We start from the raw sequence: 64,760 nt of genomic DNA, 5'->3' as shown, positions 1-64,760 counted from the left end.
AAAAAAAAAAGAATCATGTTTTAGAGAATGTACATTTATTTTACTGAGCACCATGTAGAACAGAACCAAAGGTAGCAAAAACTAAGCAAGAATGTCGAGTTCAATTGCTACTGCAGAATTTCCTTTGTTAAATATATCTAATTCTGCATGTTTTCTGTACTTTTGTCTTATTGCTTCAAATCATACCTTCTAAGGTTGTCGATGATATGGCAATTCACCCCCAAGAAAATTCTGAATTCAGTTTTCAGCCAATGTACATGCTTTTACTACATGACACAGCTTACAATACTCAGGAAAAAAAGACCTAGTGAGGACATTAATTGTGCAAAGTGGGATCTCTTTTTGAGAGTGTATCATTTCACACCTGTTTGGAAGTGTTCTGGACATGTGCTCTGTTGTACCAAGTATGTTTGTTTCACACACAGCTACGTCACACACGACGTATTCAGAAGAATCCTACATTACATCATGATGTACCGTACTGTGATCTCGTTTGTCTATCCAAAGGGGGGCGCACCACGCGCCCTCTCTTAACTTTTTTTTTTAAAAACAAAAGATATAAAAAGTAAAAAATGGGGGGTGCCTGAACTCCCCTTCAAATTTTGCAAAGGCGCCTCCCCTTTACGGAATTCCTGGATCCGCTCCTGATTGTCTCCCTCTCTCCGTCAGTCTGTCAGTCTGTCACTTTCTATCTCTCTCTCTCTCTCTCTCTGATCACAAAATACAGACCCATACATTGCCAATTTTCTGTGATTTACACTTATTGAATGTATATGAAATTAATATGTTGAACACGGCCATGTTTATATATGCACTTATGTTCCACAGGTTTGCTGCCTGTAGTTATGTTAAGAAAGTTCAAAGTTAAATAATACTATTCATGATTACCATACGCGAAACTCCGGTCACTTTCACCTTCCTTTGGTCCGAACAAATGCTTATAGAAACACTATCTTTATTAAAGGTCTAATCCTTTGGAATAGTTTACCGCTCCTTCTTCAAAATATCCCTTCCTTAATTGTTTTTAAACGTGCTTATAAAGATCATCTTATGAGTTTGTATTCTTCCTGTCACTGATTTGTTTGAAAGCTACTTTTGTAACGTTATCTACTTCTTTTATGATTGTCTGGTTGTGTTTGTGTTTTGTGTCCTTCTTGATGTAATATTTTATATTTCCGGGGTTAACGTGTCATATAATGACTTTAAAGTTCTTTTTGTTGATCCCCATTCACATGAAACAAATTTTTCTAAGTTTGTAGTTGTATATATCCTTGTATTTTTATGTATTTTAAGATGAATGAAATAAACTGAGCTGAACTATCACCTGATCATGAGACCATAGTAACACTTTCCATAAACAACAGCACACAGTACACATAATTCATAAAAATAATTCACAGTAAAGACCAAGAAGGTGGATGCATATACCAGTAATGTATTTCAGACAACATTTTGCATATATACAAAATATCATTTGATAGTGTGACATCACATGAGGTATTGGAATGGTGCGATCAAGCCAAATCAGCCGGAAGTCGGCAAAGTTCATTTTGAGATATGGGCCAAAATAACGTGGGAGGGAGTGAAAATTCAAAATTGACTTTTCATAAACCAATTTGAAAATTTCTCCTCTTTCACATGCCAATTATATTTTCTAATTTCCCACTGCAAATGACCTAAATTTGGTATTATTTGACGTCATGTTACTTTGAAATCTTGTCACAAAAACACACAATTTCTCAACATTTCCCCTTTCTTGTTCTCCTCTTCCTCCTTATTACCTATTTTCACACACCCAAAAGTGGTATGACCAAAAAGAATTGTGAATGAACTTTCCAAAAATGGTCTTCATTACATTCATCTCATTTGAATATTTGAACGAAATACTTAAGAAAATGTAAACAAATACTCCCCTTGTTGCTGGGAATGCTGTTTTTTGGGCCACTGATTGGCCAATTGCTGAATCATGACGTCATTTGCTCTCATCGTGGGCTTTAAAAATGGCGACTGCAGCAGGCACTCGCGGTGAGTGAAGCCTAAGGAAGGCAGAAGAAATTGCCAAAATATTAACAGACTTCAAAGATTTCTCAGAGTGTCCCGAGCCGAGGGAACTTGTGAATGACTTTTTCCTTAAAGATAGAACCGACGAGCTTGAGCGACAGCGATAGCGATAGTGAGGAAGATGATGAAGAAGAACAAAGGTGAAACTGAAACTCAGACTCAGTCCCAGTCTGCAGGGTCACTCCAGCTCCGTGCGGGAACCCGCTCGGGTCCGGATGGGATAAGGAAGGACCCTGTTGTGCCCGCGCAGAATTACACTGCCACCGGCACTGATGATGAACCCATTATTGAAGATGTCGACTACATGCACGATGAAGATGGTGACACTGACTTGCTGAAAGAAAGGCAACTTATTGCAGCATTCGATTGCCAATGAAAGTGCATTAAAGAAGAACACTGTTTGAGTCAGCTCTGTGAATCTGAGATTTTGTCAAGTAGCCTCGACATGCTGTCATTTTCAGTGTAGGTAGCATGGCATTGATTATCTTTTTTTTTGTCCTAGAAATTTGTTTTATTTATCCCAAGTTATTGAAGACTTTTGTTAGGGCTTAGGACCTAAGTTAGGTTGCACATACATGTAGTTCAAGTCACGACATGAAGTCAAGACTTCCAAATTAGTCTTAGAACTAACCGATTTGTAAACTCAAATTATATTAGATTTCAAGGGATGATAATATTGTCAAATATCTTTTCCATTCTTTTTTTATTCATTGCTATTAGCACATACACATCCATTGTAGGCCTAGCGCTAGCTATACACAGCTCAGCGCAAGGCAACAATGCTGTATGTTTGGGTGTCTTAAAAACCAACACCCTTGTTTTCTTCAGCGATTTCAAATTCAAATTGCAATCAAATTACATGGAACTTTGCGCACATACAAAGAAAATTAACATGATAATTCAACTTGTGTTTTGCAGCTGTTGTGTGAAGATATCGTCTTCAAGCACGCCTTGCGCATTTTAACTGTAAACGTCAGCGGTGATTATGAAACTGACACTCTTGCTTTCCCATTGACAATGCGTGTATTCCAAAAAGTTGTACCGTTCGAAGGCGTTTGATGCGACAAAAATGCTTCGTCCATGATTTTATCTAATTTTCAATTATTTTTTTTTACAACTTTATGTGCATTTTGTGAGTGCAATGCGCACTATCCAGTGCATAATTTATTGCTAAGTGCACAAATAATAATTCTACAGGGGGGGTGATAGTGGCCATATCTTGATTGTTTCATTAAAAAGGTTCATAAATAGACATGATTTCAGTAAACAAGTAAAACTTGTAAAACAGTAGAGTTGGGTTCACTTACATTTTTAAAATACATTCCAATAACAGTATTACATTTTCAATTACATTCCAAGATTAGCTACAGCTGTACTTCACATGATAATAGCTTTGCTTTGGGCTGGCTTTGGCATTATATTGTACAAATGTGTAATGATAATTAGAGTCAGTTAAGTCCTTGAATCATCTCTGGAATGTAATTAGAAATGTAATTGGCATGTAATTGAGCCCAACCCTGCCAGACAGCAATTCTCATCCTTTGTTGCTACCAAGTAGGAATTCTACTAATGACTTTAATTCTGTGTCCAAAATGTATGCAGGTGAGAAAGACTTTATCCTACTGCAGGCTGTGCAGGGTCATGTTAGACTATCAGATAAAACACTCTCCGCAAAGAAGGTCCCGCAGGACAGGAAACTGACAAGACGAAAGTTCTACTTCCATGACAAACAAAATGATACATTGTACATGACAAGACATATGTTGTGTCTCATTAAGTAGTGGCGGATCCAGGAGGGGGTGCACTGGGTTTTCGCCCCCACTTTATTTTTTGTTAAAACAGAAGAAATAAAAGGAAAGGAGGCATAAAATGGAGGGGGTGCTTGTGCCCCCCTTTAATTTTGTAAAGGCACCCCCTTTTTACGGAATTCCTGGATCCGCCCCTGTTAAGAAAATTCCTCTCCTTTTACATTGGGTATACAGCGGCTATAGTCATGTGTCTGCCTTCACAGCTATTCACTACATACTGAGAACACTGGTGGCACAGTGAATTTCTTTTTACTGTTCAACAAACCCTTCATACAAATGCTACATTATTTCTCAGAACTTGCTGACTCAATCGCCCAGTCATGTTTCATTCTTGCACAAAGTTTGGGGAAAATCTGATCCAAGTTACAAATTTATCATGTCCATGAAAACTGTGAATTTGGTACTCCATGCAAACGCAGAGAAAATTTTGTAAGTTGAGCTTTCCATAATTTCCTTGGGTACACACTTTGTGCCCACATTCCCATAGGCTACACACTACACCCCAAAAGGAAGAGGTACAGGCGAGACGAACCTATCGCTGCACAAGGTGTCAACTCCTGTAACACAAGTCATAGACACCAACTCATTCACCAAAGTATTGACAGATGGATTATAAAGAGAGAAGCAAGTGTGAGGGGAATGGGCATGCGGAGTTATTGGTCTTTTAGTTTTTGCAGCTGAATTGAGAGCTGGAACATTATGTGAATTTTGTGAGTGATGTGTGAGTGAATTTTCGAAGTCGAGTGATTAATTTTTCTTTCGCTTACAATATTCATATGTCATCACACATTCATTGAATACTCATAGGATAGTTCATATATACTGAAACACCAAAAGCAAACTACCACAAATCATCTTACCCCACAGAATTGGTGCGATGACCCCGGCGTGATCAAACGCCCGACGTGATTCACAGGAAGGTTTATCATATTTCAAGGCTCTCTGATGTTAAACATTAACGTTAAACCTTTAGACACTAGATTTTGAGACTATGTTTTCTATGTATGGTTCATGTACATTTATAACCGAATGTTGTAGATACATGTGTTAGCCATTTCTTTGTATACTGATATAGAATCTACATAGCTAATGCTAATAGGATTGTTATAGCCCAGATTATATTTCGAATTAGACTTTCTATTCACGGGTATTAATCACGAAATTATTGTTATAGTCATCCAACACCATGAGTTCAGATGAAAGTGACAAACCTCAGGGTGCAGCTGCCCCGCAGCAGCCTAGTGCTAATGTTAGTCCTGCTAGTTCCGTAGTGAGTGGGGTTGCTGTAAAATTACCATCATTTTAGAAAGCAGATGGTACAATTTGGTTTGCACAGACCGAGGCACAATTTAAGACAAGTGGCATTACAGTAGAAGAGACAATGTATTCCTATGTAGTCTCTGCCCTTCAGCCAGCGGTGGCTCAGGAGGTTCGTGACATACTGATCAACCCACCTACACATAATCCTTACTCAGTAGTCAAAGAGCAGCTGATCAAGCGTACTTTAGCTTGCACAAGGTGTCAACTCCTGTAACACAAGTCATAGACACCAACTCATTCACCCAAGTACTGACAGATGGATTATAAAGAGAGAAGCAGACTGCCTGTGTCTGTTCCACCAGTCTTCAGTAGAAACCCATTGGAGTTCCCTGATTTTGAGAGAAGCGCCAAAACTCTCATAAAAAAATCAAGGTATACCACCTGAAGAAAAGTTATACTACTTGAAACAGTATGTGTCTGGGCCTGCTATAAGGAAGCCATATCCGCCTTTTTCTTTGGTAGTACCTGGAAGACGCTGCAAACGAGGTATGGACACCAATTTAAGATTCTCCAGGCCTTTAGAGTCCAGCTGAGTAAATGGCCAAAGATCAATTCCAAAGATGTGCCAGCCCTGCAGAAATTTGCAGATTTCTTCACCAGTTGCTGTGACATAATGGCATATTATGTCGAAGGACTTCAAGTGCTAAATGACTGCCTAGAAAATCAGAAGCTCATAAACAAACTGCCTGAATGGCTCATCTCAAGGTGGAATCCTGTTGTGACTGATGCCCTCAAAGAATACAAGAATCATCCAACTTTCGCAGAGTTTGCAGCCTTCTTGTCAAAGGAAGCACTCATTACGAACAATGCGATTCCCTCATTGAACGCATTGAGGAGTCAAGAAGGAACTTCACAGGAACCCAACACTGGTGGCAGTGAAGATCAGACCCAAAACCATCAAGAAATGCAACAGATCAAGCAGTAACCACGTCTCAGAAGTTGAATTTTGGGAAGACCACTGATACGTCCATGATTTTCCAGTGTGGTTGGCGTCAGAACAATCACCGGGCCGGGGGCGGATCTAAGAATTCTGGAAAGAAGGGGGACGCATCGAGAACCTCTTTATTTTTTGTTAAAATAAAAGAAACAAAAAGAAGAAAAAAGTAAGGGGGTTACAAGTGCCCCCTTGGATTTTTATTCTTTTTACCTGCACTTGTACAAAAGAGGTTCTGATGTATACTCTGCTAGACACTCAGAGCAAGGTATCACTCATCTTGGAAGATGTGGCAAAGAGCTTAGGCGTACAGCGATAGCCTTTACAATTGTCAACAATGACCTCCTCGTCTACCATTCAGTGTGTTGCAATGTCAGACCTGATTTTACAAGGGATGACTTCCCATACCCAAGTCAAGACAACAAAATGTTATACACGAGAGTTAATTACTGCAGACCGCCAGCATATCCCTACGAAAGACACAGCTGACAAGTGGCCACATCTTCAAGAGGTCGGTCGGGACATGCCTGCCCTTCAAGACTGCGAGGGTGGACGGCTGATCAGGTATAATTGCCCTAAAGCGTTGGCTCCTAGAAAGGTTGTTACCGGTGATGACACTAAACCTTACGCTATTCGGACTGACCTGGGATGGAGCATTATTGCTACAACAGAAGAAGGAGGTACTCTATTACCTTCTGAAGTCAATGTGGTAGAGTTGTTACACGAGAGATGCTGAGCATTACGCCAAAGGATGTTCTCCAGGCACTAGAGGCAAACTTCACCGAGAAGCATCATGGGGTTAAAGTCTACTCACAGGAAAACATTGAGTTTGTTAAGTATCTGGAGACCAAAATACATGTATCTCAGTGCGAGAATAGTCACCTTCAAATGCCCCTTCCCTTCAAGAGTTGAGCAGATACTTTTTGGGCCGAATTCATGAAGGTGGTACAATTGAAACCATGGTTTAAACCATGGACACTTTGTATGGAGCGCCAAGTGTCGCATGGTCTATTTCGTTATGAAATCAGTCATTTCGTTGACGAAATGACATTTCATTAACAAACATTTCGTCAACAAAATGACTGATTTCGTAACGAAATAGGCCATGCGACACTTGGTGCTCCATACAAACTGCACATGGTTGAACCATGGTTTCAATTGTGCCACCTTTGTGAATTTGGGCCTTTATGTCTATTGGGGTAGTATTATAATAATAATATTATAATAAGGTCTCATTTACCCAGGGTAGCCTCTTCAGTGTTGCCACTGCTCTACCAGAGGGCCCTGCCATTATTATTACCCTAACGTTATTATTACCCTAGTATTACCCTAGTATTAGATGCTTACTAATAGAGGCATGACTGCTTCTTCTTGGAGTCAGAATGCAAGTCTCTTTCTTTATTCAATGTTCCCCACTATACTACATCACACTTCCACAGTACATTATGTGTTTACAAAACACTTTCTGGCGACTTTCCAGTGGCTTATCAGCATGTCGGAAGATTACATGATTTTGACCACTAGAAAGAAACCAGGGAGATGGTAATAAGCTTGGCTATGGGAGGGTAGCTGTGAGAAGGATGTAGTGTAAGGAGGGGAGACTATAAATTGAATGAGACCTGTTGTTCAGCTAAATGATTTATACACAATACTACACTTGCACAGACACAACATCAAGCAAAATGGATTAGCAGACAAAATTGTGACAAACAATGGACCACAGTTCATTTTGCAGAAGTTCGCGGAATACCTGAAATTGATCAAGTTCGAACATTGTTGCGTCACAACCTATCACTCCCAAGCGATTGCAGAAGTAGAACGATTCAATGCCACTCTTATGAAAACCATCAGAACAGGAATACCAACCTCAATTTGCATCAACCTATGCTAGCTTTTCTTCTTGTCTATTGATCAACGTCCCATCCAAAGACACTGGCTACAACAGCAAAGCTTCTCTACAACCCTGAGCTTCTCACGAAGTTGCTGTCAACGTCAACAACATGACCAATGGTACCAGTACAAAGTGAACATGAAAGCGTACCATGACAGCAGGAAGCATTCGCAACCACGGACAGTCAACCCAGGGGATCATGTTTTCAGTACACAGCGGAAGCGAGAGAAATTCTCCTCGCGATTTGACCCCAGCCTGTGGATAGTAACTTCAAGAAAAAAGGTGGAAGCATCAAGCTCCGCAAGGAAATGAAACAGCTATCCGATACATGTCACAAATATGTCAGATCCTGCTCGACAAAAGCCTGCATCCACTCAGTTCCAGCATCTTCACAGAAAGATAGGGAGAGGCAAGAAGTTTTGGGGGTGTTTCATAAAGCTGTTCGTAAAGTTACAAACGACTTACGAGCGACTGGTGATTGGTTCTTATGCTACATTATGGAAATTCTGATAAGTATAGCACATCAGAACTGATCACCAGTCGCTCATAAGTTGTTCGTAACTTTACGAACAGCTTTATGAAACAGGGCCAAGGTACAGGTATGGCAGCTATATGTGCCATACAAGTGTACATTACAAGGAACATTATCTCACCTTTATGACAGATATCATTGATACAGGCTTTGCAGAACAAGTTGAGAATGAGGCACCTCTTGGGTCCACAAACCACATTCCCCACCATGGTGTGTACCACTAGAAGACACAGAAACTCGGAATAGGCTTTGATTATTCAGCCAGATTTGGAGGCACGTGCTTGAATGATCACTTGTTGAAGGGTTCAGATATAGCCGATGCACTGACAGGAGTTCTGTGTAGGTTCTGAAAACACAAAGTGGCATTATGTGATGTAGAGAAAATGTTCTTCCAGTTCGGAGTTGATGAAAATGATTATGATTTCCTTAACTTCCTCTGGGGGGAGGACTATGACAGACAGAACAAAGAAAGACAAAAAGGGTTGTCTGGATGGGAAGCTGTCAGAATTCAGTAGACCCATGCAGAAGTTTATTCTTCTACTGGAGAATTCACCAAAATGCTGTTACAATCATCTCCACCTAACATTCAATTCACACTGTAAATATCATCATTGAGCGTTTGATCGATATTTATCAATCTGTTAAACATTAATGTTGGGATTAGTATACTATGCATTTATTGCATTAGAGTATGTTGAAGCAGACCATATCGAATCTGCATGAGTTCAGCTGTTAGCTGTGCTGTTTTAATATCAATTTCATCAAAGTCCACGGGCAAGCACCGAGGTAAACACTGAGAATGTTTTTACTCAGAGAGTGACGGTTAGGTCAAGTTGTATGTGTATTCAGACTGCTGGTTTCAGGCATGGAGTACTCATTTTTAAATTGAACATGACGAACATCAAAGTCTGAGACAGGGGAAGACAAGTGAAACCCTACTGCAGAAGGAAGGACAGAGCATACGAGATGGTTTTGGCATAGTGGTATCCTAAGAGTGGTAGAAGGCGGTACAGATATATGATTCTTAGATTCATTATGGCTCGAATAGAGATATCAAGAGGCTGGACAGCAGGTAGTGCCAGAGGGCATACTCGACAGGTGTCCAGGAGAATGTCCAATTAACCTTGGCTGCACTGCCCAGAGGGTCTTGCCGTAAGAGGGAAGCTGGGACACAATGTACTTGCAGTCTTGGGAATCAGGACTGTTGCAAATACAAGAAAGCTAGCCTAAGGCCACCCCCAGGGCCGGATTATACTGTAATGTGTATTTAGGACATTTTGATAATGTCTACATTCAGTTCAGTTCAGTTTTACACATTTAGTATAAAACTAGCTCAGTACTCCTGAGCCCATCCCACTAAAAGGCCGCTAAAGGGGGACAAACGACTAGAAGTTGCGAAAAATTTGAAACAATCAGGGACAAATAAATGGTACTATCAGAAAATGACGGAGATGGACGTAGAAGAAATTAAAGCAGGCAACATGACTGCTTGCTCAAGCAAGGACGCCCTCATGAAAATCATATCCGAGGAAAGAGGAGTGTCGAATCTTCATGATTGCATGCTGCAGGAAGTGCGATTGATGCAAGAAGTGTACAAGGATGTTCACCGGGGGTCTGTCTATACTAACGGTGGCTTCATGCAGTACTTTGCAATTAGCCCCTTCAAGGTGCACCTGTACACCGATGACCAGGTAGAGCTCTTCTTGGATGCGTTCAAGAAAGGACGAGTGACACTGCACCTGGATGCAACGGGATCCCTTATAAAGAAAGTGGAGGGACAGCCAAAACATGTGTTTTACTATGCATTGGTACTACCGAACCCCAAAAAAGGGACAGCAGGTATACCCGTTGCAGAGATGTTAAGTAACGATCAACATTCGAGCGAGATTAGGCACATGTTGGATCGCTTCCTCAATGCTGCCGCGAGTCGTCGTCACAGGCTGTCTGTGATTCCCCACACAGTTGTCACAGACTTTTCATGGGCGATGGTACAAGCTGTGTTAGCAGCATTAAATGCCGAGGACGTCAAGGCATACTTGTCAAGGACACGGAAAATCGCAAAATATCAGACGTCATGTAGCCAGATCAAGGGGTACACATACCCTCATCTGTGCGCCGCGCACATCATAAAGGATGTAGCAAGGAAGATTGGAGAGCTAACGTCTAACAAGGAAAAGAGAAAATTCATCCTGCACTGTTTCGCTCTTCTTCAGACTTCGACATCTCTTGAGACAGCAAAGTCAATTTTCAGCCACATGTGCGTTGCTTTGGATTCCCCGCGTAAGAATCATAGTGTGGACACGTCAATTGATGTGATGGAATCTCTCATCATGAAAGGAGATGTGATGAAAACAGTGCAAGAAATGCAGAAAGATGAGTCTAGCTACTTGCCCTTGTCGGAATCCGATCATGTTGACCACACGTTCAATCATTCAAAAACAATACGAGAGTCTTCTCCTTGGCATGCCGAGTTTACGAGTGTAAAGAGAACAGCTGACGAAATAACCACTAACAGAGGCATGCAAGTCGGAGAACGCAATGAGTACTACACAAAGGGTGTCACAGACCTTTTACTTCGTCACTTCTTGCACGTTTTCCCGCTGTGGAGTGGGGTTTTTCTAGGGAATGTGCAACGATACAGTAATGACAAAACAATTTCAGAGGAACTCATTACCAACAGGGAAACGAATGCCAATGTTGAAAACTGGTTCGGAGTATGCAAGCAATCATACCTTCGAGGCATACGAGGTCGACGCCTCAGACCGGCTGAATTCACAAGAGAGTCTTACGTTAATTCGTCGGTCGCATCCGTGAGACGAACTTGACAAAACCAGTAAGGAAGGGCAGCAAAACACAAGTGAAAAACAGATCAAGGTACTTTTCTCCCCCAGAGAAAATGCCAAGACCAAAAAGGACAAGGAAAGGAAGGCAAGAAGACGACTCCAACCCAGAGGAAATTTGGGCCAGAAAGAGATCAGCCACGATTACACCACATTGCACACAATCACAAGAGAACCCCAAAACGACAGACGATTGCAGGAATGAATATAAGCCAAACACCACAGATGTTAAGTTTGGCGTAAAGAGAAGCGTGAAGACGTTTAAACCGTCATCAACATTGTTCCAGGTGAACACAGACAAAATGCCAAGGACACAGCAAACTGCCACCAGTAGCAATAACTCAATGAAGAAACATAAAGACAAGGAGAAACCAAAATTACCCATCGGACTTACAGAGCTGTCTAGCACAGATGATGAGCTTGGCGTAGAGAGAAGCGGGACGACGATGTTTAAACCGTCATCAGCATTGTTCAAGGTGAATACAGACAAAATGCCAAAGACAAAGCAAACTGCCACTAGACGCAAAAAAACTGTGAATATACCAGAACACAAAGAAAAGCCAGGATTAACCAGAAGACTTACAAAGTTGTCTAGAAGGAGGGCTACGATAGGGACAAATTTTCCTCGATGGGGAGGAACAGCATATTACCATGGCAAAAAAATCAGCCTGAGCAATACCTGTACTATTGACAATCTCCTATACATCTTCACCATTATGAGAGACAGATATCCTCTTCTACGTGACATCCTCACCAGAAATCATCTGATGGAAATCAAGCAAATCAGCAACATTCTGGCTCTGGCCTCAAGTGGAGATTGGACAATGGCCAAAATTCTGTGGCTTAACAAGATCTGTACACAAGAAATACAGCTGCACTCTCATCAGACATGGAGTGCTTATGGCACCGAACATCACCGGTTTGTGAGATGGCTGTCTTGTTTTCAAGCAACTGAACAGGATTGGAAATGCATGATGCCTGACTGTATCAATGCAGGAAACCACACAATGTCAAGTGACAGTATAACCTTGGGAATTCCACAGGGTAGTCACATCGGCTCTGTGCAAGATGCCATAAACGTATGGATGGCAGCAAAAGAAACCTCATGCAGGTCCACGTTGGAAAAGAATGTGCGTTGCACAGGAAAAAGAGTGGTATCCAGGCGGAAGTTCAAGCACTTCAATGGCAAACCACCTGTCCTCGTAATGTCCCCCATCGTATACCACGTTGAGGCGCAGCAAGATATGCCGCTCATGTACCAACTTGTCCTAACAGTGAACGATGCACGATACAAATTACAAGGACTAACGGCATATAAGGGTCAACACTTCAGCTGTAGACTGTAGGAAAGTGATGGCATGTGGTGTACATTTGATGCACTCCATGGAGAGCTGACGGACAGGAATAATTCAAGCACACTCATGGAGGGTTACATTCTGCAACACCTCGTTTACATTGCGGAGGACATGACCTTATAGGTGTTACACAGGGAAAAGACTAGTAATCCAGGCGGATTAGGCAAACTTCGTCGACAAACTACCTGTCCTCGTTATGCTAAAAGGAAGATCAGTCAAAGAATGAAAGAACATGAAATTGATTGCGCTGTAAATTAAATCCTCCATAAAATGAAACAACTGAGAGCATTTTTCAAGAAAATTGAAGACGATAACCATTACTCAGGACAAGGATAAAATGAGTTTAAATGCTACTCAGAACTGAAGATTGAGGAAGGACGGCCAGAGACTGCACCAGTGGACGTTCCTGACTTCACAGCCTGACAAATCTCTCGGAAACCAAGAGCTAAGTGATGCTGATGGCTCTGCAGAGGGTGATGGCTGCATAACAAACGAACAATGCTGAGGATTTGAAGAAGAGGTCATGGGCCTCACAAGACTCAATCAAAATTACAAAGTGGCCATCAAGAATTTGAAGTTCATTGATTCTAATATCGAGAAGATTTTGTTGCAAAAATCTATCAGATATATGACTATAAGGCATTAATTGACATTTTTGTGGCTTAACAATGATTATGCAATTTTGGCTGCCGTGAGGTCAAGAAGACAAAAGACAAAGGTTTCTTCGGGAATCATCGTTTTATTGTACTGTAGTCAGCCATGTCTCGTTCTAAGGAGTTTCAATGTACAAGGTTTCGTGCATGAACTCTTTTGACGAGATTCCTTACGAGATCCCTTTTGATTCCCTTGTCTTCTGTCTTCTTGACCTCACAGCAGCCACAGTGACAGCTCTTAGTGAAACTCTCTGGGCAGTAAAGAGACACCATGTAGTGTAGTAGTGTAGTGTAGTATTCTTCTAGCTGAGAAGAAGCTTGATCTCACCACAGCCACTAACATTGCAACAAGTGTGGAGATGGCTGAAAGAAATGTGTCTGATCTGCAATCAACACAGGCTCCATGCGGAAATGGTGCAACAAACAAAGTGTTGTAGCAGCAGTCAGGACACAAGAAGGGCAAACCCAGAGCTCAGCATTGCAACTTGTGCTATCGCTGTGGTCAGGGGCACAACAAAGGCAAGTGCAAAGCAATCGATACCACTTCGCGAAAGTCTGTCAGAGCAAGACTAATTCCGTGCAGAGGAAGGAGGTCCAAACAAAGTTCGTAGCAGAGACTAGCACAGAACAGTCGACACCTCGCAAGGATAACACTGAGGAGTACTACATGCACAAGGCATCACCGAAAAAGGAGGCTCCCATGTTGCTGGAGTTGGGGATTTCCCAAAATACAACCGTCATGGAGATCAATACCGGAGCAACGCTATCAATAGTCAGTGAGTCAACATATCGCGCGTGGAAGCATCAACCTCAGCTGTCCCAGTCTGATGTGGTTTTGAGAACATATACTGGGACAAAATACCTGTAGTGGGTGCATGTCAAGTGAATGTGAGACATAATGCCCAGGACCTGAATCTTCCTTTACTAGCTGTCGCAGTTGACGGGCCTAATTCAGTGGGGAGGAACTGGCCAGCACGGCTAAAGCTCGACTGGAATACCATTGCAGTGGTAGAGCAGACCACCTCAGTCGACAGCGTGCTCGCAAAGTACAGCAACCTTTTCCAAGATAGCCTGGGCAAGCTGAAGTGTCAAACAGTGCAGATTGCCATTCACGAGGATGCTCAGCCCAAGTTTGGTAAAGCGCAGCCTGTTCCATTTTCATTGAAAAAGTGGGTCAAAGATCTGGAGCTGGGCCATCTGCAAGAGGAGGGAGTGATCCAACCAGCGAGATTTTCGAGATGGGCAGCCTTGATTGTGCCTGCTTTGAAAGAGTCTGATGCATTGCGAATATGCAGAGACTATAAAACGACAGTCAATTAAGTCTCCAAGACTGATATTTACCCCTTGCTGAGAGTGGAGGAGCTGTTCACATCTCTATCTGGAGGTACATCATTCACTAAGCTGGATTTGAGGACTTCAACGAATGATAAGATCGATGAAGTCCTGGAAGGTCGGCATACATCATCAACGTCATCATCAACTTTGTCTAGCTAGTACTGAAAGCAGTAAGAAACGACGCGGCCCATACGGAGTGTACAGTGTTGAACTCCTCGCAAAAATTGGTCGATTTGGGCATATAGTGGCATTAGCGAGTGTAGTAAATCATTCTAGCTTGCATCTTCACCACAACCAGTTATGGAGCCGGCCGACGTAGCTGATTTCGTGACCGTAAAAATCTGTGAAAGTCAAGGGGGCTTGCTAAACCAACTAGATTCGCTGAGTACAGACAAGCTCGCAGCTTTCCAACAAAAAATCAGCGATAATCAACATGAACTCAGTGATGTCCAAATCGCAAAAATCGAAGAGATAAATAAGGACGAGCATAGACTTCGCAAACATGGCAATGAAGAGCAATATAAAGTTAATTCTAAAGTGACAAGAAAGCTTAGAGAAGCGGACGCTTTGCTAAACGAGGAAAGAGTCGCAGGCAAGAGGGAAGCACAGAAGAGAATTAGTGAAGTGTATTCATATTTTGGACCATAGACAAAAGCTGATTAAAATCGTGAACAGCTCCAAAGGAGGATGGGCAACAGTCGACGAATACGAGAAAAATAGTTTGCCTGACAACTCTGACGACGAAAAACGTCTTCTTCGGGCAGAATCAAGGGCTCCGAAGAAAAAGGATAAAGATGCCACAAAGAAAAAACAGCATTTTCACAGATTCTTTCCATATCAACAACCTTGACAAAGTTTTCAGTCACCTCAACGATGCTGGCCTGTGCTTGAAACACACGAATATTCTTTGCCTGCATTACATTTGTATAGCAGGCAAATGTCGTTTGTTTTTAATGTATTCATGCTTATACATTCAGTCGGAGCCAGAGAATCGGACATTTGAATAGTCCAGAATGCCACGGATGGCTTGTTAGAGTACAGTTTTTACTGTTGGGCATATACTGGCATTAGCGTGTGTAGAAAATCATTCTAGCTTGCATCTTCACCACGACCAGTTTAATTTATTTGTAATAATTCGGTATCAATGTATGCTCCTTAATGAGCCACAAGGCTTTCAAGAGTTTTTTGGTCATTGAGACGTTTTATCTCTGGTTTTTATCCTAGGTTCATTAGGGGTTTATTATCGCCAATACACAGTTGTGTCATATTACATATTGAAAGCGAACACAAATGCATTGTGTCGTTATATGCATACATACTGACAATAAATGGCCTGCTCTAGTTGTCGTGCAAGCCATTCCTTAATATACTGATGTATATGTTTTCATACTTACTTTTGTGCTTCTGTGAGATTAAGGAGAGGAGTATAAAAGGAAATTTAAAAGTGTGAGTTGTGTTTGTAAGATGCTGAAGTTAAAGAACAGACATGTGTGTTTTTCGCACCGGAAGTGATGTGCGTGGGCTATCGCATCTCACAGACCGGAATCCATCCGACGGAAGAGAAGGTGACAGCGGTCAAAGAGGCGCCTACACCTATGAATGTGTCTGAGTTGAAATCTTACCTTGGCATTCTCAACTACTACGGGAAATTCATGCCAAATTTGTCAACCATCTTGACACCCCTGCATGTATTGCTGCAAAAGAATACCAAATGAGTCTGGGAAGCCGAGCAGCAGCGTGCATTCGGATCGTCGAAAATGCTGCTAACGTCAGACATGGTGTTGGTCCACTACCATGCAAGGAAACCACTCGTTCTCAACTGTGACACAAGCCCATATGGAGTGGGTATGGTCCTTGCTCACAAAGTGGCAGACAGCAGTGAGAGGCCGATCGCATATGCATCACATTCGCTTACACAAGCAGAGAAGAACTATGGACAGATCGACCGGGAGGGTCTCGCGATCACTTTTGGTGTACGGAAATTTCATCAGTACCTGTGATTGCGACAGATCACAAGCCCTTGCTGGGGCTATTTGGTGCTACATGAGCGATACAGATGATGGCGTCTTCTCGTATTCAACGATGGGCGCTCACGCTGAGCGCAAACGACTTCAAGCTCGTCTACAAACCAGGGGAGAGCAACGGAAATGCAGATGCACTCAGTCAACTACACGCTACGACACCGAGTATGCGCGCCCCCAAACCATGTGTTGGTTATGCATACAACCTAGCTATATACTTCACATATACTAAGGTTATGATACATTTTCAGGGTCGGACATCCGGGGCCGCACATCCGGGGATTTTCACTCGGTGAACACAACTTCCACTTAGCAACCAATCGCGAAGGTACAAACAAAAGCCAACTTGCCATATTGCTTGCTGTTGTATACTGTAAACTCTGAATCGCTATTACCTTTTCTGTGTGTTTTACATCCTTTTCAACATGTTTTCAAAGAAGAAAGATGTCATATGAATACTTGGATGGCCTCCAAGGTGACTCACTGAGGAGGTACTACCAAAAATTAGCCTTAATCGAACCACATTGATCAAATTGTCCGTACAAGCACCCAGCTGATTCCTGGCAGAATGACACCTCCCGCTGGCTCGAAGTTGAGTATCCAGACGTCTACAATTATCTCGTCCACTCACCAGGTATGCAATTTAAATATGTAAATGGAAAAAAAAAAGGGGGAACACATACATACACCCAGTATGGGCAAACATGAAAATATATTTCAAGAATAAGATAGACTTAATCAAACAGATTCAGGAACTAATCAATCCCCCCCCCCATCCTCAAAAAAGATATACATTCTGAAGTGACACCATGCAATGAGCATTACAGTAATACCAACAGAGATTTAACACCAGTTTAGTATTGCATAGTTAGCACCACACTTTTGTTTTATGATTATCATGTTAAATATTATTTGCTTGCAGTGGTTTTTTTTTTATATACTTTATTTCTTTCTCATAAACCCAGGCTGTAACGCAAGATCTTCAAAGAAAATTATGGACATCCAGATGGCAAGGCAATGCTTCAAGACCTTGAACAAAAAGTCTCCAGGTACAACACTTGGGAGGATATGACAGCCAGGATGGTATGCACTGAGGAAAACATGTATTGCACTTTGTACAGACTTTATGAAATGCATGAACATGCTTTGAAAGCAAAGTTGTGAACTGGTGTTTGTTGGATCGCCATGGATGTAGAGTTTTCCTCATGATGACACATAGTGCAGCTGGAGCACTACCTCTGGGTGTTTTAATTACAACATCTGAAGCACAAGAAGTACTCACAGAGGGATTCAAAGCTTTTGAAAGGCCTATTTCCACATGATGCCTTCTTTTTAGCAGAGGACAATTAAGGTCCAGAAGTTATCATGACAGATGATGCAGAATCTGACAGAAATGCCCTACAAAGTGTGTTTGACAGACTTCTACAAGGACTAGAAGGGTTCCACAGGCTCTCGTCTGCCACGAACTGGGCAAACAGGCCCAGGGTTCCACTGAGGGAGGAATGAATGCAGTCTTTGTGGCTCTCTACCTGCCTCCGAGCTCTGCACAGCAGTCCCCATACACCACACCTGGTGCAATGCACACGCTTGGTGCTTCATATGGCTGACCTCAGCTCATTGATCAGTGCCGTGACACCCTACCTAACAAGAGGGAGAGCCACAACCATCACAGCTGTTGATACCTCTGCACCCTTCCCAACAGGATCCATAATGGCCGGAACACTGCTACCAGGCTGCTCACCAGGGCCTTCTTCACAACTAAAGCCAGCAACCTGTGACACAGTATCCAGTTCCTGTGCCTAACCAAACCATGAGGCATAGGAATGGGTTCCAGAATCCTCAGGGTGCCTCTCCGCTTAAGCACACTTGGGCACCGATGCCAAATATGGCGTAAACGTGAACCATGGAGCTAGATAGAGTAGTTGTAGCACCATGCGTGGACAGAAGGTAAAATGTATGTAGGCCTACAATACGTCCTTGGATATGTAGCTCCACATGGATAGAATCAATAAATACGCAAGCTCACAAACACAGGTTTCGTTTGATATTAAGTATGGGTGATATTGAAAACAATGTGACTGATGCCTAGCCCTGCAAAGTATGAATTTTGAGTCTAAAGACTTTTCTCGTCAAGGTACCGGAGAAGAGTCAAACACAAGATAACTACTTATTAGTGATATGTGCAGTCATTTACAAGGTTTCTCACAAAACGAAGGAAAGACATTGTGTAAGTCATAAAGGTCTCTCCTCATTAATGTACAGAATTCACATACCATGATTACTTATTAGTAGATATTCTTTAAAATATCAAGAGGATTGAATTTTTGGGGGGTTAAAAAACATCGAATCCGGCACCTGCATAGAAGGATGGTATGGGCAGTGCAATGTACTGTGCTGTAATAACCAGGTTATTGCTCGACCACAAGGTCACACTGTAACATATTACTTATCCATTGTACGTTATTAATCTGCAGTATATCAATACACAGATTGTGTTCAAGTGGCATGGAGAGATGATGTATAGAGAAAGTTAAATTGAATTCTGATGAGATGTCAAAGAGGGCGTTTCTTTGAGAAGGGGAAGGTTCAAGGTCCGCAAATGGTCAATTCCAGCGTAACGGACATGACATTCAGACCACTTTTCTGTGATTCAAACCATCACACAGTGAAATTGGGAGTCTCCAAAAGATTCTAATTGAGTTTATCAGACACATTTAAGTATATGTAATGTACACAGAAAATTTCATGGAAATTTATCAAGTGGTTGTTGAGAAATTGCATTTTTAGCGAGCGTAACGGACATGACACTAAATGGACGAGGCATTTTGATCTACTTACCATTATGAAAATTCCTGTGAATTTTTGGATAAGATGCAGCTGGTTTTGGTCTTGATTAAACCTTTAGGTCATGCTTTACTCATAAAGTCCTAATTTAGAGTAGTTTTACTGTTCATTCTTTTTTAATAGTTTAAAATATTGCGTAACGGACATGACACTTCGAGTGTAACGGACATGACAGTTTTGTCCACTTTTTGTAAGCTAAGAGAATTTTCTTATTACAAGGTATAGCAGATATTCAATTGTTGGCATAGTAAGGTTAGAACATAGGGACACACATCATAACTGCAATCATGTAATATTTCTTATATCTATATCATTTTAGGGGGGTTTGTCTTTGTATATATTTACAAAACAAACAAATATAAAACAAATTCGCTCCTGCACCAGCTAGCTACAATTAGTGACAAATTTCCAGTTACTACCACCCACCATAGCAAAACAGGACATATTACTATCTTATACTATGGTTATTTTTTTCTTAGTGGCCTAATATTTGATACTTAGCATTATACACTAGCGTAACGGACATGACACCCTTGTAAGGTGAAACATATTTTCACTTCTTTGTTTCAAAATAAAAAGATTAAAATAACTGCACACTGCTAACTACATTATGCTCTTGAACAAAACATCAAAAAGTCCTTTTATTGCAGGTTTCAGTGATCTAAGCTCTACTCTAAAGCACATGGAGTACAATGCCCAGAGTACCACAATGGCATACATGTACAACACAGAAGATCATGTTTCCATATCTGCAGATAGGCAAAGAAAACAGAACAAACCAGAACCAGATCTGTATGAAATAAAGAGTTTGAATACAACATCATTAAAATGAACTCTGCAGGATTGCATCAACTTTTATGCAATGAAACAGGACCACAAAACTCTTTGGTACCATTATCAAATTAGTGTTATCATCTGAAAGAAATAAGGTATGTAAATTTTATTTCTGCAAAGTTCTTTCATTTGGCATTAATTTCGTCCTTGGAGTAGAATCATCCTCTGTTATCCAATCTTGGATAGACTATTGTAAAAACTTCCACTGCTAGTACCAGTACTTTATCATTGTCAACAAATGCTTTATTTTCTTGGCTAGAAGTGAATGATCAAGCCCCCTTTTTTTTCTGAGAATTTTCACAACATATAATCCATTTCCACGTAGAGTGGTCACCTGGGCAACAAAGTATTTCTTGTTTTCGTCACGGCAAATTCAACTCGTACAAATTGTATGATCAACTTATTGCTTGCTTAGGCACTTCTTAAGGCTTGCCAGAGTGGTGTACTGGTTACATTATTCTCACCAGCTTGTGAGTAGGACTTTTTGAAATACTGGATGCTTTCCCTACCAACTGGTTGTAACTGATTAAGAAATACAGTGTACCTTTCAGTGGATAAACATCTTCTCATAGCATCTCAAAATTGTGCTTTTTGTACGATGCTGTGCGCTGTCATATATACCGGTATATATCCCTTGGCATAGAGGTACATCTAGTTTAGTTGTATTGATGAAATGGATAGGCAGCATTCAGACCGACTTTCTCTGACGATAGAGCTACATGTACTGTCAACACGCTTAATAAAGAAACAATTCCATTCTCAGCCCTCTTGGCAAGTGATATCTCATTAACGTGCCACTGAAGGTGTGGATTTATCGAGTCATAGAGATGAGAGAGGTACATGTATGGATGCAGCACAAACTTTAAAAAAAAAAATTGAGACAACACCATCATTGAAAACATTGATGCTGGTGACATTTGGATTCTTTGTTGTTGTATCATCAGTGATCATGTTCATTGGATGCACGAGGATCCATTTGTGCAGGAGTTCCTGGCTGTTGTGTTGACTCCATGGCTGATATGTGTTAAATGTGGTCTACAATGTACTTATATGTAGAAAGTGCTCATTTTAAGTATTGAAGGGAAGGCCAACAGTGAAAACTCCAGTGTCTAAATACTCCTTGGAATGACAGCTGCTGTTTATCAGTCAGGATTACAAGAGGTGGGAATGGATCAAACCGGTGTAACAGGGTAGCAAGATCATCTAAAATCAACAGTCTTCCAGTGGCAGAAAGCAAAGTCTGCTTGTTTTTGTTTTATTGAGTGATGTGCAGACTTAAATATTTACTCAAGTATAAAAATGTCCTACTATCCTCAAGCAATTAAAACTAATCACCACCCTGTTTCACTGGGCCACAGTGTTATTTCTGCCACTTGTCTAATATGAGGTGTCATGTCCGTTACGCAAAGTGTCATGTCCGTTACGCCATTTACAGGAAAACTAGAAGTGGTATAGAAAAGTGGTTTCCACACATGCAAGGGGATTCAATCCTAACATAGAAAATGAATTTGCAGCAACTTTACTCTAATTTCCTCTTGGCTATGAAAACTTATAGTAAAAAACGTAACGGACATGACGCTTCAAATGTTAGAGAAATCACACAACTTTGAGGATCAATGGGTCAAAAATTGATGAATGCTAAGGAAGTTGGTTGTGATTTTCCGTTGATATATACACTGGACTATAATTTAAAAGCTGATCACGGCCTCTAGGACATATCTGGCCTGCTTTAGAGACAGGAACACTAAACTCTTACAAAATAGCCAAATTTTTGCCTCATTGCAACACATCATACAGTATTTTCATTGACTGAGAAAAATACAAAATTTTGTAACGACAAAGATGCGACTAGTGAAAAATGAAAATATATATGTTACTTTTTTAGAATATTTGAGAACGTAAGTGAAACTCAAAACTTCATTTTTTCACCAAAATGAACATTTCTCATGGAATTGCCCAAATGGCCTTATCAGCCCCCTCCCTCTTTTAAATTAGCTATGCCATTTAATTACTTTGGAGATTAATAGTTTAAGAGAAGTTGACGAGTTCCCTCTTTTGTGGAAACTTGACACTCCCCCCCAAAAAAAACACAAAATAGAACAAGCTACTGTGGGACATGACATTCCAAGAAAGTGATATCAGCCAGCTTGGTGTGGGTTCGAGCATCAAATACACATCCCAAATCAACTCAACTAGACATGCTGTTACATTTTCTCTTCTTTCAGGTTGTAATATTGAGCAATATACAATGTACACCCTCACACCACGTGTTACCCCTGGATGGGTGTAACATATGCACATGTATATAATATTTAAGGGTTTTGGGGGTTTTTTTTCAAGTTGCTCCCCCGAAAGTCTGAGTATTAATGTAAGGTTTCTGTTTCTTTTACTTCAGAGATTGGAAATTGTGTGCAATATTTTGCCAAATATTTTTCATGACATATGCCAATCTATAGCGACGGGGGCAGTGTTCATTAAATATTATATGCGTTATGTGCTGACTAGCTCAATCCAGCCACTACGCTGCATGGCACAAGGATTTAATCGCTGTGGATGATAGTGCAATTAAGAGAACAACTTTCAGAGTACAAATGGGACTCCATGAAATCTTACAGATGCCCCACAGACTAGTTTACAGTCCAGGACCTTGTGGACTGGACCTGACCTAATTAGTCGCCTATTTGGAAGACATGCTCTCTGCCACACTCTAGGAGCATGTAGCAAAACTGACGGTTGCATTTCATAGGGCAAAGACTGAAGCTTATACTTGAACTTAACAAAACCAGACCATCAAGAACAAAACACAGATTTCATCCCTCACTCCATAGGTAATCACAACATCACTATTGCATGGAAGTGTTTTGCCTTCCCATACCACATCCTACCTATATCCTCTCTAATTTAGGCTAATGAAAAATTACACTGCTCCTCTTGCAATTTGGGCAATACAATTCTAGTTCAGGCAAACAGGAACAAGCCAATGATATATTCCTAGTACACACTTAACATTCATGATGGTCAAGATTATAGACGAGTTTTGATCACCCAGAACTACATATCAGTGTTTTTCCATACCTCAAATTTAGACTTAGAACTTTGAGAGAAAAAAACTTATGAAACCATGGAAAAGATGTCGCTCTCATCAATTACTTACTTCACCTTAACAGGCCATCATAAATTATATCCTCCTCATCCCCAAAGACACCACAACCCCAGTCTCCATCCCTGGCGACCTTTCTATTACATCTATCTCATGTGAAAAGGGCATTTTTTAATCCACTTTTTATCAAATACCACTCCCTCAATCTCCATCCCTTGGAGACCTCCGTTTGACATCTGCTTCATCTCAGAGGACATCCTGTCTGTTCTCACATGCCATTCCCCAAATCCTAATCCTTTTCCTCATCGTGACACCGGAATTTCCGTCATGTATCATCCCACATCCCCTGACTGAACGCGTCCGGAAACGCCTCCTCAAGCTGCTGCAGGCTCCTCTGGCGGAGATGTTGCTGCTGATGGACGACCTCCATGGGCCAGGCCGACTCGTCCAGGCCATCGTTGCCGATAGGAGAAATCTTGACCGCTTTGATGAGCGAGTTTGGAGGCAAGGACACAACCCTGCCAATCACCATCACATGGGATCCAGCTGTAGGGGGGAAAATACACGACAACGAGTTTCCTCATTTTAGAATTTGTCAGTGCCACTTTTATTGCCGAGATAACATCTTCTGCTATGATCATCAAATTATCAATGACATCCATGTAAATGTAATCACCTGCGATCAAAATTGAGGGATTAGTGTTGAAAGGGTCCATAAACAGTACTTTTGATGTTACATTACTACACTTTAAATAGTGCATCTTCTTCCTTCAAATGCACTTATCCTTTAAAAATATAATAAAACAACAACAACAAAAACTATTGGACGCATAAAAATGAAAATGATGGTAGATGCAGCCATCTCAAGCAACTCCTCCTACGTTTCCTTCAAATCCGATTCCAGGTTATCATTAGCGTGAAATTGGATACATGGGATTAGCAATGTCAATGAAAATGGGTACCAAGACACCAAAGTAGCAGTGACACCACCACATCTCTGACCATCACCTCACCCCTGAAGAAATAACTGCATAAGGGCTAACAAAATGACATCTCCCTGACTACCAGCCAAGACTTGAATGATCGAGGTACTAGTAGCAGGATTATCACAACATCTCTATTTAAACCATGACCTCACTTCTGAAGATGTCACTGCCTTCGCTGCGCAGCTTTTTGGTGGTGCTGTAATCAACCCTTGTTGTGGAGGTGCAGTCATCGAGGATGGCCTCATCTTTGCTTTCATCCACGCTGACCAGAACCCCTTGAAGCCAGACCAGACCTGAGAGGTAATGTAAGCAAGAACAAACTGATTTGAGGAGCTGTTCAACAAATACACTGCATACTTCAAATCTTTAGGAAGCAGGGAATAATGTATGCTTTGAATCACATGATGTCATTCCCTATACTGTTCATATTCTGGTCCATGAGCTTACTTCAACAAACTTTACACTGTAGACTGCAGACTTTAGGAAATATTCCCCCTTTTAAAAAACAATTTCCTTTTGTTTTCCCTGAAGTTTAAACATTGGTGGTATTACATAAAAGCAAATGACTTTGAGCCTACTACAAAATTATGCCAATAGGTACATGAACAAGGCAAATCTTTTAAGATGTCCAATACCAATTAATATACAATTAGTTTTTCTTAAAGAAAGTTATTTCTGGACAATATAGTACACATGTACACATTTATAACATAAAGTGCATTTAAACTTTTGGTGTCTAATACTTTTGAAAGTATTCCACTACACATGTCTTTCCTTTTTGCAGAGGAATTTCAATAGATGTGTCTAAAAAGCTTCAGTAAATCAAACAGCAGAAATTTCAAGGCTTGTACAATGCTAAAAGTACCTGGTACATGTAACATCAAATAACAAAAACAGTTACCTTTGGGAGCTAGAGTTGATGTCACAGCATCTAACCCAAGCTGCTTGATGAACAATTTAATAGCTGGAAAGTGCAGCACTCCTCTGCTATTTTGAGTCATGTCTCCTCCACTCAAGCCCAATGCAAACTCCACACACAATTCCTACAAGAAGTAGTCAAACCTAGGGTAGGACAGTACAGACAGTGAAAAGTTAATAGTAATACAGGGGAAATCAATGAAGAGGAAAGTGCATGCATTTATTGTCTTGAAATTGATCATCGATACATATGACTATGTCAGACGATTGCCTTTTAAAGACTTAAAAAAGATTGAAATGATTACTGGTAGAAATCCTATGCATCAAATGTTAGAACTCTATTTTCTAGATCCATAATATGTAGTCTACACACACCGTCTAGTTTTTGCTGTTGTTGTTGTTGTTGTTTTTTGGTAAGGGCTAGGCTTTGCTATTTTGATACTTTATGCCAAATAGTTTTATACATATGATTTAAGGCCTCTCTTGCAACAAAAACACCAAACTACCAAATATCATTAGCACATCAACATCAAAGAAATACAACTGACACTTTAATACTGCCTATAATTATACTATAGTAGCTACTCTTTAGACTTTATATATACTTATAGAGCATTAAATCAGTAGCGAGTAGCCCAACGACAACTACGGTACTCCACTTGTTACAAAGCAACACAGAGGCAACAGTGCAAGGGGGAGGGGGTGTTTCACGAAGAATTTAAGTTAAGCTTAAAAGATAAGGGGCCCGTTGCATAACTTTGCCATCCAACCATGGTAACTACCATGGCAACAATACTCAACAGCCAATCAAAATCAAGAATTCCATGGAAGTTAATACCATTGGATGGCAAAGTTACCATGGCATTAATTGTAACTTTTAAGCAATGGGCCCTAGATCGACTTAACAGAATCCTCTTTAACTTGTAATATTAGACTCTAAGTGTTAGGCTGTTCTACATCAAAATTTACAGAAAAATCCTTCATCCCTTATTATTTATTAAATTTTTACTTTAATTTTGTTAATCAAAATCTGTATGAAAAAAAATCGCCAAAAATTTTCTTCTTATATGAAAGTTAGAATATTATGGAAGTTACACACAGCCTACCATAATTTTAAGTTGATCTTAAAATCTAATCACAGATCAACGTAATTCTTTGTAAAACACCCTCATGTCAGCGGGTGCAGCGGGCATGACTGGTCCACCGCAAGTGGGGCGCCGGGCCGCGTGTTTTTTTTAGACGGCGCAGATTGGGGACCCTAAAAATCTATTGGGGACCCTATCCCTAAACCTAACCCTAATCCTAATCCTAATCCTAACCCTAACCATCAAACCCTAACCCTAACCCTAACCCTAACCCTAACCAAAACCCCTAACTAACCCAACGTTTTTCCCATAGGTTTAACACGCGCCATGCCCCAATCTGTGCCCTCTTAAAAAAAAAAACGCCGCCGGGCCACAGGTATCCTATTGTTGTGTATTGATACACAAAGTCATCACTACCCCCTCCCATTCTATTGATGACTGGATATACACCACCAGTTCACCTCCACCAGTCAATGACCCCTACCAATACTCTCCACCTCATCCAGTGAGTCATCGACCTTCATCATCCCTTGGGTACTTCTAGCCCCATCTAATTTACGACCAGGCTAAGCCAAACCTAAACATCCTGCCGTTCCCCCATTGATTACTTAGAATTGTTGTTCATTCCAAATCCAAGAATACTACCTCCTTAATAAAACTAGTCCCGCCTTTGTTCCTATAACAACCAAAGTTTTGCCCAATTAAAACCCCTCTTTAACATAAAGACTCCACCCCCATTCACCCATTCATAGTGTGTCACAACAGTGTAACCAGTGACCAATGTGTAATCCCCGTGATTGAATGTATGAAGTGAATTACAAGTTGTATAAGATGCAGAGAAGAAGACTTGGATTCTGACGCTCGAAGAGAGAGGATCGCCTCCAAAACGCCTCTCAAATAAAGTGCACATGAAAACTCAAATGAACTGTGTCGCCACTCATTTTTACTATGATGTGTACCTCTCGGAATTAATATCAACCGATCCCAAGTAGCAAAACATCCGCTACACAACACTATCCTAACCCTAACCATCAAACCCTAACCCTAACCCTAACCCTAACCAAAAACCCTAACCCAACGTTTTTCCCATAGGTTTAACACGCGCCATGCCCCAATCTGTGCCGTCTTAAAAAAAAACGCGGCCGGGGCGCTGGCTGTAACATCAGTGGCAGTGTAGAAAATGTACCCGGTAGACTATTAATTGGACTCGGGAACTATCATTGATTTCTTTTAACTTGAATAAACTTTATAATGGGAAAAACAAAACTCTGTTAACGCAATTTTTGGCGCTTACACTAGAAATCTCCATTCTCATAACTCACTCTTGCTCCTACAATCCTGACTATGCTGGTCCACTTCTCAAACTTAGGTTAGCATCGCACAACAAGCATCTGCAGTTTACCAATACTCACCCACTCTATCGATCTACTGCGCCGGTACGTGCGGACCCGTCTAGCTAGGTGCCCCCGCCCGCCGGCCCGCCCCGCCGCACACCACCGATGTAGATGACCCGTGCAGAAAGCCAGCAGCAGCACGTGTGCATGGTTATCTATGTGAACGAACGGCAACAAACTTACGTGTAACAGTTACAGCGATGGAGGTAACATCTGAGGAAAATGAATTTTCTGAAACTGGTCTACCCATAGTAATGAAAAGTCCGAATGATAAGAAAGAATACAGGTAATTTCATTTTACTATTTTATAGTATTTTGCGGTGACTCGCGTAAATGCGTGGGATCTTCTTACCAAGTTTACTTTATCCTGATGGTACAGTAAGACAACAGTCCCACTCGTGTTTATTCCTGCTGTGTTTTTACTAAGCACGATCCATGCCATGCATAATCACATCATGGCCATATGGGAGCACCAGCGACCGGCGACCCTAAACCGGGGCGCTCCTTCACACAGTTATAGTTACTGTGCTGTGGGAGCACAGCGACCCCAACACGTACTGGTTGTGTTACTGGTTACACGCGCGGACAGTTGCGTGATTTATATTTAAGATGCTTTGATTCTATACAGTGCAGTACTCTTTCAATTAGAAAGAAAAAAAAAATTGTAACGTTAGAAACCTAATGACTGAGGGCTGAACGGGAAAGCCATCGTATCGGCTCCACCCACTCCTGAGGACTTGACACACAACAAATGTTAAACAAACTGTAAATTTAAACCTAAAAGACATCAATCTATGCTAAACTAGTTTATGAGTGGAAATGTAACGTTAGTGAATATTTAAAAGTAAAAATGAAATTCTTTAACCGACTTTTATTTGGGAATAGCAGTCTCCGTTCAGCATTGGGGGGGGGGGGGGTAGAATGTTACATCATATATACATGATCAACGATTCATGGATTCATGCCCAATCTTAATCTGCATGTGATTCACTCTAGCTCAGAAGATCTATAGTTCTATGGTCTATGGATATTGCTGTGGCCTGATTTGTGGAATATTTGCAGTCGATTATGACAAATTACTTGGTAACCATGATTGGATAAGCTCCAAGATTGTGGACTTCTGGCAAACCTCTTTTTGGCTAATATTTCACATTGTTTGTTGTTACACAACTGAAATCATGTTGCTACAGCATAAATTCACTAATTTCTTATGCATACAACTGTATATGTACATTTTGGAGTTTTTACAATAATCAGCAGTTCTGCAGGCATATGAGAACTATGTTTTGGCTTTAAACTTTGACAGGTCTGCAATAGTATACAAATACACTTACAACTTTAATAGTAGATCTAAATAAAAGTGTGAATAAAATAAAAAATATTTTGATATGTTACTGTTTGTAATATGTGTCCAATGCCTCACTATTTTTTTTTCTTTCTATCTAGGGTAATCAAGTTGAAAAATGGCCTGACAGCCTTACTGGTGTCAGATGTAGCAGGTGAAGACACAGAAGAAGACGCTGAAATGACTGAGGAGGAGGAGGAGGAGGAGGCGGCGGAGGCGGAGGAAGAGGAGGAGAAAGACAATAGTGCTGCTGCGGCATTGGTCGATGACAAGGGACTTGCTCTGTCCGTGGGGCATAAAACAAAAAACGCAGCGGAGGAGGAATTTTCAGGGAGGAAGAGGGTGAAGCAAGACTCAGGGAGAAGTGATGATGATGGGACTGGTGATGACGAGGAGGAAATGGATGAGGACGAAGATGATGACGATGGAGAGGGAGAAGAGGAAGGAGAGGAGGATGATGATGAGTCAAAGACAAAGAAAGCACCAAAGAAGCAGGCAAAGTTGGTAAGTGTACTCCCCTAACTTGTTTACATGATATGCTTGTACAGCTACTATGTGTACAAGCAATTAGTTCTTGTCGTCATGAAACAAAAGAAAGATCTTGTTTTTTTATATTTGGGCGGAGAAAAGAGAGTTCCAGTTAAGTGAGAATTTGTTCACCATTACAAATGATTAATATATGACTTATAATAGAGAGAGAGAGAGAGAGAGAGAGGGGAAAAAATGTGATCGTTGGGAATATGCAGGTCTAAGATAATGTTTCTAAGATATTGTATGATATGGATAACTTGAGGCCAAATTTTGCAAAGATAGAAATAATGTATCATATGTTACTTTGTAAGAAAAAAACCCCAAAACTTGAAAACATTCCAAGAATAACAGGTGTGATGCAACCGTAAATGTACAATCTCGGTACAAGTGAAAGCTCTCATAACCTGTTGAGAACGAGTCCTGAGTATACTCGGGCAAGTGTCTATGGGAAATGCGTGTTGTAGCAAAATCAGTCCGTCCTCAACAGGTTAATAGAATTGCAGATGCCAGACACTGACTTGCAATTATATTTCCTGGAAATTAAACATATGTTTCTGAAGGCTGAAGGCATTTAATTCACTGAACAGTTCACTGATAGTTTCTTCTTTTAGAATGTTATATCAATTTGTATTTGCAGGCAGCAGCAGCTTTGTGTGTTGGCATTGGAAGTTTCAGTGATCCCGACGACATTCCAGGGTTAGCCCACTTCCTAGAGCATAGTAAGAATGATTGCTTCTCGAGGAAATGAAATATTAGCTAAAGCCTGATCTGATCTACATTGAAATAAATCGTTTACCATAGTTGTAACTGCAAGAATAAGTTCTATGTGCCAATGATGTACTGAAGTAATCAAAAGTATGAGATAAATTAATCAAAGTATTAGATGAATATTACAAAGTTAAAGAGACTGATTTATTTTATCAGTCATAACTGAAGTGAAATATGGACTGTGACCACATAAGAATGAGCAAAACTATCCAACATTCATAATCAACCACACCTCTCAACTCTCGACTTGGTCTTGAATTTTGATATACAACTATATACAAGTGTTTGTGCGGTAATAAAAAAAAAAACCAGTTTTTATGCAATTTTCATGCCACTGTTTGGGTGATTTCAACTCGGGGGTCAAACCTTTCATGTTACATTTTGAAATCGACTCAGCTCAAAGTTACTTGCTTGATTTTCAAAGTAATTCATTCATTAGTTCATTGTAATTGCTCCTGTGGCCTGTTCTGTTTTTCAGTGGTATTCATGGGCAGCAAGAAGTACCCCGATGAAAACTCATTCGATGTCTTCGTCAGGCAACATGGCGGCAGTGACAATGCCTCTACCAGCTTCGACAAAGTAAGTAGGCGGGGCAGACTTTTTCTTGCGGTCTTTGTCATTGTAATCATATTTTAGCTCCTTGTAATGTAGAGTAATGGCAGATATGTAGGGCTGATTGCCATTTATTGAGTTCAAATTAGCAACAAGATGATAATCAATGAGGTTTTGTTTTAAAGTAGTTTTCTTTCAGAGAATCTTTTAGAAATAGAGTAATTTGTGTTGTATTGCAATGTATAATATTGTATTATTACCTCTTCCAATCAGGTTATGTTTTTGCTGGCTTTGGTTTCTTTGTTTGTTTGTCTGTCTGCTTGCAGAATAACTCAGAAAGTTGTTGTTTTGATGAAACTGACAGGAAAAATTGATAATGACACAAAAAAGAGATGATTGTGCTTTGGTAGTGATCCAGAAATTTTTATGGATTCTTAAAGGACTTTTTTCTTTTGGCAAATAGGGTCAATGAACTTGGGAGTTCAAGCTGCGCGTATCTGAGATTTGCACATGGACGTGTGTGCACACTAAAGTGTGTGCTTTGCTCAAGGTGCAGCGTAGCATGAAGCTGATGAGTGAAACACAAGGCTTCTTTAAATTTGGGCAATTTTCAGTATGCGTGTATAGGTAGAAATAAAGTTAATGAACGTCTGCGCTCCGAGTGCTTTTCTAGTTTAAACTGCATTATATTATATCATATTATTTCGTATTGCACTGTGTTGTTCATGTCAAATTTTGCAGGCAATACTCATTAATTGCAAGCCCTCCCTTGTTTACATATTTTGACTTTTGATAGCATTTGTTTTCAAAATAGGAAGTCTCATATTGTAACTGATATCAGCAACATTGTTAGCATGAAATTTGCCCTGTGGATATCCTTCAATTTTATTTTATGTATCCTTCAATTTTGTTGAAATGGTTAAAGAGCAGAATGTAACCGAAAGATATTCTTTTGAATGAGTGCAGTGAAATAAATGATTTTCACAGATGCTTTTTGTATATGTACTTCATCCAGGAATTAGTGAGTCAGTCTTTAACCTTTAGCTGTATCTTAAATGTTGTTCATTGCACACTCTCTCCCTCATGAATGTCTGTCTGTAAGACGGTATTTCAGTTTGAGGTTCAAAAGAAGCACTTCCGTGAGGGTCTGATCCGCTTCGCCCAGTTTTTCACCGCCCCGCTCCTGAAGGAGGACTCCACAGACAGAGAGCTGGAGGCAGTAGACAGTGGTGAGGAAAATATATTTCTAGCTCTTTGATCCTAACCCACTGTACTTGTACATTTACGTTCACTGCTTTACCGTACAGACTATCACTCAACGTGGAATAATTGTGTGTGAAAGCATTTCCACTTAACTGTATTAGTAGTATTCATTTATGATAAAAATGTTCCTTTTTGATGAACATTATGTTCTGCAGAATGAGTTAAAGGCAAAACATAGTTCTGGTACGCCTGCAAAATTGTCAAATTTTGCTCCAAAATGTACACGTACATGCCTAGAAAATGTGTGGAATAACGCTGTAATAACAAGATATTCGTTGGGTAACGACGAAAATGCGAAATATTAACAAAAAATGTTTGCATCTCAGAACTTACCCGATCGGGGTCAAGCTAACTCGGACTCGGGGACAACTCGGCCTCACTTTGACGGCGGGGCCGAGTTGTCCCTCTGGATTATACTGTGTTGTACTATGGGAGCACTTAACTTCCGGCTGGTTGCAGTTATGGGCCGAGTTGATACAACGCGCATATCAAAGAACCTCTTTGCGCGCCTACAAAATGAACGTGCGCATCAAAGAACCTCTTTGGCATGGCTACAAAATGAACGTGCGCTTCAAAGAACCTCTTTGGGGCGCCTACAAAATGAACGTGCGCCTATGTATAGAATATGGCGATTACGAACTGCGTATAAATTGTCTGAAATAGGGCCGAGTAGTCCCTGAGATCGAGTTAACCTGGATCCTTCTGGAATAAAGGTCGGTATACCGACTTTTATTTTTTATCTCAAAATACTCCGAAACAACTCATCATCCCGGCAAATCGCACCAGTTAGGTAAGTTTCTACAAGACAGTTTCTCAAACCCATACCAGAACTATTTTTATGCCTCCGCCACGAAGTGGTGCCGGAGGCATTATGTTTTCGGGTTGTCCGTCCGTCCGTCCGTCCGTCCGTCCTTCCGTCTGTCCGTCCGTCCTTCCGTCCGTCCGTCCGTCCGTCCTTCCGTCCGTCCGTAATGAATTTTGTGGACAGGGTAACTACCAAAACCTTTTGAGGTATCCTAATGAAACTTGGCATGTATGTGTATTAGGGGGTGAAGTTGTGCCTATCAACTTTTGGGTGCACATGCTCAAGGTCAAAGGTCAAAAGGTCAAGGTCAAATGCTTAAAATTTCACTATTTCCCCCATATCTATGCAATGCCTGAAGATATTTTATTGAAACTTAGTGTACACATGTATTACCAAATTAAGATTCTCTGGTGAAAGTTTGGGGTCATGAGGTCAAAAGGTCAAAGGTCAAAAGGTCAAGTAAAATGTTAAAATTTCACTTTTTTCTCTGTATCTTGGAAATTGTTCAAGGTATCTTCATGGAACATAGTATATATGCATGTACTGACTGGCAGTGGTTATCTAGGGAATTTAGGGTTCATGGGGTCAAAGGTCAGGGGTCAAAGGTCAAGGACAATACTTCAAAATTTTACTATTTTCCTTATATTTATGCAATGCCAGCAGGATTATTTTTTTTTAACTTGATGTATGCATGTATAACCCAATAGAGATTCTCTGGGATTTTTTTTTTTTGCCAAGAAGGTCAAAGGTCAAAAGGTCAAAGATCAAGTGAAAGTGCTGAACTTACTTCTTTCTCCATATCTCGGAAGTGGCTCAAGTTAATTTGAAACTTAATACATATTTATGTATGTTCTGCCTGACAGTGATTCTCTTATAAATCAAAGGCCAGAAGAAAATGATAGCAATTTACTGTTCAATACAGAAATTGCACTTTTTCTCCATACCTTGAAAATTACTCAGTGCATAAACTTATGAAAGGGTCAAAGTCAAGTTAAAGTTCTTAAATTCCCAAATACATGCTCTCCTATTCATCCAATTAAACATAGGTCAAGGAAGGTAAACGTTCAATACATTTGTGACAAACATGTCATTTTAATATTTTGCCAATTTTGTGAAAATGTAATCACACATTGTCCACATGTACTATAGACCTATTAGGAGAATCATGCATTATGGCGGAGGCATACCAGTCGCCATAGCGACATTTCTAGTTTCACTTTAAAAGTCTGTGCTGCAAAGGTCATTCTGCAAACAGGTATTTTTGTAAGTACCCAACCACTCTGATCACTTTTGTCATTCATTTTGTTCACTGTGCATATTAGTACCTTGAGATGTAATTCATATGTAATGCTTTGGTGTTGTCATTGTAATGCATTCTTTTCACACAAATTGAGCTGAACTAGACTGGAAACAAATTGTCTTATTTTACTGGCCCTGATGGTGTTGTTTCCCATGAATATGTGCTTCCTCACACAGAGTTCCAAATGAGTCACCAGAATGACTACCACCGGAGGCAGCAGCTCATGAGCGTCATGTGCAAACAGGGTCACCCTATGGCCAAGTTCACTTGGGGTGAGTGATCCTCTGGAGTCCTTGGACGTCTATCACATTGATTGCAAATTTTCATATCAATATTCTGATCAATGAAAGTTGAGATGCTTTGTGACTATTGTTCTTAAGTATGAATATTAGCAACTTGTTAATATAGCCATGTCAGGGACATTAAAAGATGAAATGACATATCAATGTTTGTGAACCATGTATCACACCAGGAGTTAAATATGACAGCTTACCAGCCACAAAGACCCCCCCCCCCCCAAAAAAAAAAAAAAAAAAAAAGTAGATAGATAAAAATAAATAAATAAAAATAAAAAAATAAAAATAAAAAAGATAAATAAATAAATAGATAAATAAAAAATAGATAAATAAATGAATAAAAACAAAAAATAAATAAAATGGTATTCTCAGTTCTAGACATGTTTCTCTTTTCTCAACTTCAGTAAGATCCTCACTTTATCCTGTCTTCATCAGTTGTCAAAGGATTTACTCAATCAGATGTAGAACTTGAATATATAATTGATGACTTGTGTATGCTATGAGGCATCTTACCTCTTTCATGGCAGATGATAGTGACTTTTCAATCAAGCTGCCGAATGTACTGACAATTGTAACTGAGGTAATTTAAGTTAGCAGTGTTTGTGATATGCGGAGATCACATTATATTCCCAACGTAGAACTTTGTAATGAACTACAAACACTGTGTATGAAAAAGATGAGGCCCTAATGCCACAATGCCATGGAGAAGAATTATGCTGTTGTTTCTCTGTTTATCATTTGCCAAAGTAAAAATTTCCACTATGCCACTCGCAGAGTTGTTATTCAAATCAATTGTACAGATTCATGATGAACAAAACAAAGACCAATGACCATTTGCTTTTCTCCACCAACAGGAAACTCCAAATCCCTGAAGGTAGACCCAGCAGCAAACGACATCAATGTCCACCAGAGGCTGAAAGAGTTCCGACTGAGGGTTTACTCCTCCCACTACATGACTCTTGTGGTGCAGTCAAGGGGTAAACAGAGAAACCAAGCTTTAATTTGTCATCAAAGTAATGTCTTAGCAGTGCGGTAAACAAAGTAAAGAGTCAAAGTGACCGATGATGAAAATGAAGATCTGTGTAATACTTTTGTGTGACTCTGAGCTCAGTTAGTTGGATTACACTCTCTTTATTTGATAGTCGCTTACACTTCAAGTGTTTGTCTGTATGACTCTCCACTAATTCAAACAAGGCAGGGGTGAAATTGTACTTTTTGATACGGCAAAGCAGCAGCAGATAGAATAACTTGAAGCCAGGGCTTTTGAATTCATTACATATACAGACATGTGTTGAATATAGCAGCAGTTGTAATGGCAGCAAGGATCTGAGTCTCATTTCATTAAAAATGATAGAATAGTAATTTTTGCTAGAAGAGCAACTTCTTGTAGCAACAGCCAATCAGGAAGCAGGATTCTTGTTGTCACCATGGCATTTGCCACTGCAACAAAAAGTTGCTATCATGGCAACGTTTTGTAAAATGGAGCCTTGTTGTCACCTCAGCAATGGGCTGCACTGAATCAAGGAATCTTTGTGTTCTGTTGGTTATTAGCTCCAAGGTGTCCTCCTGTAGCAGGCTTGATGAGAGAATTACTTATGATGAGTTACTATTCACCCTTTTGATTGTTCCAGTGAAAAGTGAAGAAATGTCATCGTTGTTATAATAGTACTGTTTCTCTTCCTTTTAATGTGCTTTGTTGTTGTTGTTTTTTTTTTATATTACAGAATCACTTGATAATCTTGAAGAATGGGTCCGGGAAGCATTTAGTGATGTTCCTCACAAGTAAGAAAGATGCATTTAGTCATTCCTGCATCAAGTGCAGATATTAATGAGCGATAGTTTGTGTATTGCCTATTCAAATTTGATTCAAAAGATGAGTAATAAGGGGAGATGAGATGACCATGAGTAACCACTGATTCCCCAAAAATTCCAGTTTGCATAAAGCAGACTGCGATATGCCTACATTTGGAGAAATATTTATATGTCAGTGCAGCATTTATATATGATTTAGGCATGTGGAAATTTGGCTGGAAATTGAGTGGTGTTAATTACATGATTGTAGTATGACAAAGTAACAATGGACTGCTTAGATTTAGGGTGATATGGAGGAAGAAGGGGGGTACACAATGTATTTAAGAAATAAGCAGTTATTGTATGATTTCAACAAAGCTAATGTACCTACATGAACTTATCAGGCAATGGGTTGATCACATTTTGAACAAATCCAAATGTAGCACACACACACACCCAAAATTGAATGGTTTTCAGTCATGTTTCCTTTTCTCTGTAGGCATTGTGTACCCAATGCAAATGTACCATTCTATTTTTGACAAATATAAATTGGTCACCACTTTATGTATTTTTCTCTCTCATTGTACCATGATGATGTGATTTACAAAAGCGTGATCGTTATTTTGTCCTTGTTTCCTCGTGAATGTGTACCAGTGGTTTGAATCAGCCCAGCTTCGTGGACCATGGTCAGCCTTTCATGAAAGAAGAATTCTGCAAACTTTACAAAGGTATGCACTCACCTGGGGGAAAAAGGTATGCACTATCCCAGAGCACTAATTTTCAAGGTGAAATCAGAGTGATTTGGTAATCGTGCGATATTGAGTAGAATTCCTGTAGCTTGCAGTGGCTTCTGCATTTGAGCACAGCAGTGTGAGCTGTTTATGTGTTTGTGATGAACAAAGAGTATTTTTTTGTGTGTGCATTAGTGCATTAAAGGTCTTCGTGGGCGTATACACACCAAAGCGAGGTAGAGTGTGCATGAGGAGAATACATGAATACCATATGTGTTCTCTGGTGAGAGAATGCTTGACTTGATATGAATATGATGCCATTTAAAGAAATACTCTGGTCATAAAAACATGGACTCATCTCATTGTATATGCATTCTGTCTTGGATTTATGAGTCCTGCTACGTGCATTTACAAGAAAAGGCATTGACATTAAAGTAAAATTATATTATATCTTTTATGGGAAGGGTTATCATAGCATGTAAAAGTTTAGTTTTTATCCCTTTGCATGGTACATATTCTTCTGTTACCTACTGAATGAATGGGCATATCCCCAAAAAGATGTGTAGCTCACTTACAATACAATAGTGACTATGTAAACTATGGCTTTTCATCACCCTTACTTTTTTTTTTACATAAGTATAGTATGAAATATTCCTGTTTATATGTTATATAAACAAGCATATCCTCCATATGGTTGTTTCCTTGCTCTTGCTTTGAGAGACATTATGAAGTATAGATGCTCCTGCCAATAAACACAGCAATATACGGTTTGTTTATTATTTGAATGTGTGAAAGAATTACAAAGTTTCTTTGTGAACATTCACATCTACCTGCTCTCTTTCTGTTATATTTAGAAAATGTTGTAACCTCTCTGTCATTCTGCTGTTCCCTTTGTAGTTGTGCCTGTTGAAGACATGCATCAGTTAGACATCTTGTGGTCCCTTCCATCATTGCAGAAACATTACAGGTACAGAAAAGGATACATTTCATGCATTTAACACTGGTATTACAGCATACTACATCATTCTAATAATGATGATAATAAGTATAGTAATATACTGTTGTTGTATAGCACATGTCACAGAAATAAATTCAAATTTCTATGCACTTCGAAGATGGAAAATAGAGAAATAACGGGGAAGTAGACACAAGGGAGAGAAGAAGAGATCAGATGAGGTGAACAGTGACATACAGCTTGAAATCTAATCTATTAACAAATAAAAGAAATACGTTTTCAAAAGACTTTTAGAATCACCTACTGTATCAGCCGTCTTTAGATGCTGAGGTAATTCATTTCAAATCTCCTCCAGTTTGAAAAATCTTGTACCATGATAATTTATTAATATTGTTTGAATGATTAAAAAGAAATTTTGACTGAGAGCAAAGGTTTCTTGCAGTACAACATTTTGTTGAGTAACTGTTTTGAATAAGCAATATTGTTAGTTTTATGCTGATATGCTACATGCTTGTAGGTCTTACACTGTACATATGTGACCCGCTACAACAAAATGATCCTAAAGTCGGGCGAGGTCGATTATTTGAAAATTGCATGACACAAATCCCTCATCTTTCTGCTTTAAATTGATACATAACACATCATATAAAGATAATCGGCTGCGGAGATATCGATGTTTAAAAGAGAGCATGTCGATACGTCTGGGAAATCACTGTTTCAAGAAAAGCGCCATAAAAGTTCTCCTTGCGACGCAATCACGATCAAAGGACACGCAAGTCAGTTTTCCCCTCCGAACAATAGAAGGTAAGCCCTAGCAACCCCTGAAATGCTCATTCAAACACAGCGTTGGCGGTCTCCTCGCCGACCAATCAGTGACCATGATGGCAGGAGAAGCGGCTGGGCATAGCGCACCCCACCCGCACGCACCAGTCGACTGGGCAGTGTGCGAGCTTCACGCTTCGGTTAGCGGCAAGCAGCAAACTGACCAATGAGATCACTCTGGTCGTTGTTAGGGGCGGAGCCTACAACACGTATGTGTGGCGCTCACTCCAAATGTTCGAATCAGTTTCTGCTTCGTTGAAACGCCAAAAAAACATGGCTCAGAAAAACGCTATTTTTTGGTCTTTCCTTTCATCATTTTGCTTCAAAATTTCGACAGATGATAGAAGACATGTCAGACTCTAATAATATGTCAAATTCAGAAAGTCGTAAGTTTTGACCAATTTTGAAGCTCTGACTTCAAACTCGATTTTCACGGCTTCGACCGTGCGCGACTTTAGGACCATTTTGTTGTAGCGGGTCACATATTCATAGATAGCAAACATTTGCATGTAGGGTGATGTCTATATCACTCATATGGATACAAAAATCTGCTTTTCTTTCTCCACTACTAAATCAAGATGCAAACCGCTGCACTACCTGGGCTGGTTACTGGGACACGAGGGCAAAGGGAGCATCATGGCTTTGCTCAAGAAAAGGTCAGCAATATATCGTCTCATTTATCTTAGAAATAACTCCGAAAAGACTTATTTCCTTTTCATCACTGACTAAATATCTTTACTTTTTGCTATTATCAGGAGACCAAACCACACTTCAAGATGTTATTGTTGTTCTTAATAATTTGTAGTTATTATATTGCTTATTATATCATGTTCCTAGAATGTTAATCAATGTATGATCTAAATATATTCATTATTTTCTATCTGGTCACAGTCTAGAGTCACTGGTGTACCAATAATTGAAGTAAACTCTATTCAATCTGCACTTTCATGTAATTGTTATTTGAAATAGATTTTTAATTCTAGACTTTATAGACATTGATTGCTAATTATATGTGGAAACTGCTTTCTGTCATTTTGAAAGCCAAATGACCATCACTTCATTGCTTTGTTTAAATTTTGTCAATAGAGTGATACTTATTTTCTCTTCAGTGAAATGGAAGATTTGCAACATGTTCATATCAGTAAGAAGAATTTCATGATAGCAAGAAGGAAAGCTGAAATAACTTTGTGTTGGTACGTAATTTTTAAATCCAGTAAGACATTATTAAATGAACCATAACACTGAATAATTTTATGTGCAGAACATTCAACAAGTTTGATATTTTAAACTATGACTTCAGAGCTCTAGCATTGAGGTTGTACTGCGGGAACTCAGATACCAGCACTGAGCACAATGAGACCTATGCCGCCTTCAGCTTCAACATCGTCCTGTCAGACGAGGGCCTCAAACGAGTTGATGAGGTGTGATTCTAACCTAGACTCCTGTTTCAACAGGAATCTTGTGATAGCAAGGCCAGCCTGGGGATGGCCAGTATCTTTAACAGTGTAACTGCCCGTGGGCCCAAATGGTGTAACACTTTTGGACAACTTCGTAAGGTAGTCTTGGCCTTTCCTTTGGCAGGCCTACTTTGGCGTTAGTACCGTACGTACTGTATGTCCCCCAAAAAGATTACAACGGGACCCTCCGCAATGATAACTTTAAAAATAGTGAATCAATCCAAATACAATTTCAGGGCATGAAACTATAACTTATTACCCAGAAAACCCCATCTGATTTGTTTCAGTGGTCAAAGAGAAATGAGGATTTTTGTAGAGCATGTCAGGAATCCCTTCCCTCCAAGTTCTGTCCGTTGTGTTCACACATTAATATGCAGTTCCAAGAGCATCCAAGTGCTAAACTTGGAAGAATCACATCCACAACATGCTTCACAACGATTCACATTTATCTGCAACCACTTAACCAAATTGAATGGGGTTTTCTGCAAAATATAGGTAAGATGTTACATTTTTAGACCCTGAAGTAGCATTCAGACAATTTAATCATATAGGAAGATATCAATGCAAAAATCTGATTATAATTTTTCGGGGGGACGTACTGTACATGCGGGCCCAAATGCACTACCAAATTCAGTATGAGAGATGACGTATGAAGCCAGTGTACATTGAAATTGTACGTGCAAATCACACACACTGCAGCTGTTTTGATACTCATCTGTTGTCGCATGCCAAATTCTCTTTCTTCAAAGATATTATGTTAAACATACCAACATTTTATTTAGAAATTACATCTTTGAAAGAAATCAATTAGGTCTGTATTCTTCTGTGTAAGAAATTTTGTCTTTTTTATTAGAAAACCAGAATGGCAATCATTTGGTCTGTACAAGAAGTACAGATGTTCACATATTGATTATGAGTGTTACAAATTACTCGTGCAAAAATTCTTTGTTTACATGGAGAGCGTCACTATGACAAAATGTTTCAGTGTTGTCATTTAGGCCGACCTGAAATTATTGATGTAAATACATAGGCCCGAATTCACGAAGGTGGTACAATTGAAACCATTGTTTAAACCTTGGTTTGTGCAAATTTCTTCATGTAAATACGATCGACAGTTTGCGTACGCCAGCAGACGTCCAGTAGCAAACACGCATTGATGTGCGCATGTCAAAGGTAGACCTATTTCACGCTTATTTTTAGACAGTGGTCTAAGTTTAAACCACATTCGTGAATTCGGACCATAATGGCCATTCTAGCAGTGTACAGCTACTGTAATTGGGTCCTATTCTATTCCTGCCAATAGGCAATGCCCCATCCATATTTGAATCAATACATTGGTGGTATTACCCTTTCTGGACTTACACAGCAGAAAATGTGTAGGCAGTGTTTTTTTTGTTTTTTTTTTTTGGGGGGGGGGGGGAGGGGAGGGGGTTTGGCTCTTGAGTGAGTGCCAGGGATAAACATCAAGGACTGTAATAGTCTCTCTACCAGTTTCCTGTTTGTGTAGTTACACCTTACATTGTGCGTGATAAGAAACATACGCATACCAGCAGCAGTGATGATTGCATCTATATATTTGAAGGGTAATCATGCTATTTTGTTTCTGAATGTCTAGATCATATACTTGTCATAGCCAGTGACTGGTTTTGAGTGTTATTTGGTGAGACAATGTTTTGACAAGTGGTGTAAATGCCCTTGTGTAACATGTATCATGGACAAGTAGTGACCTTTACAGTGGTCCTTGGAATATTGTGCAGGTAGCGGTCACTGTGGGATGATGTCGGTGTGAGGTTTATTTCCTTAGTTTTATGTCTGTGTTGTATTGTGTTTTGTATTTCCAGGTGTTACTGATAATCTTTCAATACATCAAGATGCTGCAGAAGGAAGGACCACAGAAAAGGTGACTTGGAATTGCAGCTAAAGCTGTTGCCACAATTCAGTTTGTTTTTCCTAGTATTTCAACAGGTGAAATAAAAGAAAAAAAAATACCCCAATTTTTATTACAGTAATGCTGATGGTTATGGTGATGGTGGTGGTGGTGGTGATGATGATAATTACCTCCTTGTTATGGGCACTCCATAAGGCAAACTGAAGTGGATCTCATTTAAATAATCTTCCAAAATCAATGCAAACATATGATCGGTAGAAGTAGTAGAATCTAATGCAGAGCATGTCACACTTGATTATAACTCAAGTGGTATTGAGAGTATTTATATCTTTATCTCTTTGATGTCATTCTCTCTCTTTGCAGGATATTTGATGAAATCAAGACCATAGATGACAATATATTCAGGTTCTTTTCAGAGGTTTGTTCAGTAGTCATTTTTTACACTACTTAACTTTGAGGCTTGAGATTGTTCACACTAGACACTGTTGGACCTTTAGTCTGAATGCACATACATACAGAGAATGAGCTTATCTTTGTATAAAACATGACTTGTTTTCTTTGTGTGTTTACACTAAAGTGTTGGTAATAAGATGTTCTTGAAAATGAATGAGCTTTGAAAGAATTCATTTATTTGTTTATCAGGTTTTTGTTTGTTTTGTTTGTTTGTTTGTTTGTTTGTTGTTTCTTTTTTTTTTGGGGGGGGGGGGGGGTGATCATCTTTAAATCCTAAGTTATTATAAGCCTGTTGTTCAAATTTAGGGGATATCAGTCATCAGAGTTTCTTTTGTATTATCATTGATGTAACCATCTTCTTACTGAAAAGTTATTCTGATTCTTTCATTGTTCTCACCTGGATGCAACAGATGAATTCAAAATACTTGGGCTGTGTCATCATGAAATTTACTTATGTTTTCTTATCTAGAGATAACTGCTCTTGTAATAGATTTTGTCTAGTTCTGGACAACTGAGTCACAAGACCCATTGTAAGGTGTCATCAAAGATCAGCTGAGATTATCTTTCGTAATTGGCTAATTGATGGAAGTAATGTTTTGCAGGAAAATATAGTGTGTAGATGACAATTCTTCCTATTTTCCTAGAGTATTATCTCACATGGAGAACAAACTGGCCTGAAATCAGGAATGTTCACACCATGCAGCACCCAAGTAGGCTAGAGACTAGTTTCAAATATTAGTGAGATCAGAAATTGCAGGAGGAGAAAAGTTTTTCAGCATGTAGAAAGAAAACCAGTAAATGTGATGCTTTTGTAGTGATTCAATTCTTCTTTATCACACACTGGGAAGTGAAATCACCTTGACCAAACTTGCCACTTGTGTTTTTCCTCCTTTGAAGATTGATCCGATAGAAAATGTAGAGGGGCTGTCGGAGCAGATGCAGCTGTACCCAGTGGAGGAGTACATCTCTGGTCCTCTCATTCAGACCGAATACAATGAGCAGGTGAGAATTTTTATTCATTCTGCATAGATAACATGTGTGTCCCTTTCCTGAAGGTGTGGAGCAATATACTCACACATTTTACTCTAAGTGGGGCTGCACTAGCTGCCCACCCTGTGACTTCTAAATAACACAATATGCTACTTGTGAATTTGATTTTTTTTTTTCGTAACAGTTTATTTGTTTATTTTGTGATATTTTTATTCACTTTTCTTTTTGAGGTTGGGTTACAACTGACCCTTTACCTCCTCATTGCCCCCCCCCCCCCAAAAAAAAAAGGGGGGGGGGGGGAAAAAAAAGGTTCCATGGCCCTTGGATAGACCATTACGTGAGGATCAATCAACTCCAAGCAATTTATTTCTCTACAAGTTGCATTCACTCTCTGGCTGAGATAGTTGGATACTGCTTTGGCCCATTTTGACGATTATCGATAATCAATCATTACATTGCAACCACCATCGGATATGTTATCAGATTTCAATACTGTTTGCATAGTTACCCTTTTGGCTAATATTTTACGTTTTTGTCATTACCCAACTTTCACTGCATTATTTCGCACTTTCTTATGCATGTATGTATATGTGTTCATTTTAGAGCAAAAATCAATGGTTTTTGCAGGCACATGAATCTATATTTTACCTGTTACATGTTAACCTACATGTAGACTTATGTGTTGTTGTTCTTTGTTTATTGTCCTTTTCAGCTGATCAGAGAGTGCACTGACAGTTTGTCCTTAGACAGCGTCAACATCTGTCTTTCGTCCAAGAAGTTTGCTGGTCAAACAGACCGGACGGAGAGCTGGTTCGGGACAGAGTACAGCGTCCACCCGATTCCAGAAAAATGGCTGGCCAGGATTCGGGGTGAGTGACATGGTCACTACTTCCTGATCTTTTATCCTGGGAATGGCAGATGGATGAGTTTTTTGCACTCAATTAAAAGTAATAAAACTGTTAATTTGATACTCTTTCAAAACTGAACCGTGGTATAGTTTATCAGGTTATACACTGTCAGTCCTGGAATGCCGTATGCTGTTGACCAGTGTGTCACTTGCAGAAGTTTAAGGTAGGTTGTTGTGTTATGGTTCATGCAATTATGCTTTGTGTGCCATTAACTTGTTAAGGACAGGCTGATATTGCTACAACACGCATTTCCAATAGACACCTGCCTGAGTATACTCGGGACTCGTCTTCAATGGGTTAATAGTTTCACAGCTCATGAACAACGAGATTCACACAGATTTTTGGAGACAGCTGTTTCTGAAGCCATCTAGGTAAAGTGCAGTGAAAGCAGTAGAGAAGCATTTTTGATGGCATGCCAAATTGTAACTGAGGATGAGAGACTAACCTAACAGCCATGATTCTATCTGAATGTTTTGCAAGTGATTGAGGATTGAGAACAGTTCATGCAGGTTTGAAATTTATTCCTGATGTCTTATCAGCTTCACTGCATCTGTCAAATATTCTCTTTGGATTCCAGATGCAGACCTAAACCCTGCCCTTCATCTTCCAACACCAAACAGGTTTATTGGTGAGTTGAGTCTCTTTCTCTGTCTTTTCAATTCCTGTCTGTACATAGGTGATGATTGCCTTTTATTCATCTTCACAGTACCACAATATTATATTTTTCTGTGCTTTTGTTTGTACCATAAAACCAGATAATTTCATGTGCGTGAAGTTTTCATGAATTTCGCGAGGAGCCAAGATTTGTGAAATTGAAATGCAAGCGATAGTTTTTGTCTATGCACAATGCATGGAATGCCAGTCACCAAGTCGCGAAAGTTTCATGCTCCGAAAAAGGCCATCGGCTCCAGTTCGCAAAAGTTTCATGCTGCAAACATTTCTGGTTTTACAGTATATGTGTGTGCGCTTTCGTGTGTGTGTATGTACAGCTGTATGTATGTATTTATTTCTGTCTGTCTGTCTGTCTGTCTGTCTGTCTGTCTGTCGTGAGAGAGAGAGACAGAGAAAGTGAGAGAGAGAGCATGAGAGAAAGAGTGTATGTTTTGGTAGCAATGTATTCTTGATTTAGTGAGCATGGAATATGACTGAGCTGTGATGTTGTGAAATTAAGATAAAAAGATACAGCATCGAACTGCAAAAAATGTTTTTTCTGAGACTTGATGAGGGTGGGGACTTGCTGGTAACAAGTTTACAACAGTTGACCCCATTCACCAGCAACCCATTCCAAGCAAGATCACAGCTTCTACATAGCGTGTAAATCAAAGTGGTTAATACCTAAAACAGTGTAGTGTGCAGTAGTCCATTGATCAATGGTGTGGCATTAAATTCAAGTATTAGTCCATGGGCCAGGCCAGATATTGGTACCATCTGAGGTGGCAATACCTTTTTGGTGTCATTTTGTTTGTCGGGCATAGATATGCTTATCAAGCTATGATAGCATTTCCAAATGAGTAGCTTAGTCATAGTAAATGAATTTTAAACCAATTTGGTTTTGTTGTTATATCCCTGTACTTCTGAATCGAGACCAACCGCTATACAAAGAAGAGCACTGTCTTCTGTATGTTCACAGGTGTTCTGTTGTAAACGCGGTGCGCTTAGTCTTTATTGAAGGCAGCGAAGGGAATATCCAAGGGTTTTGATGTCCACAGTGCTTCGTCTAATATTCAAGACGGCGAAGGGAATATCCAAAGCTTATGATACAGTGTATATCCCTTTATCTAAAAACAACAACAGCAAAAAAGCAATTTCTCGTGAATTTTAGCGTCTTTTTCAATTATCTATCATTTTTTGGTGAAAACGCTGGGTTGAAAACGCTAATACCACGCCAATGTCGCTTTATTTCCATCCAACAATGAAAAATTATGCAAAAACAATGTACCGGTACACTACAATACATTATGATTAATAATGTGAATGAACAGAGAGATTTTTGTTTAAAACTGATGTATTTGTTGAGAGGGTGGTATAAAAACAGTATAGATAATCCCTTTTATTAGGAACTTTAGATATGATAACGGTACATTGTTCTAGATAAAGACTAAGCGCACTGCGTGACAGCTGTGGACATCATAACCCTTTGGATATTCCCTTCGCTGCCTTGAATGAAGACTAAGCGCACCGCATTTACAACAAAACACCTATGGACATACAGAAGGCAGTGCTCGTATTTGTATAGCGGTTAGTTTCGATTCAGAAGTATAGGGATATAAAAACGAGACCAAATTGGTCAAAAATTCATTTATTATGACTAAGCTAGTACTCATTTGGAAATGCTATCATAGCTTGATAGCGTATCTATGTCCGACAAACAAAATGACACCAAAAAGGTTTTGCCACCTCGGGTGGTACCAACAACCCATTTTTCGGCTCTTGGCCCATGGACTATATAGGGCGATTACCCCCTTGGCAATTACCCCAGACCCTTCACCTGACCTTAACCCTAATCGTAATCCTGAACCTAAGCCTAATGCTAATCCTAATCCTAACCCAAACTCTAACATTAAACCAAACCCTTAGCCTAATCTTTACTCTAACCTTATCACTAACCAGTATTTAGCCGGGAGGGTAATTGCCCTCTATCTGGGGGTAATTGCCCTGATACGATGGCATTCATTGTTGCAGTTCCTATGGGGTTTGCACTTTCTCTCTGGTTCACAGCCACCAAGTTTGACCTGAAGGAAGCAGACAGGCCCGACACGGATTACCCATCATGCATCCTGCAGACAGAGCACAGCCGGCTGTGGTACAGACGGGACACCAAGTTCAAGACGCCAAGAGGTAAGGATACTGGCATCTCGTCAAACCACTTGTCACGGAAAATTTTAAAGAAGATTTTGTTTGACCTCGTGTCCTCTATTTCTCCAATTTTTGACTGATTTATGTTTACACTGATATCTAGGTAAGGACACCTGTCACAAAAGATCCTTCTTTACTCTTTGCTGCAATATTATTGTACCTTTTTAATGGTGGTTGATCCCCAGCTGTCTGTGTAGAATGCTGTCATGACATTTGCTCCTGTGACAATTGCTCCCATGAAATATCTGCACACTAAGCCAAACATGATTTCTACCCATAAACATAACCCTAACCCTAATCCTCACATCATACTAAACCTAAAATCCTACCGCGAACCTAACCCTAAGTCTTTGGAGAAAACTAGACCAGAGCAATCATGTCACCATATGGAATGCATGCTCTCTTGAACAAATTGCTGTTCAGTGATTTGCAAAATTGTTCAAAGTCTTCTCCATACTTCCCAATATGTGTGAGTGAGAAAGAGTGCCATCAATTATTTTGCTATTGCAGTTAGTTTTAGAAAAAAACAGCAACAGCAATTTGTCTTTTGCGTCGCACAGGTTGTCATAATTCTCATTATGTGACTCAGTACAGTTTCTGTTATCATTGTCACTGCTACAGTGTATAACCAGTGATTTTCTATTTTTCTTTCTTTCTTCTATTAATTCTACTGCCTCTGCTTCTAACACCACTGCTGATGACATTGCTAATGCTGTTCTTAGCCCTCAGTATTTTGTGGAAAGATATAATAGTCTCAATTAATGTTGGTAAAAAAGAAAACAAAAACAAACCCCCAAAAAAATTCCAACAACTGTAAAGCTTTAAGTAGAAATTCTTGATCTGTAATTCAACATTAATCAGTTTGTTCGCTTCTTTTTTTCTCGTGCATTCGTGCAAATTTTAATCTAGTTTATACACTGTACATGCAAAAAAAAAAAAAAAAGAAGTTGAACTTTTGAGAAGCTTGGGTATTGTAACATGACCCTCATGTTCCTTTATTGATGAGCACTGAGCTTCACAAACCTCAAAATGACTTATCACAATAGCGTCCATGTGCTTCCACCTGATGACCCCGCTGGTGAACCAGTCCCCTCACCACGCCGTGACCTTCGACCTCTTCGTAAACCTTCTGGAGCACCAGCTGACCGAGACGGCGTACGAGGCCGAGGCTGCCGAGCTGGGCTACTCCCTCAAGGCGCTGGAAACGGGACTGGAGATCAAGCTGTACGGCTTTGATCACAAACTGCCAGTAAGTATCGACTGCAGCATGTTCCACCATAGATTCAGAGACTCCAACCCCAAGCACCTTCTTATCTGGAGATTCTCCCGCCTGAAACCCCTAGCAAACGGGAGAGCGCGAAGTTCCTTGTAGCTGGGGTCCAGGGCCCTGGAAGCTCTATGGTTCTAGATGCTCTCTCGTGCTATCTCAGGCTTACACATACGATGACACTAAGTAAGAAATAATTTCAAGCGGGAGACACAGAGCCAGGGCGGGAGAAATTAAATCTCAAGCAGGAGAATGGGATATTTTGCAAAAATGGGCTTTCGGCGGGAGATCTTCCATCAAAAGCAGGAGAGTTGGAGTCTCTGTAGATTACAATCAAACAATGGATCATGGCTACCCAGTTTGTTTGGCTGCATACCAGCTCAGTATTTTGTCGTCTACATGTCGTGCAGGTGCTCTCTTTTTACTTTTGCCATCAGCCAAGCAAAGTAGTTGACTGGAGATTTCGACAAGTGCGCCATTACTATGATGTGTCTTCGTACTGTAATGTACAATTATTGGGTTTTGGTAACTGTATTCTCACATCTTAAAAAATTGATCAAACAATTTTGTTCAGTGAAGTTGAATTGATTTCAATGCAGGATTTGAGAAAAATTTATCAATGTAGTTTAATGATACTTTTGTTCATGTATAATTTCTCTTTCATTATTTATTTCATAATATGTTGCAAGGAAAATGGCATTGTTAAAAGTTTCCAAAAGCACTCTCGCTTCCTACTTCAGAATATGGGCAAGTTGCTGTCTGGAATTTTACCTTATACAAAATAAAAGTTGATCATAGTCAGCATGCATCTAAAAGAAAAAAAATTATCAACATGCAGCGAGAATTCTAAACTCTGCCAGTCTTGCGACACACACATTTATAATTTTTCATTCCGACAGTCGACATCTTTTAAAGATACATTGACTTGAGTTACCATGCCAGTAGTAAGCCAGTTTGGAGTTAACTCCTGGGCATATGGGTACAAATGACCTGTCTTTTGATGGTTAGGCACTTCACTTGTTTTCAAAGCAACGAAAAGCATAAGCTTGCCAGACGTAAGACTTTATTGAATTCATCCATAATGTTCAAACAAAGGATGAAATTGCATAGATCAGGTGACCAGAATTGTCCATCAATTAACACTTGGGAAAGCATCCATTTCATTATTTTGTGTTTGGATGTATTGAGAGTCTTTTTCTATTGATAGTGTCATATATACCACTTTTGCTGTCTGGTGGATGTGCTGGCAAGCACAATGTATACAGATAACGTGAGTTATTATTACATCACAGATGCTTATCTAAATAAATTTAACAACCAACATGCCTGTTGGTACAAATGACCTCTTTCTGCTCATGGGCAAAGTGGTACCCTGAACTGGCTTATTCAAATGCTTACAAAGCTGGTAAGATAATGCTCAACTGCTGTGTTGGTATCAGAAAAAGATCACTGGAGTTTGGTGGAGTTTGGTGTAGTTGTGAGATACTTTGAGGAGTATAAGAACCGGTTAGACATCATCATTTCCATCTTCCTGTCTCCTCCAGCTGCTATTCGAGACCATCGTGGATGCCATCATCAGCTTCTCCTTCTCCGAGGACATGTTTGCAGCAGTCAAAGAGAATCTCAAGAACTCGTATCACAACTTCATCCTGAAGCCTGCCAAAGTTTGCAGGTACAGTGCTCACCGTTTTAATAGTGTGGAACGTGCTTTACCGTGAAGCCTGTTTTAAAAATTCTATGCACCTGATCTGTAATGCATTGTTTTCACTGTATGATTGAAACTGCAACCCACTTGCACTCAGTCATGCTTCTTAAACATACATGTACTCTAAAACTGCTATTGAAGTTATGTTGGCATTCATAGTCATAAGCATCCCCTCAGACATGATTATGTAATCTTAAGTCTGAAAAGGATTATTTTAGTGTCAAATTTTTCTTTGTGTGGATGCAAAAAGTCCAGAAAGTAGGTTCTAATGATGTGATTTTTGTCCAATTACGATGGTTAGTACAAAAGATGAATAAAGCAGACAAAAGTTTTACAGTGCAGAAACTATTGAATGCATTCCACATTGCAGTCATTCCCATTATACGTAGGGTTGTGTATGTTAGAATATTTTCAGCTCTGTATTTCACAGTGTCAATTCTTTTCTATGGTCAGAGACCTCAGGCTGGCCATCTTACAGGAAGTGAAGTGGACAGCGATGGACAAGGACCAGGTGGTGGCAGAGGTCAGCCCGGTGGATGTCCACAACATGGCCAGAGACTTCCAGTCAAGACTGTTCTTTGAGGGGCTAGTGCAGGGCAACTGTACAGCCAAGGTGACCTTTTCTCTTCCATACTTTGCTTTGTAGTTTTGCCCCTTGCCACTCAGTTATGCCGGCATCATTATCACTCAAATTACTCACAAATATTTTCAAATCTCAAATGGCTGCTTTAGAGCAATTTTAAATAGTTTCATTATATGAATTAATTATGCTAATACACTGTATATGCATAAAATCATACATTTATACATTTGCTCTAAATCAGAAAATAAAGCTCCTAGAAACCTAATTTTTGGTGATAACATTCTTTGTAGCATTCCAGCAATGTACTTGAAAAAAAAATCTGGTATCAATCTTAATTTCTTATGTATTGTATTGTTTTATGAATTTCTTATGTACTTCTTTGTTTTTCGACTTTTTGTTTTATCATTTTTTTTCCCACAAAATTTATGACAGAACCTTTTTCAAGCATGATTATGCTAAAATTAATTGATTTCAGCTTATGAAAGTGAAAATAACCCTATCTTTATGAGTAAGGTGAGAAAACTCCATTTGCATAGACTTTTTTGAGCCATTTTCAGTCTGACAGGCATGTATAAAAGGTCGTGCAGCGTTGTAACGGTATGCGCGATTTTCGCGAAAATGGTGTCAAAAGATGTGCGAGACTTGAAACTAAAAAGTCAGCGAATGGCGCAGTCGAAAAATTTCACGAGGCGGTATAGTCGCGAAAAATGTCGAGGGGGGGGGGGTTGATTCAACCCTCCCAGCCTTTTTAGGGTTAAGATTGTGTATGTGTGCTGATAATTCGAGGACATATACACTTGTATATGTATATGTGCTTCAAGATACACTATGTATGTATTTGAGTGTGTGTGGGTGTATAATGCATTTATGTACAGTGCATATAAATATATGGTATGTGTTCGTGTATAGGTTAATATACCCACATATACTTTTTTTGACATATAGGACTGACATTGAATATTTTGTGGTCGAACCCGTTGAGGATGGACTGATTTTGCTGCAATATGCATTTCCCATAGACACCTGCCCGAGCATACTAGGGACTTGTCCTCAATGGGTTAATATGATTTGAATTTCACTCTTCAGGAGGTTCTTAGTTTGGAGGAGTACCTGCGAGAGAAGCTTTCTTTCAGCCCGATCCCGGAGGCGAATCGTCCCTCCTACCGGGTGGTCAGGTTGCCTGAGGGATGCCAAACCTTGAGGTGGAGGGCCTTTAACCCTTCAGACGCCAACTCTGTAGTCACCAACTACTTTCAGGCCAGTCCGGGCACATATCAGAGTTTGGCAGTCTTGGATGCCTTAATGGTAAGCTAGACATGGCGTATATTTTCTGACTGCTTTAACTTTTATATTGTTATTGTTTTTATGAGTCTCTTTGTTAAGTGTATTCTATTTTAATAGATTCTGACATGAATTTTATGCTTAATTTGTTAGATTTGCCAACATGTCCTTAATAGAACTACATTTCTTGTGATTACCCTTTGAAACTAAAATTGTGATTGTCCAGTGAATTAACACAATGATTTTCTTTTGCATTATGTCATCATCAGCATCATCATCTCATAGTGTGGTGTGGAATAATATTAAAAAGTCAAAAGATGTAACTTAATTTGCTGAACAGTTGATATGGTGCCCTGCGCACAGTTGTTGTCTGAAGCAACAGCATAGATGTTTTCCTTGTAACTTTCATCATTATCATTTGTATCTCTGTTCACCCAACAGAAAACGTGTGCATTGAACTAACTTGATGTGAACCTTGACAATTTGTCTGAACAATGTTTTGTTGTGTCTTTCTGCGTGATTACCTATACATGTCTTATTCTTTGTTACCACACGTCAGACGATAATGGAAGAGCCCTGCTTTGATATACTGAGGACTCAAGAGCAATTAGGGTAAGCTCCACAAGATATGGCCTTCCTTTACATAATCTTCGCTAATTGATTGATCTTACAGCTCAGGTCATTTTTTTTTTACACACAGATTAACTTGCAGAGACACTGGCTCGTCAGTGATACTGAATTGTTAGTTATGCAAATTGTGCTCATTTGTCATTATGTAGACCAGCAAATTTGTGACACCTAAGATTTAAAGCCCCTACTAAAGATATTGTCTACCATTGGGAGCAGTTATTTAAGAAATGGTTGAGTTATCACATTTGATGCATATGAGTAGGTCAGTTGTATCGCAAAACATCCTACCATATATTAAGAATTTTGCAATGAAGCCTAGAATATAAGGAGATATATTTCTTTTTTCTCAATAAATTATAACAGTAGATGGTTTATTCTAGAAACAATTTTATTTTAACTATTGTTCACATTTGTTTGTCAAACAATACTTAAATGGATTATACAGATTAACATTTTTACATTGGTTGTTTCTATCCCTAACTCACATTTTATAACTATTTTGAAGCACTGAAGCTGGGTTTTTGTTTCATCTGCAAATGGTAAATAATGCCTTTAATTCAAATGACAGGACAATGTTGCTATGATCATCATACAGCTGTAGCATGTATACGTACTATGCATTCTCAGTCTATTAATATACAGTGGTAAGAGGCTGTATGTCATGATAGTAATGTACATGCAAGGCATTATGTCTTCCTGCCACAACGGGGAGAAATATTTGTACTTCATACATCTTTTGGTATCTGTATATATTGATATTTTTGAAGGGGTGCTACCACATACTTTTATGTTATGGTTTACAATCCGCAGGTACAGTGTGCATGCAACTGAGAGGAACACATTTGGCATTTTGGGTTTCACCATCTCGGTTACCACTCAAGCAAACAAATTCAGGTAATGTGTTTTAACATCACCAGTGTGCATGCACCAGTGATTTGACTTTAAAAAATATTATACAAATGATGCACAGGATAGAGTGTGTTAGTGAAGGTGCGGCGCGCTCGAGAGTATTGACAATGGTGCGACATGCAGGAGGCGCAGCCGAGTGCATGTTTGCAACCGTTGTCAATACTCGAGAGTGAGCCGCACCTTCACTAACGCCACAAAATAATCCTGTGCATCATTTGTTTTATAAAATGGGTCGAAAATTAACAGCATTATTCACGTACCTTTGTGGGTCAATACCAGTCAGCTACATGTAGCACTCGCTCAGAAGTCAAGATGTCCGAAGATGTTCGTCGCAAACATTTACGCACGTCGCACTCGGAAATCCCGCACAGAAGTACTGTACGTACGTTGTACGTATAAGAGTATACGTACGCTACGTGTTATGCACAAGAAAGGCCGCCGGCTGTTGTGGCAGCCCGAACTAGAAGTTGTTTACAGGATTGACAGCGCGTATAGTAGCGCGTGACGCACTTGTAACAACTGATTGAGTGCGCACTGCTAGTGTAAACCTTGTGACGTACGTCAGGCCCCGGCCGTGCATTTACTAAGAAATTAATGCACGCACACGTGACTCATTTCAGCGCTTCCAATTGGCTACATTCTTGAACCCATTTTATAACACATTATATTGCATTCAGAGGAAGAAAACAGTCTTTACCGGGTTGTGAGATGGTCCAATGTTCCTATTTTCTTTTAGATTGACTCTTTGTTTTATGTGTTCAATTTGTCAGTCCGAAGTCAATAGCCTGAATGTGAGCTTTCGTCATGTAGTAGTTGTCACAGAAATTTCCGTCTCATTGTTTCAAATCTCGCAATACTCAAAAAGAAATAAGGAATTGGTGATTTGACCGATGAATAACACTTATGATGCAAGAATTCTACCGCTGCAAAGACAAATGTGACAGAGCTTTAGAAGAAGTAAGAACTGTTGCATGCATTTTATTCGTGTGAATCTTGGCTCCTCACAAAATTTGTGAAAATTTGATGCATGGGAAGATTTCTGGTTTTGCAGTATGTGCAGGATTGTGTACTATTTTGTATACCATATGCTAGGTGTGCAGTTCATCCTTTGGTTCATGCTAACAAGCATTCAGTGCTTCTATAGCTGCCACATTAGACAAATCAAAATTCCATTATCTTGTCCCCACAGTGCCAGCTCTGTAGACCAGCGCATAGACAGCTTCCTGGAGACATTCGGCGGCCAGCTGGCGTCGATGTCGGAGGAGGACTTCGCCACCCAGGTGGACGGGCTGATCAACATCCTTCTCAGCGAGGATGTCTCCCTCTACGAGGAGGCGGACAGGAACTGGGCCTACGTCATCAACCAGGAGTACACATTCGACCGCATCCATCGCAAGGTAGGAGCAAGGACTGATCATCCACTGTACCCTCTTGGCCAACTGGATCTTGTCTGAAAGCAAGAGAATATCAATGCATAGGGGCGAAGATTTGCTCTGACGGATTTTTTTTAAAATCAATTGTCACCCTCTTACAAATACAACTGTACATTTGTAAAGAAGGTGACGTGTGAAAAAAAAAAATCTTGTCATAGCACACCTTCATCCCTCTGCGTTAATATCCTCTGGCTTTCATGCAAAAAGTCTGCTTGTCTGCCTTGGACTACAGTCAACTTTGCCTAAGTCGAATCTATTTGGACTGAAGAAATAACTTATGAGGGGTTAAAATCAAAAGAATATACAGGGAAGAGGACTGGAAAAGACCTTCGACTTAGGCGATTATTCGACTTATGCGAGGTCGACTTAAGCAAGGTTGACTGTATTTAACATAATGATGTTGGAATTTCAGAGCCTGGGCATTTGTTCCTTGTTCACTGTGTCACTGCTGGCAACTGGGGATAGCCTGGTGATAGTGTCACTTCCCAGCAAGAAGTAGATGACAGGTTCGATTCCTACTGGTGGCTTTTCCCAATTTGTTTGTTGAAGTGAAGATCAGCAGTTGCAAACAGGTACATTACAGGTACAGGTACAGGTACATGTATATGTAGATCTTTCCTGTTTGTATACCCATGGCCCAAATTCACAAAGATAGTTTAGATCAAGACATGCTTTTAATTAAATCCACAGACTAAAACGAGCATGAAATTGACATACCATGGGATATCTTTCATGTGCATATGATATATACCCATATGATTACCAAACCTTGTTTTATTCCATTTTCATATTGTTGTTTTTGTTTCATATAATCAAAATGAAAGAACTAAAACCTTGAAGCTACTAAAATATGATAAAAACACCACAAACCAACCCCCATCCCACCCTTGTCATTTTGGGTTCCATGTCAACTCTGTAAGAATGAATTTTTACTGCAGTGCAGTGAAAAATAAAGGAGAAACTCTAATGTCAAAGAAGAACAAACTAGACAGACACATACACAAACAAGATTAGCCTGTCTATTGCAAAGATATCTGTCTCTGTACACACCTCAGGTCTGTGGACTCATCCTGGCATTAGTCTTATCGCGCATTCATGAATCTTCTTTTGTTGTTGTTGCTGTAGATATCTGTTTGTTTGTCCATCTCACAATCTCCTGTCCATTCCTCATCACTAGGTGGATGTCCTACGATCAATCAAGTTGGATGACGTGCGGGAATATCTCAGGGACCACTCCCCAAGCGGCTCCAAATTCCGCAAACTCAGCGTCCAGGTACAGTACATGGCCCTGCCGTTATCAGATGTTACACCATTCAGCAATCTTCAATCTTACCTAGCAAGATATAGAGATAATGCTTAGGTAGTCATATCTCACTTAAAGTGCATTTCCACTTCTTATTCACATTGACTGCAATGGAACCTCATTATAAATTGGTCAGATATAACAAAACACTCATGTCCCAACTCTTTATATTTCTGTGTTTTTGTACCCTAGTATAGTGAGAAACCTTATATAACAAGGATAACAAGGTAATTGTCATGGTTTTTAGATTCTCACTAAAACCCAGTAATATGAGACAAATGGAATCAAAGAAAGCGTCATCAAAATCACATGTAAGACGAGTCATAGTAAGTTAATATTACTGTAAAACACAATATTTTCGCGGCATGAAATTGTCACGAATGGGAGTCAACGGCCTTATTCGCAGCATGAAATTTGCAAGTTGCCTCTAACATTCCATGCATATAGTGTAGAAAAGATCTTTAGCATGCATTTTAATTTTGCGAAACTAGGCTCTCGCAAAATTCGCGAAATTAAAATGCATGCGGACATTCCTCGTTTTACAGTATCACATATAGAACCACCTGCTATAAAAAGAGTTTAGATGAGATGCGGTTCAATATTCCCCACTGGCTTCCCATCCGTTCAGGTCATTGGATATGGTGAATGCGAGAAGAACAACCTACCTCAGAAGACAGCCACAGAGAACGGCCCATGTGACATCACAGACACGCCGACCAATCAGGACAGAGATGAGGTAGATGCACCAGTCGGGATGCAAGATGACACAAAACCCAACCAATCAGCATCAAGGATTGTTCCATTGGAGGAGGGGGTATCAGGGTCATGCATAGCAGACATAATGATGTTCAAGAAAGAACTGATGCTGTACCCAGTCACAAAAATTGATTCTTGACGATAGTGTAACAAATTTGCCTCTTTGTTATTACTGAGTATTTTCATCCACTCTATCGGGATACTCGCCAAAGTATATGGCTGGCAGGCACCTCAGCTCATCGCTCACTCATTCATGGTCACCTCGTACCCTCGCTCATCAGAGCAACCACCAACAATGAGCACCCACTGCATGCACTTATTATTTAGGTCAAGACATCATAAAATGAGTCAACAGTCAGGGTACATACCGTTCCAATGTGTTTAATCAAGGAGGATCAGCTCCAATACAGCTGCAGTGTATGTCGATTCAAATACAGAGCGAGAGACTTGAGAAGTACAGTAAACAGTATTGCATGAGCAACATCCAAAAAAACAGCACCATGGCAAAATTCAGCCTTCACCCCACGACAATCCCCAGGCACACTCTGAAGACAAGTGCACATCATATCACTAAACTTAATACTGACCTGACACTGTGTCAGGCACACACACACTCATGACCTGTGTACTTTAACACATAACCTATGCCTACAGTACAGTACACACTCCAGTGCACACTCCAGTGCACACTCCAGTGCACAGCCCTGGACTGATCCATTACAGTGAGAGGGATGCTCTAGGCAATTTTGTGACATAACCCTCCACCAAGATTGAAACGTCCCAGTTTCAAATTATCTGAAAACGCCACAAAATTCACAGAACGTTATTTTTTTTCTAAGAAAACAAAACGAAAACTATTTACAAACTCTGAGGTACGACTGACCAACACACGTATGGCAATTAAGGCATCAGGTATAACATAAAAAAATATACCTTCTCATGTAGCATATACAGTAGCGTATTGGAAATATTTCTTGTCACACACTAATGTTTGGCAAAAAGTTGTTTAGCACTGAAAGAGGTATCAAAACTTTAAAATATGTATGGCACTTCCATACTTTGCATTTTGAAACACCCTGTATCACTTGGCACAAAAAATATAGGAATGTGAATACAAAACATTAAACTTTCTTCATAAAAGTCACATTCACACCTGAGGAACTTGCAGCAATTAAACTCCAGATGTCATCATACATGTAATACAAAGCAAAATCATGTCTCGTTAATGGTAACAACGCACAACTGTCAAATCGTTCTGGTATAGAAAGACAACAGAGAAAGTGAGCAGAAATAGTTGAAGAGAAGGGGGAAATGTGAGGCAGAACCTGTACAGATAGTCGAAAAGGAAAAAGCAAAAGTGACAGGCGATAGAGAAGGAAAGTAGAAAAGGGTAAGTTAAGACATAACATGAACAATTTCAATCTTCCAGTAATCACTAGAAAACAAGATGTTTTAACTGTATGCACAAATTTTTCTTCTAAGTCCAACAACAGCGAACTTCAAGACAAAGTTTGCAAGATAATCAAGTACTTGCCCAGAAAGCGCTGACAAGATTCTCCAACAGTGTTATCAACAAACAGACTTAACCATAATAAACATACACCTGGCATGTAAAAAGCTAAGTTTAAATCCGGTTCCCTTTGTTTCTCTTAAAACACACATGTAAAATATAAAATATTTCTTAAGCACCTGTTCATATACATGTCAGCCATACTTCTCCTTTGGCAAACCTGCTTTGGCATAAGCTTTATCCCAACAGACAAAGAGTGTACCTTTATGTGTACACTAATACATAAACACATAGTTAAAAGCTAATGAAAGTCTGTATAAAATACAGGTATACTTTAGTGTAAAGACAAAAAAGGTGTAAAGGCAGTTATCATTTGCATTTGATCTGTGTGCTTTGTAGTTGTAAACACAAATTCATATGATCGGCAAAACTCTTTCTTTGTTAGTGCAAAAAGAAATCATATAAATGGTATTCTTTTACCATGTGTCAGAACAAGGCATAAAAATAGCATGCATAACTTAACAAAGCAGAGATGTTCTCGAATGCTGGCGTACCATATTTACAATATTTACAACATACCAACCATATCAATGCATATAACCTGTAACAGAAAAGGTAAAGAGACAGAGAGAGGGAGAGATAGGGAGAGTGCAGGCAAGAGATAGAGAGAGGAGGGAATAGGTAAGGTTAGAAACAGCTACAGAAAAGAAATAAATGGTCATAATGCATAGATACATGCATACATACGAACAAAACCATGCATTACGGTAGTCCTTCTTTGACAAAGCATGATTACACTCGATGCTATTGTCCCAGTCCTTTGGGACCTTCACAGTGTCTGTTATCGTCGAATCTAGCTGGCGGATGACGCGTCCGTTGTAAAAGTAGCGGATGGTCTTCTTCTCAACCGCACTGGCAAGAAGGGTGGTAGGCGCAATCGGGGGCGGGGGTGTGTCTTCATCATTGGTGTCGCCCCCGCTAGCCGACTGGTTATCCATGCTTTGTAGTAGGAAAGCCAACGGCTTTCCACTGGGGCGGGATGGGGGCGTAGTCGCGAACTCCGGGTTAGATGATGGGGCGAGGGAGATTGCAGGGCTGGTGGGGGCAGTTCCTTGGGAGGATGGGATCTTCCACCTTGGTGGTTCCTGAGTAGGCCTATGGGAATTGCAGGGTGTTGATGAAGTACCTGGCAGAAGTGTGGTGGGGGCTTTGGTTTCAGGCAGAGGGGATCCATTAAGTGACAGGGACAGCCTTCCCTCCCCGCGCCGAATGGTCCTCCGGTCTCTTCTATTATGAACGAGGTCGGTGTGTCGTTTGAGGTTGTACGAGCTGTGCGTTGTATAATTGCACTCCCTGCATCTGTAGATATGTCCCCGGTAGATGTGATGTACATCTCTCAGGTGGGAGTTTAGTTCTCCAATTGTGGTGAAGTTTTTCCCACAGCGTCTGCAGGTTCTTTCTTCGCGGTCAGCCATTGTGAAATATGGGGAGGGGGGGGGGGGGGAAGAACAACATAATAATACCATTTTGTTAAGGACAGTAATCCTCTAAGTATAAAGGGCGTCGTCGATTACGCATGGGGTATCGTGCATTCCTGTGACGTGTGTACCCATCATTATTTTCACTTACTGTCGTTTCCCTCCCACTTTGTGGGCTACTTAGTATTTTAGGTTCACTTGTGGATGAATCATGAGAAACATTTTCATATTGAGGAATGTTGTCTGCGTTGCTGCTGGCACTAACAACTTGGTCCCAACCCCCTGGCTCATCTGATGATTCATGCTGTGGTGGTTCATTATTTATGTCAGTTGCATGGCTCTCATTGACGTCCTCATTTACCCCGTCCACCTGAGGATCGGATGGTCTCCTCCATTCCCACTTCTGTTTTGATAGGCCTACTCCATGGCATAGTTTGAGCCTATCTACATGGACGACCTTGGGATTAGCGCGAGGACTCAACTGGATGCGCAGTGTTACGTCAGAGAGTTTGCTCACTACCAGGTATGGGCCTGTCCAGCGTAGCTGGAGCTTTGGGGAAATGCCTTTCTTCTTTGCCGGGTCATGTAGACACACAAAATCACCTACTTGGAGCTGGTGATCCTTTGACTTCCGATCATTGGCTGTTTTCTGCCTGACCGCACTCTTGTCCAAGCATTCATTGGCTCGTTTGTAGGCATCCCTGAGCTTGCTCCTTAGTTGTTGGGCATAGTCGTCTGCGACATTTTCTTCATCGTCAAGTGATGAAGTTGACAGGTCAATGGGCATCCTCGTTTCTCTCCCAAGCATCATCATATTCGGAGTTTCTCCCGTGGACTCCTGGGGCGTTGCCCGATATGCACTAGTCGCGAAAACGAGGTGCTCATCCCAATTTTACTGTCCTTCAGTTTCGTGGAGCAACATAGCGGCGATGTTCATTAGGGTTCTGTTAAAGCGTTCTACCAAACCATCAGATTTGGGGTTGTAGGGAGTGGTTCGAGTTTTATGAATCTTGAGGAGGGTGCGGACTTCTGAGAATACTTGGGATTCAAAGTTTGAGCCCTGTTCCGGGTGAAGTTCCAGAGGAATGCCAAATCGGCAGATAAACTCATCAACAAATTTCTTAGCCACTGTCACTGCCTTGGCATCCGGGAGAGCATAAGCCTCCATCCATTTTGTATGATAGTCACCTATCACCAAAATCCACTGATTCCCTGAATCAGTCTTTGGCAAGAGCCCCATTAAGTCTATTGCGACCTGTTCCAGGGGTGCTCCAACACGACTTTGTTGCAATGGTGCTTGCCGTCTCCTTGGAGGCGATTTCCGTCTCTGGCACAGAGAACACGTCCTTATGAAGGACCTCACATCAGCCGTCAATCCGCTCCAGTAAAACCTTGCCTTTTCTTTCGCAAGCGTTTTCCAGGAGCCAAGGTGTCCACCTAAGGGATTTCCATGAATCTCTGCAACTACATCCTTGCGGAGTTTCTCAGGTAAGAGTACTTGTCTCCTTACCAACTTCCCATCATCCGATTCCCATTGTCGGAAAAGGACACCTTCACGGGTCTCAATTTGATCCAATTGAGCCCAGTACAAGTATGTCTTTACGGCTGATGATTTTTGAGCTACTGAACTCAACCCTGGTCTTGGATCATCGTTTTCTTTCCTGCTCATCATCCATCTGAAGTCTTCATCCTCTAGTTGGGCGTGTGGTATGTCTGACAGTGTTAGGGCAGGCTGTGAAGTAATACCTCTGACGTCTCCATCTGCATTTGCATGTTTGCGACCTGGTCTGTGTTCAATCTTGATTTGTTATTCGGACAACTGTTCAAGCCATCGTGCCATCTGCCCTTCAGGATTTTTTAAGTGTACCAACCAGCATATGGACGCATGGTCTGTCCGGACCTTGACGTTCCTGCCATACAGGTATTGCAGGAAATTTTTCAGTGATGCTATTACTGCAAGCAGCTCTTGTTGGGTGACGCAGTAATTCCTCTCCGCCTTACTAAGCTTCCGGCTGAAATAGGCAAGCACCCGTTCTTCTCCGTCCTGAACCTGCGACAACACAGCTCCAATGGCTTCCACGCTGGCATCCGTATCCAGCACAAAGTTGTCTTCCTTTGTTGGATACATCAGTATGGGTGCGCTCTTCATCCTCTGTTTCAGTTCCAGGAAGGCTGTTTCACAGGCGTCATTCCACTGAAACTTAGCGGATTTTCCTGTCAGTGCATGGAGGGGAGCAGCAATTCCAGCAAATCCTCTTACAAAGCGCCTGTAGTAAGAAGTGAGGCCGAGGAAACTCCTCACTTCCTTCTTGCACTGAGGTCTGGGCCATTCATCTATGTGGCTTTCACTTTGTCTGGATCTGTCGACACACCTTCGGAAGAGACTACATGTCCAAGATAGAGGACAGACATTTGAAAGAGGTTGCACTTGCTGGGCTTTAGCTTGAGGTTTGCGTCTCACAGTCTTGCGAAGCAAATTCGTAGTCGCTGGATTTCCTCTTCCACTGTTCTTCCGAAAACAATTATGTCGTCCAAGTAGATCAGGAGGATATCTCATTGAAGTCCCCTCAGCACCTTCTCCATGAGGCGTTCAAATGTCGCAGGTGCGTTGGTTAAAACAAATGGCATCACTTTCCATTTGTATAGGCCATTGCGCACTACGAGCGTGGACTTCCCTTGTTCCTCCTTGTCAAGCACCACCTGCCGCCACTGCATGCACTTATTATTTAGGTCAAGACATCATAAAATGAGTCAACAGTCAGGGTACATTCCGTCCCAATGTGTTTAATCAAGGAGGATCAGCTCCAATACAGCTGCAGTGTATGTCGATTCAAATACAGAGCGAGAGACTTGAGAAGTACAGTAAACAGTATTGCATGAGCAGCATCCAAAACAGCACCGTGGCAAAATTCAGCCTTCACCCCACGACAATCCCCAGACACACTCTGAAGACAAGTGCATATCATATCACTAAAATTTATACTGACCTGACACTGGGTCAGGCACACACACACTCATGACCTGTGTACTTTAACACATAACCTATGCCTACAGTACAGTACACACTCCAGTGCACATCGACTCCAGTGCACAGTCCTGGACTGATCCATTACAGTGAGAGGGGTGCTCTAGGCAATTTTGTGACAATAGTGTAGTTAATACTGCTTAAAGGGGCATAGTCCCGGTAGTGTAGATGGCGCTGTTGATGCTACTGCCGATCACCGTTAGCATTGATACGAAGATTGCCGAAATTGAGCTGTCATCAAGAGTAAAGCGCGTAGGTGTTGCTAAGTAACGTTGCCTTTGTTGTCTTCTCTGCGCATCATGCAGTCTGTAGTAATGCCAGGGTGCGTGCATATGTGCTTCTTATTATGACATCACAAAAGAAATTTGCTAAAGCTGTCATCCTCCTGAGCTGAATCATGAGCCGAACTGTGATCGGACCACTGACACAGTGGATCGGACTTCTTCGGACTCGGGGAAAGTGGGCCAAAGTGTAAGCGCCCAAGAGAAGTCGATAGCATAGGTCTCTATAGGAAACTTGCGCCGTGCGCCCGCGTACGCATTTGACTAAAACACCGGGACCATGCACCTTTGATGGGTGGGGGGGGGGGGGTGGAGAATGGAGGTTGAAGGATAGAAAGTTGGATGTTAAATCAGTGGTGATACTATGTTTCTTTTGTAGATTGTTGTGTATGAGTGGATTGGTAGTAGTAGCTTGAAATTGAAATATATTATAACTTATATATGCTATATTTGATTCTGATTTTATAAATCAAAGTCAGTTCCAAAGTTGGCTTGTTTCAGGTCATGAAATCAAGTATATTTTTCTGTGCAAGCTGTCATATCCTGAATGGTTTTTGCAAAAGTGAACTATTGCGATGTTATTTTGTCATGCATAAGTAGTCTGAATAAACCCTGTGAGATAAGAAATTGTATATACTATGTATATGTTTTCAACATCCATTACCAGGGTATAGGAATGCACAAACAAACGAAAACATCAGACTTTGCTGCACTTTATTCTGCTGTCTCCAATATGCAGCAGTCTCCATAGATTCCATTGATCCCATGGTACACACAGTTCGGGAAAGCGATTGAATGATAGCAAAAAGAATGGAGGAAAAAAAAAAGGATCAGCCTGGTAACCAACCCTAATATGCATCTACCATTCACATTTCACCGTTGATTCATGCTTTCTGTGGTGAAACACATTAGAAGCACACACACACACACACACACACACACACACACACACACAAACACACATTCAGTTAACACTG

At 40.3% G+C, this 64,760-nt stretch overlaps 2 protein-coding genes across 2 annotated transcripts; one reads left to right on the top strand and one right to left on the bottom strand.

Annotated features, from left to right (window-relative positions):
* Nucleotides 1-22,781: 22,781 nt before the first annotated feature.
* On the bottom strand, nucleotides 22,782-27,910 carry LOC139722385 (uncharacterized). The gene is made up of 4 exons (XM_071633693.1): nucleotides 27,840-27,910; nucleotides 25,416-25,576; nucleotides 24,667-24,807; nucleotides 22,782-24,074 (listed from the first exon to the last, which is right to left on the bottom strand). The coding sequence occupies exons 2-4, from the start codon at nucleotides 25,513-25,515 to the stop codon at nucleotides 23,854-23,856; spliced, it is 462 nt and encodes a 153-aa protein (XP_071489794.1). The 5' UTR covers nucleotides 25,516-25,576; nucleotides 27,840-27,910; the 3' UTR covers nucleotides 22,782-23,853.
* A 201-nt stretch (nucleotides 27,911-28,111) lies between these two features.
* Nucleotides 28,112-57,628, top strand: LOC139722366 (nardilysin-like). Its single transcript, XM_071633673.1, has 28 exons — nucleotides 28,112-28,197; nucleotides 29,358-29,540; nucleotides 29,592-29,760; nucleotides 30,425-30,506; nucleotides 31,034-31,134; nucleotides 32,210-32,336; nucleotides 34,652-34,747; nucleotides 35,626-35,748; nucleotides 36,496-36,553; nucleotides 37,217-37,290; nucleotides 38,191-38,260; nucleotides 39,649-39,726; nucleotides 40,371-40,491; nucleotides 42,369-42,427; nucleotides 42,779-42,833; nucleotides 43,766-43,870; nucleotides 44,571-44,727; nucleotides 45,344-45,394; nucleotides 47,485-47,604; nucleotides 48,669-48,871; nucleotides 50,434-50,561; nucleotides 51,048-51,207; nucleotides 52,264-52,482; nucleotides 53,018-53,070; nucleotides 53,899-53,982; nucleotides 55,187-55,394; nucleotides 56,608-56,703; nucleotides 57,362-57,628. The coding sequence occupies exons 1-28, from the start codon at nucleotides 28,112-28,114 to the stop codon at nucleotides 57,626-57,628; spliced, it is 3,333 nt and encodes a 1,110-aa protein (XP_071489774.1).
* The last annotated feature ends 7,132 nt before the right edge of the window (nucleotides 57,629-64,760 follow it).

Source organism: Diadema antillarum, unplaced genomic scaffold, assembly GCF_040938485.1.
Source record: "Diadema antillarum isolate AM-2024a unplaced genomic scaffold, OU_Dant_1.0 scf00000164, whole genome shotgun sequence".
Taxonomy (NCBI): Eukaryota; Metazoa; Echinodermata; class Echinoidea; order Diadematoida; family Diadematidae; genus Diadema; species Diadema antillarum.
The sequence above is the reverse complement of the archived record's forward strand: the minus strand, read 5'-3'. Positions and strand labels throughout refer to the sequence as shown.

Bases quoted from the DNA above. Each gene is read 5' to 3' on its own strand.
- LOC139722385 (XM_071633693.1), bottom strand. From the start codon at position 25,515: ATGACTCAAAATAGCAGAGGAGTGCTGCACTTTCCAGCTATTAAATTG. The intron at 24,808-25,415 runs GTAACTGTTTTT...ATTACCTCTCAG, and splicing joins ATCAACTCTAGCTCCCAAAG to GTCTGGTCTGGCTTCAAGGG. The intron at 24,075-24,666 runs GTGAGGTCATGG...TCCCCCCTACAG, and splicing joins AGGCAGTGACATCTTCAGAA to CTGGATCCCATGTGATGGTG.
- LOC139722366 (XM_071633673.1), top strand. From the start codon at position 28,112: ATGGAGGTAACATCTGAGGAAAATGAATTTTCTGAAACTGGTCTACCC. The intron at 31,135-32,209 runs GTAAGTAGGCGG...TCTGTCTGTAAG, and splicing joins CCTCTACCAGCTTCGACAAA to ACGGTATTTCAGTTTGAGGT. The intron at 48,872-50,433 runs GTAAGTATCGAC...TGTCTCCTCCAG, and splicing joins GCTTTGATCACAAACTGCCA to CTGCTATTCGAGACCATCGT.